The sequence below is a fragment of the Mya arenaria genome, chromosome 11, assembly GCF_026914265.1.
Source record: "Mya arenaria isolate MELC-2E11 chromosome 11, ASM2691426v1".
Classification (NCBI taxonomy): Eukaryota; Metazoa; Mollusca; class Bivalvia; order Myida; family Myidae; genus Mya; species Mya arenaria.
The window spans coordinates 57,358,817-57,430,905 of record NC_069132.1 but is presented as its reverse complement, the minus strand read 5'-3'; the positions used below and the strand labels follow the sequence as shown (position 1 = coordinate 57,430,905).

Genomic DNA, 72,089 nt, shown 5'->3' with positions numbered 1-72,089 from the left:
TTTAATACATATTTGACTGTAATGCAATGTTAAAGGTTTAAACAAGAGAATTAAAGACAACTATCATTATTCCTGCCTCAACCGAAATCACATTGTGATACAGCATAATGTTCAGCCTAACAGTCAATTAATTTTAAAACTTATGTTATGGTTTTAAATTATGGTTTTAAATACAAAAAAGAAAATTTCATGCCTTATTGCACATATATGTTATAGCCCTAATACCTAAATAGAACTTGGGACCAATAACTTAATTGATGACTTCTCTTCAAATTATGGCATATGAGGAGTATACATTAATCCAAGTTATACTTCTTATTACAAGATAATGGTGTAGTGAGGGTATCAATCGCATCCAGTGATAGCTCTAGTTACATTTTGAACAACTTCTTGCAGTCTTTAAGCCTAGTGTGCATTGGTTATGGTCAATTTTTGGGTCAGCAGGTCAAAGATCAAGATCATAGTGACCTTTGCACTCCTGACATTCAACACATCTTGATATTCATGTATACTTGATATTAGTTTATCACCTGATAAACAATAGAAACATAATTCTTTTGATCTAGTATTTGAACTACCCATGTTCACAAATAGACCTGCCCACAACATTACATTTGTGGATTTAGATAATTTTTTAAATGGCAACATTTTATTTCTTAGTATAAGGAAACAATATTAAAAAGATGCTTATCTTTTACCATTTAATCTAGTTTCTTACACAAAATAAATGATGTATAGAAACGAAAGTTGCATAATATGTACATGAGTGATAAACTAACATTCAAAACGAAAATGACTCAATATGTCAATAAGTACATATAGCATCTTTGTTTTAATATGAAAACTGATATTATTAAGTATCATTGCCGCATGCCAGATGGCAGCACTTTCTGTCATAGATTTCCATTGATCTGCTGTAGCACATCCAAGCCATGTCAAGCCTGTTCTGAAGTTCACAGCAATGACCCAGCATTTTGAAGTCTGTCAATGTGGATATCAGCAACGTAAAAACTGATAAAGTATTCTGGCAGCATGCAAGATGGAGACATTGTCTCTGTCGTAGATGTCTAACGATCTGCTGTAGCACATCCAAGCCAGGTCAAGTCTGTTCCGTAGTTCGAAGCAGTGACCCAACATCTTGAAGGCTGTGTCAATATGACCATGTTCCGTCTGCATTGTGTACTCATGTAGGTTACGTAGCGCTGTTAGTGCTCTCCTTGGCTGGTGCAGTACCCTGTAGGTGAGGTGTTGTAGGTAGTACAGGAATGGGATGCAGTCAGTGACTACAGTGTTCTTCCACTTGTGATGTAGCCTGTCTTCATCTTCAATACTTCTGAGCATTTCATAAGTAAGATGTTGTGGAATGCAGTTGATTTCTTCTTTACACAACATCATGTGTTTCTGTATTATTTCAGTGGTTGACAAGGTGATCAACTTGTTCCTAAACTTAGTGCTTCCTTCCTTACATTTCCTTCCTCTATGTCCACAACACTGCCACACATCTGGCCCCATCAGTCCTTCACAGTAAATCAGCACTTTTGCAGCTTCCTCATACTGTCCCTTGCAGTACAACATGGTGGCGAACTTCAACCTACTGGAAGCAAGGTCAGAGGCTAGTGATAGTTGGTACCAGTGGAAGATATCCTGTGTGAATGGATGACCCAGGTAGATGCACTTTGAAACCAGGATGGGTGTTGTTAAGGAAGGGGGTCAGCAGGGAAACTACTTCCAGTTCAAGGTCACTGTGTGAATCAGACATACTCTGTAGAGTAAACAAGCGGTAAACAATGCCAACCACTGAATAATCAGTTATAATGATATTCATATAAAGGCCAATTTCATTCCCCAGCAGTCTTTGTAGTACATCACTACAGGTTTGGGTTCTTGTGCTCACATTCAGACATGGTATGTTTACAAGACTTGAGCATTGTAGCAACCTCAAATCGATATTGTCCATATCAGTAGTATATAGACACTGCAAATTTGTGTTGATGAGATTGGAAATGATGCTGGTTAGTTTTGGAAGCTCCCAACTGTGTAACTTTCCCACCAACAGATTAACCCCAGATATTGTAAAGTGGGGACAGTACTTCTGTTTTAACCCTCGTAAAAGGGTTGTCAAGAGTAAACACACACATTTCACAATGTTGTCTTCCCTCCATATTTCTACAGGGTAGTTTTCTATTGTAAACATCATTGCAGATTTTATATGAAATGTGCTTAATCTGTCTCCAAATACAGGTTTGAAATATGTTTTTCGCATGATTTTTGTAAGGGTATATACTTTCACTTGAACAGTGTTTAAATCAAACATTAATAACCATTCCATCAATGAAGTTGAAAATCTCCACTGCCATTTTGAATATAGGTAATTAGTTAGCTTTGATGGAACCGTAAATGCTGAAGATCTACACATGGATTGTTTAATTGGGCTCTCAGTGTATCCCTGTGGCACTAGGAAGACTCCAGTCTGTCTGGCCCTTTCCAGGGTGTCAGGTCTGGGCCAGTGTCCAGTGCGTGGTCTGTTGAACATGAACTGACATTCCTCTGGTAGCTGGTCACAATGGTATGCACGGACAAAGTCAAAGTTTTCAGATGTCATTGATGGACCATGTCTATATACTTGACCAGTTTCACTTATTTTTAAATATTTTTTATATTATTAAAGATCCTGATATTCAACCAGTGTACTAGTCACTATAACTCTACCTTCTCCATCCAGCACATCATCAGGACCCACCGTTTGTACTTCGGGTAGTGGTAAATCACCTCTCAGTCTCTGCAAGTAGCAATGCTGAGGAGGAGTGAGCTCATTCCTTAACACCAGAAGGTTTGGCTTTCCATACTGCCACTCACTCCATTCTAGTGCAACATGTTTATTCTTATCACACAACAACAGGTCAGTATCAGATTCCATCCCAATTGTTGATGTGGCCTCACTCTGACTGCCAAATATGTACCTAGTATGATTCATATATTTCGTAAACACATTTGGCACAGTTTCACTCCTCAGGAATGTTCTTCTCCTTCTGGCAATCACCAAGCTGTTGACTCCAATATCTCCCAACACCCGGGACAGCCGCAGGGAAAACAGACTCTCACTCTCCCTATCACTATCCATAGCTTAGTTTTAAAAGTCTTCAGTTTTTGTCTTCAAAGTGTTCAAAATACACAAGTATAAACCAAGCACTGATTTAACTTCCTCTCTCGTTGTAACAATACTTGAAATAAAGCCAGATAGTCTATTTCCTTTTATTGTGAAAGTAGTGTGTCAGAAAGCCAGGTAGTCTATTTCCTTTTATTGTGAAAGTAGTGTGTCAGAAAGCCAGATAGTCTATTTCCTTTTATTGTGAAAGTGGTGTGTCAGAAAGCCAGATAGTCTATTTCCTTTTATTGTGAAAGTAGTGTGTCAGAAAGCCAGATAGTCTATTTCCTTTTATTGTGAAAGTAGTGTGTCAGAAAGCCAGGTAGTCTATTTCCTTTTATTGTGAAAGTAGTGTGTCAGAAAGCCAGGTAGTCTATTTCTCTCTGATTATGAAAGTAGTGTGTCAGAAAGCCAGGTAGTCTATTTCCTTTTATTGTGAAAGTAGTGTGTCAGAAAGCCAGATAGTCTATTTCCTTTTATTGTGAAAGTAGTGTGTCAGAAAGCCAGGTAGTCTATTTCCTTTTATTGTGAAAGTAGTGTGTCAGAAAGCCAGGTAGTCTATTTCCTTTTATTGTGAAAGTAGTGTGTCAGAAAGCCAGATAGTCTATTTCTCTCTGATTGTGAATGGCTTATGTTAGAAACCCAGATTTCTTTCAACAGTGAATTCAATGTGTCAGAAAGCTGGCGGGTGCGCCCAACCCCCCCCTCCCCCACCTCTCCCCCTAAGTCTGCTAGCGTTAGCCAGCCAACGAATATGTATTTGAATGTTTCTAAATTAGATCATGTATGGTAAAATAAAATTGATAAAAGTAAATTCCATAAAATTAATACTTAAAATATTTGAGAGGTTATCAGTAGTGATTTATGATTGTCAAGGCTATTTTTTTTTAATTATTTGGGTTATCGGATTTTTTTGAAAAAATGTCGGACGGGTGGTGGAAAATTAAAAAAAAGAAATCCAGACAAGTTATTCGTTTTTTACAATAATGTATTTTTCATAGTGTTGGTGGCGAAACCCAAAACCCAAAGATGAAAATATCAACAAACAGAAAAGACATGTTCATAGACACATATGAAGACATCTGAAAATGAATAAATGCTTAAGTATGTTTTGATTTCTAAGCAACACAATGTCTGCAATGCCTCAATGTTATAATAATTATTGATATATATTCAAATGCTCACTTTGTCATACACATATGGTTGACTTTACAGTCCAATTTTCTCTCCTACCAATTTTAGATTTAAATTAATGTAATCATGATATAAGCATTTTATACACTTCACATAAAATAATGTCACATAAAGTCAATACTATTACAAACTTTCAGTTTTAGTGTCACTTTTGTTTATTTGAAGCGCTATCCTGACTGCAAGAGTTTTCCTTTGCATCACTATTGCCACATATCGGTCTTACAACGAAATATGCCTTTGCCTGACCAGCAATTGGCTCCTAATTGCTAGGCACTACTTCTTCTTCTCGACAGAAAAAGCACACTGTAGCAAATTTCACTGACACACCTGCAGTATAAAAAATATTATGTATAAACTTTACAATGCCCCAAGACTCAATTATTTTTTAAATGGAATAAGAAAATGTAAATAATAAAAATGAATTTATATTCAGCGATGCATTTTTGAAGTTAAGATATTTTTCTGCAGCCTTAGCAAAATTTCAGATAACCAAGATTTTGATTACTTGAATAGTAGGTGGTCTCCATATATGTTTAACAATTAATGCCCCCTCGGACAAACACAGTGTTGTGGCATGGGCTTGGGTGTGGGAATAGAGTAGCTCCACAGGATAAGCTTAATTTTTCTTCAACACCAAGCAGCGTCTTGGGTGTTTCATGTCAAGATGATGCTGACAATAAACAAAATGTCTTTTCCCATAGTTTGGACAGAGAGCGAAGCTTTGAGCCTGGGCTACAAATTTAAGAACAGATTTATAAATAGAAAGTAGTAATAAAATGCCACTTTAATGCAACAAAACTTTAAAAGTGAAAGTGGGGTAAACACACAATAAAAACATGGGCTACAGAACCAGCGCATTCATCGACTTCTCTTAAATTAAATCAAATCACAACAGTGACTGTAGCCAGCAGACTATAGGTTTGAACCCGGGACCTTTGAATTGGTATACTAGCATTTTACCCACTGTGCTAACCAGGCCAGCTTTGAACTGTTTAGAGTTAATATACATATGTGTATAAACATATATCTTTCTTTAGGTTATTTTTTAACTGGTTTCAGCAGCTGCTGATCATCCAAAGTGAATAAAAAATATTAAAAGATAATGGCGGGGCCAGCTTTTGCCCAAGGGGCATAATTTCAAATGTTTTGCTCATATGATGCTCCAAAACAAATCTCAAAAAAATGGACCTTATGGTTTGAAACAAGAAGATTTTGAAAATATTTCTTAAATAAGTCTCTACAAAACTTGTGACCCCAGGGGCAGTGCCAGTTTTGACCCAAGGGGCATAATTTGAACAACCATGGTAGTGGACCACTAAATTAAGGCTTTTTCAAAAAAGCAAGGATCTGAATAGCTGTTTCAGACAAAAAGGATTTTAACATTTCCCGATTTAAGTATACCAAACCTGTGAACCTGGGGGCGTGGCCAGTAATGACCCCAGGGGCATAATTTGAACAAATATTCACAAGCTTACCATGTAATGTTGACTAAAAATAGACTTCGCTCATGTAGACTTGGCTAAAAATAGACTTAGATAAAAATAACATTTTTTTATACTTTCAAGACCCATAATCTAGGCATGCATGGGCGGATCTGCCTGGTTTTCAAAAGGAACTGAGCTCTAATGGATACCTAAATACTGTACAAGTTTCATCGAGATACAATAAAAACTGAAGACAGTATCGTGTTCACAAGCAATTGTTTACACAATAGCATTTTTTTATACTATCAAGGCCCATAATCTAGGCATGCATGGGCGGATCTGGCTGGTTTTCGAAAGGAACTGAGCTCTAATGGATATCTAGATACTGTACAAGTTTCTTCGAGATACAATCAAAACTGAAGACTGTATGGTGTTCACAAGCAATTAATTACAGACGCACGGACGCACATACTACATACACATTACCGTACCATCGCATAAGCTCTTCTGGCCTTTTGAAATATTTTTAAAAAAAACATGTTTTGACAGGTACATTAAGTTAAAGTCCTATGTGATAAAGCTTTACACTGGATCAGGCCAATTCTAAAATAGATTTTTATACAATTTAAACTGTGAATAATGTTTGGTACGAGAAAACACTTTAACCACAAATATGCATATATGGCATATTTAAACAACACAGGCCGATGTATTTTAACAATTACACTGGTTTATATGCGAATCCTTACCAATGATACAGACATCAGTCTTGATCAACTGGTTTCCAAAATGGAAGACCTGCTGGCAGGTCATTTCTGGTAATATCTCCGTCCAGTCTTTTTCATCGGTTGATGCATAAATAGCGTGTTATTTTGCTTCACCTTTTGCTGATGCGATTACATCGCTTACAGTTAAGGTGTCAGTTCTTACAAAATAATCGTTTAAATGCAGATGGTAGGTTGAAAATGGGAATTTATTTTATATATGACCTCAGCTTCATTGAAGCCGCCATTTTGAAAACAATTTTTAGAACTGCTCTCAATGTTACAAAGGAACAGACAACAGGGTTTACATGAAAATACATCACTTTTCACGTCCTTAGAAAAAACACGATCCGATTTCTTTTTTCCCAATTTTTTTTTCATTTTTTTTTTTGGAGTTTTCGAAATAATTGGGCGGCGGATCCTTTAACCAATTTATTAAAAAAAAGGCCCAATGGATAATCGAATTCTTGCTTTTTGCTATTGTTTTCAGTTTTAAAAGTGTTTCTGTGGTAAATTATAAACATGATTCTCAGTACCGTAGTTATTATCAGGCTTTAACATAAAGATTGGATATTAAAGGGACTAGACACCAGATGATTCCATTGCAAGATAAAAAAAAATAGTATAAAACATAAATAAAATCGATATTGTTGCGTACAATGCATTGAACCTTACTTATTGATGTATCACATCGCTTACGACACATTTCTCTTCCACAGTTTTTGCGTATTTTTCCAATTTGAAATTGGGTCTGTCTACCAGTCCACGTCAAATCAAGTATATTTAAAAATAGCATTGGTATATTTATCTGTACTAATCATGTGACTTTGACATGCTAAATATACACATTATAAACTGGAAAACCATTATGCGCTATTTTTAAACGGGTATACTCAGCTAAACACTGTGACAAAAAGCACTTCGCTATTGGACTATCCGGAAACATTGTACGGAACAATTTCTCAATATCTGTGTTGGAATTGTATGAATGATGATTGCAGATGGTATTCAGTGTCCACAAGATCTCAGCTTTTTTGGTGTCTGCTTTTGAAACAAATGAGTCCATTGTCATTGGCTTACTTTGACTAGAGGTGGGTGGGGTGGAATATTCAAACTGGAATCAACATTATTGTTCAAATCTGTGGGTGTTGTTTCATTTTTATTTGATATTGTTCCTTCTTCCTTAAGAAAAGCTATTCCAGTTGATGCCATCGAATCTTTTATTTCTTCGTTCTTCTTATGTTTCGATCCTTGTGCATGCGAGGAAAGGGCACTTTCACCAATGTTACAGACATCAAAATCTTTCAAACAAACAGTACAACGTGCTTTCTTGGGGTCTGTTGTTGATTTTACCCACTTATACTTTTCAATCCATTTGTGTTGGAAGCTACACTTCCTCCCAAACTTCCCCATTGTCGACCTATCAATCAAATTTTCGAGTTGGAAGACGCTGTCTGTTCGGGCGCGGCCATCTTGTACAAAAACCGATGACATAATACGCACCTGCGCGCATGATAAATACCGGACCGTACCGTACCCGGGTCTGTATTTCTTTAGACCTTGCGATCAAGGATAACCCGTGAAAGTGCAAGCACTTATTTCCAACGGGGTCCTTTGTTTTTGCTGAAGGGACAGCACGCTGAAGAGACAGTGGTGGGATACAAGGAAGTCCGGGTGCGAGACCCTAGCTCTTTTTCGAAGAGACCCCTTGGTTCTTTTAAGTGCTCGGTGTAAAGCACCGATACACGGGGTACAACTTTCCTGGGTTAAACCAGTACTGAGTACACCACTTTTCCAAGCACTACCCTTTAAATGCCAAGCGCCAGGCAAGGGAGCTACTTGTACCAACTTTTAACGTCTTTTGGTATGACGCGGCCAGGGATCGAACCTACGACCTCCCGCTCCGTAGGCGGACGCTTATCCACTAGGCCACGGAGACGGGTCCCCGTATGTCCGAAATTTCTTGCAAATGGTGGCTTAGAGTTTTGCCGAAAAATTATTTTTTTTAAATAAAAAGCGAAAGTATCGTCAATCTTTTTAGGTTTTTGTCTATTTTCAAGGACATTTGTCAAATTTCAAGGATTTTCAGTTAAATTCAAGTACATTTTAGGCTTTTTTTCAAGATACCCCTAAATTCAAGTACATTTCAAGGACGAAACCAAATTCCAGGACTTTTCCAGGACTGTGCGAACCATGGGATTTTTTTCTGAAGATTGGGAAAAATATCTTATATTTTGCTTTGGGAATGGGTCCGATAGTCGGACCCGTGGGTACTATAGAAAAAGCCCTGAAGACATTAAGCTATTTTTAATAAATATTCACTTCTATATATCTAAGATAACGACAGTTATCAAAGATAAGACATCAAACTGGGCCTTTCTGGACCGGGCCTTTCTTGTACTGGGCCTTTCTGATACAGGGCCTTTCTGGAAGTGTGCCTTTTTGACCCGCATTCGTAGGAGCCCCGAAACACTGAAGCGACCGGGGCAACATGGCTGGTGAATGTACCGGGCATTTAGAAAAAATGCTTACCAGCTAATCCTATGCAGACAGCAGTGTTTGGAACTTCAAACTTCCAAACCATTTTATGATATTTTCAGATAAAACTTGTCGTTCTTGATTGACCTAACTGTATTGCAATCACTAATTGTCATTCAATCTAGACAAAACAGCGACAATCTTTGCCTGGTACAGATAAGTGAATTAAAATAATCAATTATTGCTTGTTGAAAAGTGTTTTATTTTGGTGTAATATTTTGTTTTACAAATAATCGATTCACAAAGTTGTTGAGTACGAAAGTCAAACACACTTCCGTTATAGATTTTAACCTGTGTCAGGTAGCAAAAAGTAGGATGCTATCCTCTTGTCGAATAGGTTTAACCAGTAAGTACGCCTATTTTCAGATTTTGATAGCTGTGGTATTATCATATCGCGAATGGATCAGGTAGAAATACATGTGTTTAAAAAAATGCATTGGTTACTTGTGCAGACATCTGAAAGCTGATGAGAATCACCGTACTGTAGAGTACTGAGTAGCTACAATAATGATCGACCAAGGATACTTTTGTTTTTATTATTTTGACATATAATATAATATAAGATAAGATAATCTTTATTTAAAGTCGGTTATGATAAACATAAACAACACTAGCTGATAGCTATTTTCCGATATAATTGATTATCCAGTAACAGACAAACAAAAGACCTGAAAATATTCAAGATCATAATATCACATGTTAATTAAAATGTTAAAACATATGTTATAATGAGATTATAGGCTTCATTATAAAAAATACCAGACACATCAAAAGTTACAAGATAAAACATATTTATGATTTAAATACTAGTCCAATGCATTAAGTGAAATTTAAATAAAAGCAACAGTAAGACACAAAACATGTAATTCAAACAGCAAGTGATAAAATAGTTGTTAGCGGCTATTACAAAGCAATTCAACATATAGGACAGATTTTTACTATATACACAAATAAAATGCTGGAGGTGAACGCTAATCGTTTTCTAAAAAATATATAAGACAAAAAGAAATTAAGACACTAAAGAAAAATCACGCATTACGATGCAAAGATAAAAATGGGTTTATCAACACGATCAGACCTGTGGTGAACTGATTAGCATTCACTTCAAGCATAGGAATAACACCAGACTACAGAAAAAGCAATAGCTTTTTGCTAAGAAAAAGATGATGCGTTACTTACATACTAAAACATTCTTCTAATAATAAAACAGGAAAACACAGAAAAGATATGGCTATAAGCTATAAAGAGGTTATTATATTGGTCATGCACATCATTTGGAGAATATATAAACAGATAACAAAAGCACATAGTTCACATTTCATGCATAAAGCAACTAAGACACATTTCATCTACAGCTATACAATTGTTATACAAGCAAAAGCAGTGGTTAGTAAAGCTTACAAGCACATAAGGTAAAAGGTATAACAGAAAAGTGGTTAAACAATACACACATAGAGCATTTACATTTGCTGCCACTCCAAGTATGGATCAGTCTCTTAAACTCTTTGAAATTAGTAGTTGTGCGTAATTTGTTTGGCAGACTGTTCCATACTTGGGTGGCCTCAAAACGAAAGCTTTTCTTACCATAAGTAACTGTATTTACACTTGGAATGTCGTGCATGTTTTTATGTCTGAAAGAGTAATGTTTAGATTTAACAGAGACAATTTCTTGTATGTAAATGGGAGATAACTTGTGTAAGCATTTGAAAACTTCAACAGCGATTTGTCTTAGCCTGCTTATATGAAGGGTTGGCATATTTACCCTTTCTAATAGCTGTATATAACTCGATGTATAATCATTAAAGACTAAATTTAGAGCTCTATATATTGCAATTTTTCTAGTTTTTCAGTGTTTTGTTGATTACAGGAATGCCATACTAAAGGGGAGTAGTTAAAATTGGAACGGACAAAACATTTGTAGATAAGTAATTTTGTAACTGTGTGAGATATTTAGACAATCTTGACAAGGCATTTATTTGCCGTGCTGATTTCTTACAAATAGTTGCAACATATGCATCAAAGTTTAACAGTGAATCAATTTCTACTCCTAAGAGTTTAACACTTTCTTCACATTGTATTTCTGAGTTTTCAATTCTGAAGGAATCTATTTTACTTAATGTGGACTTTCCGATACATATTGATTGAAATTTATCAGGATTTGCTTGCATTAGATTATCTTCAAACCACTTGATTAGGATAGAACTTTCAGACTCAAGAACTTGTTTTAGGTTGTTGATGTTGGAATCACAGTGAGATAAAGTATTGTTCGTCAGCATAGTTGTAAACTTTGGCTTGATGAATGAAATAAAATATATCATTGGTAAAAATATTGAAAATCAACGGTCTCAAAATCGATCATTGTGGTACGCCTTTTGATATATCCATCCACTCACTATGAAAATCGCCCAGTTTTACTCTTTGTTTGCGGTTAGTCAAATAATCATGCATGAGGTCGGCAGCTTTTTCGGAGAGCCCATAGGCTTTAAGTTTTAGGACAATAAGATCGTGGGGGAGGCAGTCGAAGGCCTTGGACAGGTCCATCAGTATAGCCGCTACATACTCATGGTTGTCCAGGGCCCTCTTCCAATCCTCCATTAATCGGAGTAGAGTAGTTTGGCAACTATGACTGGTGTACCTGAAAAAGGCGGCATTCATGGCGTTGCGACATAAGACTCTAAGTTTAGACTCTAGAGGAGCCTTATCAGTCTGTAAAGGAGACAAATTTTATGACAGAAAATCACTTAAAATATTCAAATGTTATTTGGTTTCATATACAATTTGAAAGTTAAAGTCTAATCCAAACAGTCAGTTTAAAAAAAGACATACTCATGGAATCAAAATCAAAGCATATATAAACAATCTTTATTATTTCAGAGCTTGTCTGTGAAAGCACAAAGTTGACGTCAATGACACTACGAGCCATGTCTTCGACATCATTTACAACCCTGAATGTGACACGGCCACAGGAGTTTGTGGTTCATGTGGAAATGAACAGGCCAGAAAAACGCAACGCCATGAATGCCGCCTTTTTCAGGTACACCAGTCAAAGTGACCAATAGTTCAACACTCAACAGTTTTGTAACGGCGTGTGTGGTTTTATTAGCTCATCTTATTTATGGAGGAGAAGTCAATATATTGTGTTAGCATTGGTGTTATTGCCTTATTGGAGTTGGATTTATAATTGTCAAGTTATATCCATCGATCAACTAAAACAAAAAACAAGCTTTGATTTGCTCTGCAGCTTGTTCTGCGATATACTCTAAAACTGCAGTCCTTTGAACAGGGGGTCATTTAAGAACTGGCAGTCAGTTGAGGTCGAAGCTTATTCCTGGCCCCAATATCACGAAAATACTTAAGTCAAATCTCAAACTTAGTCTTAACTCATGTCACCATATAAAACAATAATTTTCTTCAAAATCTTCAATGTTTTATACTTTTTGAAAACGTGTTTTCTTATAGAATGAGTTGATAAAAAGATTTTTTAAATATTTTAAAGAAAACTAATTCTAGAGCAAAAATATACTTGAGTATTTTATAAAGAAAACAGAATTGTACTCAAATACATTTTTGGCTGTAGAATAGATTACCCTTGGAATTTGACCAAAGGCTTTTATCAGCATATTCTTAGATAGAATGTGCTTATAAAGCTGTAAAAAACATATATGATTTTTAAATAATTTTGATGCTTTGTGGTAAAATGTGTTGAGTCTGAGTTTGAGATTTGACTTAATTTTTTGTGATATTGGGGCCTGAACATTATTCCTTCTATTTTCATATAAAATAAACTGATGCTGGAATCAAAACCTAAATAAGTCCAGGAGTTAAGCAAAAAAATTGCCAGATGTTAAAATTTTTGCATTTGTAAGACTGCAATGGCAGATAAAATTTGATAAGGTGTGAAAAAATGATTATCACCATTTGTGCATGACCACTATTACTTAATAAGGGCATTTGAGAAGATAATTGTTAGAAGTTAATGACAGAAATTTAAATGTGAGAAATGTAAATGAGTCATAAATATTTTAATAAAGCACTTCGCATAACATTCCAACTTCAGAATCCTCCTTCTTACGACTCAACAGTCCCGCGAAATTGACAAGAGGCACCAATTATCCATCCTTGATTTTGTGAAACTTAAATCTGACTAATGCCATCATATGCATTGTCATATTCCAAAGTTGCTTATTTAGAAAATATTTCTTTTATAAAATTAAATTTGCTATTTATTAATATATTGTTGTTGTTTTTTATATTTTCACATTTAGTATATACTTTAGCATTTGAACATATGAACAATTTCTTCAGCACAACACATAATCAGCGTGGAATTAAACTATCAGTATGACAACTTCAGACTTTGAAAGTACATTGTAAGACATTTCATAATAAATACTTGGGTCGTTTGCTTGGACCAGGGTGACCTTGAGTGATCGCAGTTTTAATGTATAACAAAAATAGCTGCTTTATGACAATTATAATTACTATGAAAGAGATAATCTATTGTCTTTTGAAAGTATATTTGCTACATCTGTATACAATTTTATAATACACATGAATGTGTCTGCTTTACAGACATGAGTATAAAAACATGTTTTTGTAACCATGTTTGTCTTTAACAGAGAAATACAAGAATGTTTTCAAAATCTGACCAATGACAGTGACTGCAGAGCTGTTGTGCTTTCTGGAGCCGGGAAACTATTCACCGCAGGTAACCTGAACAGGGCGGGGACTTTTTACTGTCTTGTCACTGTTTGTTTGATCTGCTGTCAATCTCATTTTTGTTATCATACCCCTGACAAAGCTTGAAGGTGCTATATTGGAGTCACCCTGTGGTTGGTTGGTTGGTTGGTTGGTTGGTTGGTTGGTTGGTTGGTTGGTTGGTTGGTTGGTTGGTTGGTTGGTTGGTTGGTTGGTTGGTTGGTTGGTTGGTTGGTTGGTTGGTTGGTTGGTTGGTTGGTTGGTTGGTTGGTTGGTTGGTTGGTTGGTTGGTTGGTGGTCCGTTGCAATTTTCCTTGTCCGGAGGATAACTTGAAAATTACTGGATGGAACTTAACTTCATACTATGGTAAAGCACAATGAGAGGAAGTTCAGTGTAGAGGAACCATAACTCTATTTTAGCTTATTACAGAGTTATTGCCCTTTTTTATGTTTTCTCGTCTGGAACATAACTTGAAAACCACTGGATGGGATTTAATTAAACTGCATAAAATGGTAAAGCACAATGAAAGGAAGTGTATTTTATAAAAAAACAGTTCTCTATTCTACCTTATTACATAGTTATTGCTGTTTGTCACTATTCCTTGTCAGGAGCATAACTTGAAAACTACTGGAGTGAATTTAATTAAACTTCATACAATGGTTAAGCATAAATGGAAGAAGAGCTGTGTACAAGAACCATAACTCTATTTCAGCTAACTACAGAGTTATTGCCCTTCATATCCTTTTTTGTCAGCAGCATCACTTCTAAATTACTCAATTGATTTTATTTAAACAACACTCTTTGATTAAGCATGATAAGCGGAAATGCAGTGTACAATAACCTCGGGGTTATGGCCTCTTTTCAATAAATTGTTTGCCATTTCCGTGTCCAGGCAGCATACGGGGGTATTCGCCACTCCTGTGACAACTCTAGTTTAGGATGTTTCAAAGCTGTTGCTATGGTAACATGACTGAGTTTGTCATGAAATACGCTGAATGAAGATAAACAAACTGCACATGTTCTAAAGCTAAAAAGGTAACAACTCTTCAAATACTTTACCGGATTGGAAGAAGATAAAAAGGAATTATTTAAAAAATGAAAGATATCATTTTTATAATATCAAACTCTGAATTGATCAAAACTACTACTGAATAACCACTTGAAATCCTTAATTTTTGTACCTGCATTTGTCGGAAAGTAGCTCATTGAGCTAATGTTTTTTGTTATCATATACCCAACTTGAAATGAAGATTCTTGTGTATTCATAATATCCCCATTATCTTTCATTTTATTTCATATTTGTAACGAATGATGACCATGTATGTTCATATGGTACTGGGATTAGTAAAGGGTGAGTCTAAATTATGTTGATTACAGGCCTGGACCTGACCGATCTGGGCACAGTGATTGCTCTCAAGGAGGATGCCGAATTGGACGTGGCCAGGAAGGCCTTCAAACTCAGAAAATTCCTTACAGACTGGCAGGAGAGCTTCTCCGCCATTGAAAAGGTGCTTAATACTCATTTGTTGGTATTTCCTTTGAATATGATTGCTACTTTCTGGGTAAGAAGTTCATACAACATTTAATATAAGTATCAGTTTATAAAACATTGTATGTAGCATCGACTCTGTAGCTACCTTAATTGTTAAAACTGCACTTGCACAAATAGACAGTTTTGACCTTCTTAATTTTTTTGTCTCAGCTCATTTTGGCATCAGTGCCTACAATTCTGTCATATAGGATAACTCACAATCATTTTTCTTAAACTTTTAGTAACGCTTTTAGCCAAAAAACATCAATTTTCAAGCGTTAATATGAAAACTGTGATATGCTCTTTTGTCAGCAATCTTATATCCCTATCCAGACATCTGAGCAAAAATTGGCTCATTCCTAGACAAAAAATAAAAAAAGTCGCCAAAACAATCAATCTGTGAGAGTGCGGCTTAAAAACAATCAATATAGAAGAAAAGTAAAACAGAATCAAGAAATGAATTAATTATGTAACCATATATTTACAAACCACTGTTGTATTACGATATTATGAGCTTGTAACATCTCTTTTGTTTCCAAAAGTCTTCTTGTAATTTCTAAAATATAATCCAATTTCTTATTGGCACAGTGTAGAATGCCGGTGATTGCAGCAGTGCATGGGGCGTGTGTCGGAGGTGGGGTGGACCTGACATCAGCCTGTGACATCCGCTACTGCTCACAGGATGCCTGGTTCCAAATAAAGGTATAGCAGCTCTCACTATTTTGATGCAACAAGTGAGATATTTGTCAAACCTTTTATTAAAAGTATGTTTAACCTACTAATTTGACCAGCAAGGCCTGTGATAGCTCTTGGTTTAATTCATTCTACACAAATACAATTAATCATTTAACATCTGCTCAGCTGGTTTTATATCATTTTCTTTTTTGTATTCTCTAAAAGAAGTGACATAAAAGAACTACTTTGGGCGGAGGTGTTGGAGGTGTTAGCTTTTACCATGTGTGGTCAATGACTAAAGTGTGATCATCCAATCATGATGAAATTTGGTGACAGAATTCTGCCCACGATGTCTCGTTGGCATTAAAATATGATTTTAAATTTATATCTTGTTTGAGTAATTGAGTCACAGTTCTAAATTTTCACCACAGTTTTGCTACTTTTTACATTAAAATTGGTATTAAATTTGTTAAAGAATCCCGACAGGCGACACATTTCCTCAGAATTTTAGTTGTTATAAATATAATGTTGATCTGCATATGTGAATATTCTTAATGCATGTACGCATGATTTGTTAATCTTTCTTTGAAATGAGATATTGTTTAAACAGAATGAAATGGTATGATTATTGTGTTTTCTCAGGAAATAGATCTTGGTTTGGCAGCTGACTTGGGTACCCTGCAGAGGTTTCCAAAAGTGATAGGGAATGATAGCTATGCCCGGGAGCTGGCTTATACTGCTCGCAAATTCTACGCAGATGAGGCTAAAGCAATGGGATTTGTCAGGTACATGTACTTGTATGATACTAGCTTTGGTTTCACAGAAATACGTATGAATGATATATAAGTAAAATAATTTATTCACATTGGGGATTGAAATATTGTATCAATGTGTTTTGAGAAAATATATATCAAATCATTCAAACATTTGTTTGATAGATACCACATGGTGCAATCATGCTTTGATAAATACCAAATGGTGCATACATGTGTTTGATAGACACCAAATGGTACAGACATGTGTTTGATAGATACCAAATGGTACAGACACGCGTTTGATAGATACCAAATGGTACAGACACGCGTTTGATAGATACTAAATGGTACAGACACGCGTTTGATAGATATCAGATGATGTGACTAGCGTTTGATAGATATCAGATGATGAAAACACAGGTTTGATAGATACCAGATGATGTGAACACGCGTTTGATAGATACCAGATGGTACAGACACGCGTTTGATAGATACCAGATGGTGCAGACACGCATTTGATAGACACCAGATGGTGCAGACACGCGTTTGATAGATATCAGATGATGCAAACACGGGTTTGATAGATAGCAGATGATGTGAACACGGGTTTGATAGATATCAGATGATGAAAACACAGGTTTTATAGATATCAGATGATGCGAACACGCGTTTGATAGATATCAGATGATGAAAACACAGGTTTGATAGATATCAGATGATGCGAACACGGGTTTGATAGATATCAGATGATGAAAACACAGGTTTGATAGATACCAGATGATGCGAACACGCGTTTGATAGATATCAGATGATGAAAACACAGGTTTTATAGATATCAGATGATGCGAACACGTGTTTGATAGATATCAGATGATGAAAACACAGGTTTGATAGATATCAGATGATGTGACTATCGTTTGATAGATATCAGATGATGAAAACACATGTTTGATAGATATCAGATGATGTGAACACGGGTTTGATAGATACAAAATGATGGGAACACGCGTTTGATAGATACCAGATGATGTGAATACGGGTTTGATAGATACCAGATCATGCGAACATGCATTTGATAGATACCAGATGATGTGAACACACGTTTGATAGATACCAGATGATGTGAACACGGGTTTGATAGATACCAGATGATGCGAACACGCGTTTGATAGATACCAGATGATGCGAACACACGTTTGATAGATACCCGATGATGCGAACACGTGTTTGGATGCGGACACACGTTTGATAGATACCAGATGATGCAAACACACGTTTGATAGATACCAAATGGTACAGACACGCGTTTGATAGATACCAAATGGTACAGACAGGTGTTTGATAGATACCAGATGATGCAGACACACGTTTGATAGATACCAAATGGTGCAGACACGTGTTTGATAGATACCAAATGATGCAGACACCCGTTTGATAGATATCGGATGATGCAAACACGGGTTTGATAGATACCAGATGATGCGAACACGCGTTTGATAGATATCAGATGATGAAAACACAGGTTTGATAGATACCAGATGATGTGAACACAGGTTTGATAGATACCAGATGATGCGAACACGGATTTGATAGATATCAGATGATGAAAACACAGGTTTGATAGATATCAGATGATGTGAACACAGGTTTGATAGATACCAGATGATGCGAACACGGATTTGATAGATACCAGATGATGCGAACACGTGTTTGATAGATACCAGATGATGCGAACAAGCGTTTGATAGATACCAGATGATGCGAACACGTGTTTGGATGCGGACACACGTTTGATAGATACCAGATGATGCGGACACGCGTTTGATAGATACCAGATGATGCGAACACGGGTTTGATAGATACCAGATGATGCGAACACGTGTTTGATAGATACCAGATGATGCGAACAAGGGTTTGATAGATACCAGATGATGCAAACATGCGTTTGATAGATACCAAATGATGCAAACCAGCGTTTGATAGATACCAAATGATGCAAACATGTGTTTGAGTAATCACTCACTGTTCATATGCTGTATTTGTTTGTTTCTGTGATAAATTACCTTTTTACCAGGTACTGATATAGAATATAACTGATGATTTTGTTGTTCAATATCGATAATACATATTGCATAATAAAGTCTGCTGTTGTTGATAATATTGTGGTGTGACCAACAATTTTACATGATGAGGTCTGCTGTTATGCATATTGTTGTGTGTTAATCATTTAGTGTAATTATGTCAACTGTCATGCATATTGGTGTATGACCTCTCATATAGCGTAATAATGGATATTGTCATGTTTGGAAAATGACGTGTACCTCAATCAAGAGAATTCTCCGTTTTCATTCTTTAGGTTGTCCGGTTAGCACAGTGGTTAGTGCACTCGCTTCTCACCAAGGCGACCTGGGTTTGATTCCTGGCCTGGGTGCATGTGAGTTTGGTTTGTGGTCAGCAAGCCCGACAAGTGGATTTCCTCCGGGTACTCCGGTTTCCCCCATAACACAATACTTCACTCTTGCGTAACATCGTGCCAATGAGAATGATTAATATAATGATGTGATAACTTGTTTCACAATCGTTGTAAAATAAATAAGTTTAAGCTCAACTACATTATACAAGAATGCAACATCAAATAAATAAACTTCACAAATATTGTAGAGATAATCTTTATCACAATACAAATCCAGAGAATAAGTCATTGCTTTTATTTTGAATTGTTGCAGTCGTGTGTGCACTGACCATGGTTCTGTGTTGGAGGCGGCCCTGGACACAGCAAAACTGATAGCCAGCAAGAGCCCCGTGGCAGTGCAGGGGACTAAGGCTAGCATGGTCTTCTCAAGGGACCACACTGTGCAGCAGGGACTAGAACATATTGTAAGCTGCTTTCAATGCAATGTGCTTGATCATTATTATTTTCCATCCAATGAGTTAACAAGGCAAAGCATAAGCATAAAGAGTTAAACATATTTGAATTAGATAACATTAGGGTTTTGTTTGAGAGCGCTGAGATTAAAGGCTGAGTGTATTTAGCAGACTCAATCAACATTATTTAAATGAAAGTATACATATATTCTTTCTACATTTTGATGTAGTCTTACCAGCATGTTTTTTTTCTAACAAAAAGGTATATAGCCTTGCTGTTAGTTGTTGACAGTGTTGGCGTAGTCATGGGCATAATCGTAGCCATGCAGTAACCTTGGCCATAACTCAAACATCATTCAAAATATTCACATGAAACTCTGTACATATGTTGCCATTGACAATATACAGATGTGTATCAAGGCCAATAATGCATGCTTTAGTTGAGCCTTGTGCTGTTTTATTTCTAGGGTGTGTGGAACCAGGCGATGTTACAGAGCCAAGACATGATGGAGGCAGTAGGCGCAGCCATGCAGAAAAAACACCCAAAATTCTCAAAATTGTGACCCTTAAACTTGACAGTGTTGATTTAGCCTCTGTGATAAGTGAGACCAATTTATGGAAACAAATAATAATACAAGGATGATGGTGAAGCTCTCTGCTTACATGATCAACCTTCAAAGATTCACAGAAGTCTTAAATAAGAAAACATACACTGAACAATTTCTCCAATTGGTTATTTTTATTATTTTATGAAATAAAAATTACGAAAATAATTACTAGTATGTGGCATTTAAATTCACTCAGGTTATTGGAATCTTCTAAAGTAAAGATCAGTAGGATTACGGTACTCATACCATGTGTAAATATGTTTGTGTATATTTACCATTAAATTACATTTGTTTAATGTGTTATAATAATATTGATAAATAATTTTCAATTAAATATGAACTCCTTTTTGTCTGACTTTAATGAAAAGCCTTGAGAAAGTACCTCTAATGGGGATCAAACCCACAACCTCATGAAGGAGAGGCGGACACCTATACCACTATACATGTTTGCTCTGTGAAGATTCCTAGATAACATAATGAATCGGAAGGATGAAATAAAAACAATACACATGTTTTTTCAGCAGAATCAAGACATGCTCGACAAGACTGACAAAAAACTATGACACAGACAATACAATGTAACATAGATTTTATGTAATTAGTCCCCTACCGGAGGGGACTTAAGGTTTACCCTCCGTCCGCCCACAAAAATTTCGGTCCACTCAAAAAGTGTCAAAGCAAGGTTAATGAAACTTAGAATGTGGAAAGAGGGTAATATGGAGATTATGCTAGTTAGTCTATTTTCTTTATCAGACAAAATAATGCAGAGTTATGGCCCTTGACTTATTAAAAATATAGCCAATTTGATCCTGGGATAACTCAAAAAGTATCAAAGGTAGGTTAATGAAACTTAGTATGTGAAAAGAGGGCAATATGGAGATTATGTACATACGTTTATTTTTTTCGTCAGACAAAGTTATGCAGAGTTAGGTCCTTGACTTATTAAAAATATAGCCAATTTGGTCCTGTGATAAATCAAAAAGTATCAAAGCTAGGTTAATGAAACTCAGTATGTGGATAGTGTGTAAAATGCAGATTATGCACATTAGTTTATCTTCTTTGTCAGACAAAGTTATGCAGAGTTATGGCCCTTTACTTATTAAACATATAGCCAATTCGGTCCTGTGATACATTAATTCAAAAACATCAAAGCTAGGTTAATGAAACTTAGTATGTGGAAAGAGGGCAATATGGAGATTAAGCATGTTAGTTTTTGTTTTGTTTTGTGAGACAAAGTGATGCAGAGTTATTGCCCTTGACTTATTAAAAATATAGCTGTTGATGGAAAAAAGTTCTCGGTCCTGGGATAACTTAAAAGTATCCAAGATAGGTTAATGAAACTTAGTATGTGGAAAAAGGGCAATTGGAAATTATGCACGTAAGTTTATTTTTTTTGTCAGACAAATTAAGCAGAGGTATGGCCCTTGAATTATTAAAAATATAGCTGTTAATGGAAACAAAAATTCTAGGTCCTGGGATAACTAAAAAATTATCCAAATATATGCAAAAAGCTACAGAAACATGCTCAGTAGCAAAAAGTTTAAACATAAACCCGGTTTAGTGGCAATGGGCAATGCCAAAGACATAGAACACAAATTCACAGACAAGAAACATAGAACAGCACACAACTCCACAAACAGCACAGTGCATAAATAATATATATATATATATATATATATATATATATATAAATAATTGGTATGTTTATCAAGAATGGTTAGGTACCGCCTTGGAACGGTCAGTAAAATGTAAATATAACAGGGGGTTTAAACCAGTTTATGTGCACAAACCTCACTGTTATCCCAACAATTCTTAATAAAGATAAAACGCAAAAAACTTAGTGAGTGGAAAGAGGGCAATATGGAGATTATGCACGTTAGTTTATTTTTTTTCGTCCGACAAGGTCATGCAGAGTTAATGCCCTTGACATTAAAAATATAGCCAATTCGGTCCTGTGATAACTCAAAAAGTATCAAAGCTAGGTTCATGAAACTTTGTATGTGGATATAGGGCAATATGTCAAAATTAGACATGGGTGATCTGGTAGGTTTTACAGCTAAAACTTTAACTGTTGCATTTTGATGGATAAAGTTTACTGTAAATGCCATTAGTTCACTATCACATGGGCTGGGGTGACTTTAACAACTTCTATTTATTGGATTTGTTTAAGTTTTCATGGAGATTCTCTTGAGACACGCTCATCCTTTTCACAAGGCTTTAAACCCATAGGGGACACTTGGCGACCACTGCGCAACACTCTTGTTTAGGCATGCTTTTCAGTACTTACAAAATTAACTACACAGGGATAGAGAAAAAGATTGATACCGCACTGTTATAAAAGTTTTAATTCAATGGTAATAATTATTCAAAAAGCATATCTAAATAAATTGTATCCAGCATTTTATATCCACAAAAACATGTGTGTACATAAAACCAACAGCAAAAGATAAACGAAAAACATGGAGATAAAATATGTACATAATTATAAGGGGTTTCTCTTCAAATGAGAGGGGTAATATTGCTTTGCACATGTTGGTCAGTCGGTTGGTCGGTTTTGACCAAAGCTTGTATGAGCTGTAACTAAAAAATGCATGCACCCATGGCCTTCAAACTTGACTTAAAGATTTGGCGTGACCCGTATTGATTTTGAGGTCATCTGGTCAAAGGACAAGGTCACAGTCATCTTGAACATGAAAAGCTTGTCTGTGGGATAACTCGACAATGCCTGGACCTATGGTTTGCAAACTTGACTTTGAAGTTGGGCATGACTAGAAGATGAACTCTATTGATTTTGAGGTCATCTGGTGAAAGGTCATGGTCGCAGTAACCTTGAATGCAAAAGGTCATGGAAGTGATAACTCAACAATGCCTGCACCCAAGCCCCTCAAACTTGACATGAAGGTTGGGCCTTAATAGTAGATGACCCCTATTGATTTTGAGGTCATCTGGTCAAAAGTCAAGGTCACAGTGATCTTGAATGTGAAAAGCTTGTCCATGGGATAACTCGACAATGCCCTGAAGTATGGTTCGCAAACTTAACTTTGAAGTTGGGCCTAACAAGTAGATGACCCCTATTGATTTTGAGGTCATCTGGTCAAAGGTCAAGGTCACAGTGACCTTGAATGCGAAAAGCTTTTCCAAGTGATATCTAGACAATGCATAGACATGCGGTCCTCATACTTGACACGAAGGTGGCCACAGGATTAAAGGAATTTATAGTCAATCATGACTTGTATGTAGCCATTTATAGATTGAATTTAAACCAAGACAATTAATCGCAATAATTGCCAACTAACTGTGATCAAAGACAAATTGTTGCAGTATCCTTAATCAAGGTGACTCATTGTAAGCTTTGTAAGAAATTTTCAAATAAAAAAATAATGTCAATATTAATGATGAAACAATAAACACACGGGTTTTTTAAAAACCTTAAATAGTATGTAAATATGATTGTTCATGTTTTATATCCATCTTTACTTCACATATTTGTTATCATAATCATGTTTTCAGTTTAGTTAAATAGTCCTATTGTTTCTATTTTAAACTTTCTTTTATTATACTTTTTGCCATGGTCAACACATTATATTTTAACACGTACCAGAGTATGTATGAGTTGGTCGAAAATAAAGTTATATCAAGCTATAAGGTTTTATATGAATACATGTATTCTTAAAAATTCAATATATTAATAAGGTCATATATTATAATATATAATGGTTATATATCAAAATAATAAACTGTTGCGCATCTGAATACAAGTATGTCAAATCGCTATACAACTGGGCAAATCTTTGTTTTGGCAATCATTAGTAAGGGAGCGAGACAAATCGGCCCCTTACCAAATCGGCCTACAACCAAATCGGCCCCTAAGACGTTTCGGCCCTGCCATTTCGTACCCTTAATTAAATTGACTCGAGACGTTTCGGCCCCTTCCTGATTTTCAACAGAGACATTTCGGCCCCTTAATTTTATTTTTTTTTTTTTATTTTGAATATAAAGAAAAAACATAATTTGTCAAATTTTATTTCAAAAGAAGTTGTAAATGAGATCTGTAAACTCACAAATAGACAAATATTCATGAAATACAAGATTGATAAAAAAAATCATTCAAATCTTAATTAAGATTTAAACCCTTATTTTTAATATTAAATGTTAAAAAAATGTAAGAACGTATTTTATTATATAACGGTTAAATATCGGCGGACGATAGGTGCTTGAAACAGTTTTAGATAGTGGACTTGATATAAAACACATATCATTATACCTCTTGTAACTATTAGCAACATGCTTATGTAATAACTATGTTATTTCAAGATTTGTTTGAAGTATAAAGATTTATGTTCTAATTCATTTTATTTAAGAAAAAAACTATCTCATGAATAAATGTCTATGTTCACATGTATATTTGTGTTCAAGTATAAATATATTTTCTTTTAAATATATTTTGTTATCAATATATTTGTATGCATATATAGCTTTATGTGAATAAACATATCTCATTATAACTTCTTTTCAAATAAAAATTTATATTTTATGTTTTAACTTATATTTAGAAATAAATAACAAAATAAAAATAAGGGTCGAAACGTCTCCGTAATCAGGGGCCGAAACGTCTACAGGATGGGGCCGATTTGGTAAGGGGCCGAAAAGATAACCGTTTCAACTAGGGGCCGATTTGTCTGGTAGCCATTAGTAATATGTCTTGTATACAGTACCTTTTTTAATATATATATTATATATTTATATCTAACATGTTGTTCCACCAATTTGTCACAGTATCAGTAAGGAATGGTGAACTTCATGTTTAACGAAAATACCATACTCATTCAACAGAGGTTTGATAAATTGATGACAAATCTAACGGTGAGCGAGAATGCGTACATGACGCGGTGCGAGGTGATACAGGAATCCAGTGGATTTCACGTGAAATCCACTCAAAACGTGAAATCCACTCAGAACTCAGTTATTTTAATTAATAATTTATTTTTTTTGTATACATATTAGAAAGTGCCTCATGAAGGGTTTATATTTCAAATTTTATTGAAATTGGTCAAAAAATAAAGAAGTTAGAGCAATTTTTCATTTTTTTCCAAAAATAGATCGGAAATCGAGGTGAAATCCAGATTCCGATAGGTGAAATCCACTCATAACTCATTAATTTTAATAAATAATTTTCTGTTTTTGTATAATTATTAGAAAGTGCCTCATAAAGGGTTTATATTTGAAATTTTATTGAAATTGGTCAAAAAATAAAGAAGTTAGAGCAACTTTTCGAAAATAGATGTGAAATCCAGTTTTCGAGAAGTGAAATCCACTCATAACTCAATAATTTTAATAAATAATTTTCTGGCTTTGTATAATTATTAGAAAGTGCCTCATGAAGGGTTTATATTTCAAATTTTATTGAAATTGGTCAAAAAATGAAGAAGTTAGAGCAATTTTTCGAAAATAGATCGGAAATCGAGGTGAAATCCAGTTTTCGAGAAGTGAAATCCACTCCTAACTCAGTTTTATTAATTAGAAATTTTTATTTTTTGTATACATTTTGGAAAGTGCCTAATAAAGAGCTTATATTTCAAATTTTATTGAAATATATCAATCGATGAAGAAGTTAGAGCAATTTTTCGGAAATCGAAATGAAATCCACATTTTGACAAGTGAAATCCACTTTTTCAGACGTGAAATCCACTCATAACTCATTTCTTTTTATCAAATTATTTTTTTTGTTAAACAAATAATTGAAAGGGCTTCATAATGGGTTTATATATCAAATTTTATCCAAATTGATCCAAAAATAAGAAAGTTGTAGACCTATTTTGAAAAAAGATCGGAAATCGAAGTGAAATCCACATTTTGACAAGTGAAATCCACTTTTTCAGACGTGAAATCCACTCATAACTCATTTATTTTTAACAAATTATTTTTTTTGTTGAACAAATAATTGAAAAGGCATTATCATCGGTTTATATTTAAAATTTAAATGGAATTGGCCCAAAAATGAAAAAGTTAGATAAATATGTTGAAAATAGATCTGAAAGCTAAGTGAAATCCACATTTTGACAAGTGAAATCCAATATTTGGAAATCTACTAAGTGTAAAGAAATAAATTCAACCAAGTATCTTAATATTAATACAGTAGTAGTTTGTGTCCGATGATTATATTTTAATGTTTTTTGTGTGTTTTATTTACTTACATTAGTATCATTTAATCCGTTTTAGTCGTGATATCTTATATAACATTAGATCTAATATCTGAATCAGTTGAGATGCAATATTTTGGTTTGTTTTTTTCTGTAAGTAACCACTACCCAATATATTTGTTCTATAATATCGTTTAATAATTACTCTTGTCTTTGATCTATATCTATCAAAGACGAGGATCACGACTCTCACGTGCCGTTACTTTCGCGCCTTTCGCACTTAGCGGTTAAGGTGATACATCAAATATCCGAGAAAGTTGACATAACATACTCGGCGGTAAAATTAAAGAAGTTTAGTACAATGGCAGTAATTATTTTATGCCGAAAAAAAATTTGAGAAGATATGGTAAGTATAAAATGTATCAGAAATGGCAATTGTCATTGCTATGTTTTTATGCTATGAACATGTAGTGTTGGATATACGTATATTTTGATATTTAAACGGATAATTAATTGTTTCTGTGTATTTTGTGTTATTATATTTGGATATTTAAAAGGATAATTAATTGTTTCTGTATATTTCTGCTGTATTTGTTCATAAAATGGGAACCTTTCCGTGTAGTGTCTGCCTTGAGGCATGTGCACTTGACTCAATTTATTGTGATAGTTGTAAGTTGTGGTGCCATCGTACATGTTGTCAAATGGGCAAGCTTGAGCTTAAGTCTTGGGACCAACGTCATCTCAAGTTTGCGTGTATAAAGTGTGCTTGTGTCGGGGATGAGTACAACTACACAGCAGCACTGAATCGGTAAGTGTAATATATACTTAGCATATCTTATAATATGCTTATTATTGAAAACGGAGACGTTTTATATGAGTTAATGCTCTTAATATTTATTCATTTCAAAAATATATTTCATAATAAGTTTAAAAGTACATTAACAATCATGAATAAATATTACAACATTTAAATGAATGAATGAAGCACATTTGAAAACATAAATAACAACAACTATATAACAAAAATAAATTAATAACTACGTGTTTTTATAAGCACATTTGCGAACTACTACTACTACTATTACTACAACAAAAAGCATATTTATAACTAACATCACAATAATTGCTTTTAGCTCGTATTAATCTGTGAAATTACGTAATATGTTTCCTGATGGCGTGAAAGTATTTAATGTGTCCTTTGTTGTTGTAGTGCACCATGTCACTGTGATAGTCCTTATGAAATCTTATGTCCTTCATTTCAATGCATTGTACACTTTTTCGAACAAGATTATTGATGCGTTTTCTCTGTGCGTTGAAACTTTTTTTGCTTAGAAATTTGTCTTTGAAGCTTCCCCTTTCTGTTATGTATGTGAAATATACCTTTCCACATCCATTGTGTTTCAGTTGTTTAGAGATACTTATGATATGATTAGCGATCTTTCTAGGCTCTGATGTAGCTGTAATGTCGTTACCCCCCCCCCCCCCCAATGTAATTATTGTAATGTTTGGTTTGAAATATATTAGTTCGTTGATATATCTGGGTGATGATGCCTTCATTCCACCTTTGGAGAAGAACTGTACTTGACCGGGGCACTGAAATAAATATGATAACAATAAGTTTAGAAATGTAATTTAATCATGGAATAATATTGCATCGAAATCTAAATTAAATAAACATTAAATGTGTTTTAATACTTACGCGTAAATCGTAATGACAGTGCTTTCCTAGTCTAGCTATGTAGCTATCACCTAACAAAGCTATTTTTGCGCCATCTTGATAGTCTTAGATAGTCGTATAGGTTGCTTAGTGGTTGTATTTGGGTATGGTTGCTTTTGAATATATATACCCTCAATTCAGCTTATGTTTGGCAGATCATAAGACCCTGACTTGTGAATAACAATAAGCCGTTAACGTAATCAGCTATTACTATCGTGGTTTAATATTAGTCAGGTTGCTTTTGAGTATATATGTGTTTATCACTATTGAAGCCCAGCACGGGTGGCAGTGCACACCCTCACGAATTATTCCATTTTAAATTGTTCACATGGGGCTATGTTCAAAGTTTATCTGTACATTTTTCATTTTGTGCATATATTTCTCTTAGGGTGTCCGGTGATGGGTGTGCACACGCCGAGAATCACTATTGAAGCCCAGCACGGGTGGCAGTGCACACCCTCACGAATTATTCCATTTTAAATTGTTCACATGGGGCTATGTTCAAAGTTTATCTGTACATTTTTCATTTTGTATATATATTTCTCTTAGGGTGCCCGGTGATGGGTGTGCACACGCCGAGAATCACTATTGAAGCCCAGCACGGGTGGCAGTGCACACCCTCACGAATTATCATTTTAAATTGTTCACATGGGGCTATGTTCAAAGTTTACCTGTGTATATTTTTTCATATTTTGCTATTGTTTATTTTGTGTAATGTTGTGAACATACCTTTTCATTATCTCTCATTATTGTAAACCAAGTTAAACATATGATTTCACTTGGTGTAACTTTGTTCTGTTGTATTTGTTTGTTTCTTTTTTTATTTATTTTTATGATTACGTATATCAACCAATGTACATGTATAAATAAATGTCTGGCATAAACAAATAATACAAAACAATATTAGGATTATTTATTAAATTTTTAAGATTTTCAAAATTCGAAAGTAAAAAAGGGCCATGATTGAGGGCGCCTCCACGTGGTATGGCCTGGATGTGTATGGATATTGTGTTTATCATGAAAAAAATTAAACAATTATGCATACACAACAAAACGCCCTCACAATATAACTTCAACTTTCTTGTTTTTGGATCAATTTGAATAAAATTTGTAATATAAACCCATTATGAAGCCCTTTCAATTATTTGCTCAACAGAAAAATTAATTTGTTAAAAATAAATGAGTTATGAGTGGATTTCACGTCTGAAAAAGTGGATTTCACTTGTCAAAATGTGGATTTCACTTCGATTTCCGATCTTTTTTCAAAATAGGTCTACAACTTTCTTATTTTTGGATCAATTTGAATAATTTTTGAAATATAAACACATGATAAAGCCTTATCAATTATTTGTTCAACAAAAAAATTAATTTGTTAAAAATCAATGAGTTATGAGTGGATTTCACGTCTGAAAAAGTGGATTTCACTTGTCAAAATGTGGATTTCATTTCGATTTCCGAAAAATTGCTCTAACTTCTTCATTTCTTGATATATTTCAATAAAATTTGAAATGTAAACTCTTCATTAGGCACTTTCCAAAACGTATTCAAAAAAAATAATTACTAATTGATAAAACTGAGTTAGGAGTGGATTTCACTTCTCGAAAACTGGATTTCAACTCGATTTCCGATCTATTTTCGAAAAATTGCTGTAACTTCTTCATTTTTTGACCAATTTCAATAAAATTTGAAATATAAACCCTTTATGAGGCACTTTCTAATAATTATACAAAAACAGAAAATTATTTATTAAAATTAATGAGTTATGAGTGGATTTCACTTATCGGAATCTGGATTTCACCTCGATTTCCGATCTATTTTTGGAAAAAAATGAAAAATTGCTCTAACTTCTTTATTTTTTGACCAATTTCAATAAAATTTCAAATATAAACCCTTTATGAGGCACTTTCTAATAATTATACAAAAACAGAAAATTATTTATTAAAATTAATGAGTTATGAGTGGATTTCACCTATCGGAATCTGGATTTCACCTCGATTTCCGATCTATTTTTGGAAAAAAATGAAAAATTGCTCTAACTTCTTTATTTTTTGACCAATTTCAATAAAATTTGAAATATAAACCCTTCATGAGGCACTTTCTAATATGTATACAAAAAAAATAAATTATTAATTAAAATAACTGAGTTCTGAGTGGATTTCACGTTTTGAGTGGATTTCACGTGAAATCCACTGGATTCCTGTATCACCCCGCACCCTACATGACGTATACATGCTCACTGGCGAATTAACGAAGTGAATTTCACAGTGCCTTCAGCGCTTTGATTTTTAAGACTGACTGTTGTCTGTTTCGCTTATTTTTTAACGTAGTAGTGGTTTAAGCATTTTTTTCATGTCTTGTTACGGCTGTGGATCGTCATTCGGCGCGTTCAAGAAAGAGGTAATGCATATTACATTCTGTGCTATACTGGACTATGATTTAACGCATATCGAGACCAATTATACTGATTGATAGATAATAACTATGTTTCGGATTAACAGGTTCGGATAAACTTAAAGTCGTAAACGAACTGTTAAGGGTCGAAAATAAACCATGGTTAATAGGTCTGTAATAAAAATGAATTATTTATGCACAGGTGCACATAAAGGCAATTTGATTGGATAAATATTGACCAGAATTTAATAAATATATTGGACAATTTTAACATGACCAGACACTAAGCTGTCCACCTTAATGGCCGTCAACGAGTCTTTTGACGATTTTTTTTACTATGGCAGACTCGTGACGTCCACCATCCCAGCAAAAAGTAGCGAACAGTCCTTGGGCAGAGATTCCTCACGGCCACAATTTTGAAATTATCTCTGTAATAAATTCAAATTTCTACGAAAATACTATTGTCAGGGCTCTCACTAGGCTGGAAATTTTGGGAGAAGTGACTTCTCCCTTCAGCCAATTTAGGGAGAAGTGGGGAGACTTTAGGGAGAAGTGATACTTTTCGTAACACCTGATACAAAAACTATGCCATACCACTCACCTAAGTTTATATTCACATTAAAATTGATTGCTATAACTATATAAAATGTTCATTACATAATGTATCATTTTTTGGCTCAGCAAAAGTGTATTCGTTAATGTCACATAGTTTATCTCAAAAAAGCATCTAAAATGAAACAAACAAAAAAAAGACAGCTAAGGTTTCGAAATTATCAAAATGACCTTATAAATGAACTGTCAATATAGTAGGGGAACGAATGTTGTTTTGGTACATTCGGGATAGGCTACGAATGTCACATTCAGCTATGCTGTTATTTACTTGTCTCTTGCTAAATAATTTTAAATATACTGACATTTAAAAAAAAAAGACATTTAAATCAGTGTCCTTGATAAAAAAAATTACCAATACATAATGGGAGGTTGAAAACTTAAATCGGAAAATTGTTTTGACAAAATGGCAATCTCGCCGATTTTTTTTGACATCGTAACTGTGACAGGAGAAAATCACTGTAAGTAAACATTACATAAAGCAAAAAAAATATTTTTTTGTGTTTACAAATCAATTTTTATCATGGACATTTCACTAAAACCAATCAAATATTTGGTGATACGTCATGTTATTGATTTTCTTAGCCTACTTGCCGAGATGGCTATATGACCGTCTGCTTCAAAAGCAACAATGTTTAAATGTCTTGCATTGTTTGTTCAATACATATATATTAATTACTTTTTAACTTCATTAATGCTTGACTCGATTTTTCATAATTATGTCGCCTTTTCTATCTCTTTTTAACGAACTTATATCATTTGATCGGGGTCTTCTCAATGTACATTCTTATTGGTTAGCCTTCAATAGCTCCGCCTTCTGGCGATGTTTTGGTAATTGGATGACACGGCCCAATTATCGGATTAGGAGATTACCAATTTGTACGAATGACTTAATTATTGTGATGTTTTGACTAATGGGACATTGGCCAAATACTCGCTGATTGACAGATTTACAATGTGCTAAAATTTTCGGCGAAGTGAATGTCGCTTTGATGATACAAATGGGCGAAGTCTGGGAATTTTAGGCGACCACTTCGCCCAAGTCGCCCCCTCGCGAGAGCCCTGATTGTCTTCTATTACACACATAGTTATTCATCTCATTATGCCAAATAACATGTTCAGATATCATAAAACACTTACATGTGTCGTTTGTTTATCAAGTATCCCGATATCTGTAAATCTGGGACAAATCTGACAGGTTGTGAATTATGGTTTGAAACGGTATTTGTGACCCAGAATATATTTGTGTGAAAATAACGACTCTACTGTACTGTAATGACAAATTCAATCCAGTTTAGATCACTGCCGGGTATACATGTACAGGGTTCGAATATAGACTCGCATACTTGCAAAATGCGAGCGACATTTGCAAATTGCGAGTGACTTTTATTCAAGCTCGCAAAATTCTGAGTTGCTTTTTCTAGTCCACAAAATGTTAAAAGGAGAGTGGAATAAACATGAACTTAATTCTGCTACATAGTCGAGTGTTAACAGCCTATAAGTGGCATGTTTACACTAACAGTATAAAGAAGACAGTACGGAGTCACGCTCTAGTAAGTTTAAAAAAAAAAAAAATACGGAAAAGGCCGAGATTTATCTCGAATCTTTCCAGGATGCTCCGAGGCGTGCATAATACAAAGTGAATACAAATGACGTAATCACCTAGCTCAATCATTGGCTAATTTTAGCGCTTTCGCGCACTATATGAAAAACCTTTGAATATATTTCCGCCCAACTGTCAAAGTGAATAGACTTCGTCGATCAATATATTTCATGGTCCAAAGCATCCACGCTACATTTACTGTTGCTTTTATTTATTTGAAATGTATAATGTTATTGTTTTTAATACTTATAGACTTAATTAAATCTGTAGCATGCTTGCCGAATGGGTATTACCCGATGGCGAGGGTAAATATACAAAGTGAACAATGTCAAATTATTGGACAGCTTTGTTATCAAAAAGCGACCAGCATCTGATGAGTCTTTCAGTACCCCCCAAAAAGAACAAGCCATCAAAAAGGTCTAGTAGCCGAGTTACTCTTAAGTGTAAATTTCTACTTTAATTAGACAATATTATAAGGGAATAAAGCAAATAATAAAATTGCAAGTTGATTTTTCAAAGTTGCCTCAAAAAGCACTCGCGAAATTTTGCGAGTGCTCCTCAAAGTTAAATTCGAACCCTGATGTATATTGAACAATTTTGTCATTATTATTCAACATCGATGCATAATATTTCTATATATTATTTCGCCTGGTGTTAAATGGTAGAGAGTTGTAGCGTTACAGGGATACATTAAGAAATGTCAAAATAATAAAAAAAAGTATCCCAGATCGCTCATTATTGTAGCTAGACACTAAGCTAGCTAAAGAACTTCAGCGAACCAATTATATATTACCTTTTGGGACGTGTTCATCAAAAAATAAATATCTACGTTTTAAGTTATAAATGGAAGCCAGAACTAACACTCAGCCAGTTTTATACAATTGGCTGCTGAGGTTTACATAATAATAATGAAACTCATTGGTTTGACAACAATTTTAAATAAGCCATGGTAACTCATAAAAATCTTTAAAAACATGCATCATGAGGTGTTAAAATTCGGATTAAACACTACAAAGGAAGTTTAAAGATAATGATTTATTTTAATTACTGGTTGAGTTGTATAACCCGAGCAGTTTATAAATACCAATCACCTATTAAAACACATGGCTTTTTACCTTGATTGATAATTTGATCATAAAGATTGATGCAGATGCTTGCCTTAGCAACGACAACGAAGTTTTGTCAAATTTAGGTGTGTATTATTCTTAAAAATCTTTGTCAAATACCCAAGCAGCTTTTATGGTAACATGTAGCAAGCTGGGAAATGACGTCAGAGACTGACTGTGTGCACATTTTACGGTTCGTCTTTTGTTATAAATAAATATATGTAACTGTTATACATGTAAACGCATCTGCATTGCCAACTCAGCTATTACACTATTTTTCTTCCCTCGTTTGCAAACATCATATATTTGAGTTATCTGGTTTCTGATATTTTTGGTTAATTATAAGTATTAAATGCTCATTATATTTTAAATCATAATCATTGTAATGGGTAAGGAATATTATTAGATTTTTCGAAGTAACAGACACAACTCTTTCAATTTCAAAAGCTGATTTTGATCCTGATAGTTGATTCCCCTACACACAATAACAGTAACAGAATAACAATTTTTTTAGATAATTTTTTTTTAAAGTGATCGGGATTTACATAGTATACATAGAGTTACTACAACCAAAAATTGTGAAGATATTGTTAAAAAAATAAATCAAAAGCGTTCTGATTTACAAACTCAACTAGTAGTTCTTTAACAAAACCTATTGAAACTTTTTCATTGATATATATGTATAATATATGAATGCTCACAAGTAACTCGCACTGATTTTGTATTTTTTTTCTTCAGCATGGGTGCAAAAACTGCGGATTTGCTTTCTGTACTAAATGTTTGCCGAACAAATTTCCAATTGAACGCATGAACAATGAGAAACACAGAGTATGTATGAAGTGCTACAACATCTTGACAGGGTATGTGGAAAAAGTTTGAACATTTTCTAATGTTGTAAACAAATGTTGTATATTAAACTTTCTTAAATATTTGGAAGGATGTGTATTGGAGTCATCATTGGTCGATAAGTCAGGGGAAGGGGGGGGGGAGTTCTAGTGGTCTATAGTCTATATAAAAAGTCTTGTGACTCCAACGACTACAGTTTATGACAGATATTTCTGAAACTTGGTGCACATCAATGATCATCCTGATGATGCTTGTTGTATTAGTGGTTACCATACATCTCATGAGCCCTTTATCTTAAGGAAGTTTTTTCAAAGAAACAAAGAAATCGATCATACCTTTTGCCTTGTCATGTCACCTTTATACTGTAACATATACATGTAACCCATTAGTTTACATAAGGATAATAATTATTGTAAATGTGCATATTGTCATTTACAGTAGGTCACTGTTTAATCAGTATTACTTAAAATAGTTTAGCTTAATTGTGAAGACTGACATGAATCAGGCTCTAGTCTTCTGTGTAAAAATCAGTACTGGTGTCCCTTTTGAAAGATCAATAGATTGTGCCCTTGGTGCACTCTCTTGTCTTAGACACTGTCTCAACCAGCATGATGGCAAACGTAGGCATAAGTTTTATGATAGCTCTTCCTGAATGTTGGCATGTTAGTAATTGCATAATCCATTGAATTGGATAGCACTTTGGGGGCATTGGATGAGAAATTGAATGAGAGTCTGTTAATTAGGTAGAAACTAGAAACCAGTTCTTATCTTAATTTTCCAAAGCCATAAGAAAATGTCCCTGGTGGGGCTTGATTCCACAACTTCTTTTGTGAGAGGCAGACACATACACTACTACAGCATTTAATGCTCAACATGAATTTTTATGAATTAAAAACAACGCCATTCCTGTGTCTAAGCGGCATTTTTGGTTGTTGCTTATCTGAAGTGATATCTCTTTCTATGACCCCACCAAAAAATTACCTATGTGCCCTCCTGTGTATATACAGCACGAACAAACAAACAAAATGTGATCAATCCTAACTGACTATTGCAAAACTTACGGTCAAAGCTCTGTTCATGATGATGATGGGTGAGCCACATGATGGTGGCTACATGACATATGAACACAAAAAGGACAAATTACCAGTTTTTCGCTTGACTATTCGAAGAATAAGGAGGGCTATACTATAGCCCCAGCATCGGCGTCGGCTTCTGGTTAAAGTTTTAGGGCAAGTTGGGATTTTCACTTATAGGTCCAATACCTTTCCTTCAATTGACATAATACTTCACACAGTTGTTCAGGGCCATCACATAATGAGGTTAGATAACTCCATAGTATCCTTTATATTTTTATTTTTTTTAACTTAATTTCTATTGAAAGGCACATTTTTATATTCTTAACTGCATTTTCATATTAAGTGACTTGCGTCATTGTTCGGGCGGGCTCGTGGGAGGGCAGCATCAATGTCACCATATGTATCACATAATTTTAGCTTTTAGCTAGGTTACACATAAAGAGACCAAACTTGGTAAATACATAGAGTTTATGGAGACCTTTATTGGAATGCGTTTGAGGTCCCTAGGATCAAGGTCAAGGTTACTATTAATAAAAAAGGGTTGGTATTGAATAACTTAAGTAAGGGTCTACATATTGTAACCAAACTTGGTATATTGGAAGAGTTTATAGAGACCTTTCTTGAGATTGTGTATGGGCCCCGAGAGTTATGGTCTAGGTTAAGGTCACTGTTGCTAAAAATAGAAATATGGTTAGTACTGAATAACTCAGTAAGGGTTGACATAGTGTGACCAAACTTGGTATATAGGACAAGTTTATGCAGAGCTTTCATGGATTGCTTTTTGGCCCCCTAGGGTCAAGGTCACTGTTTCTAAAAATAAAAGAAAGCAGTTGAAAATGAATCTCTTCAGCCATTCATTAAAAACCTGGTTTTGTCACATCGCGATTCTTGTTCACTTTTTTATTTGATTGTTTTATTGCTTTTGACAGGCACATAATACATCATTATTGTATTCACTTCTAAGTCAAAGCGGCGTAGTCTCACGACAGCTCTTGTTATTATAATTAATCATGCACAAAGAAAATTGTTCTTTAGAAAACTGTTATTTGTGTTGCAGCAAGGTGAAGCCCAAGGAAGATGACACAGCTAAATATTCACCACCAGAAAATTACAAAAAGTGAGATTTGGTTGCAACCAGTTTTCAAAACTTGATATAAAGGTTTTCAGGTTCAATTTACTTTCATGATACTATCTTCATCATTCTGTTTCTTACCCATTGATATCATTCTCTTACCCTCTCAGATCAAAAATTGTTTTTTTTTAATGCATTCATTTACTCAATAATCAGTATAAAAAGATGTTTTATTATGATCATTTGTATCATTGATTTAGTAGTATATTAACATACAACCTTAAGCTTTTGTGACCTGCATGTGTTTCAGGCGTGTGGCTGCACTAGCAGAAAGGGAGGGGACTGGAGGGCGGGGCCCTAAACCCACCCACCATGCCCCTGCACAACGCAAACCAGCAGGCATCTCACAGGCAGACTGGGACATACAACAGAGGCTGGAAAAACTTAAGGAGAAATCACCAGCTGAAAGTTTGTCTTCAAGTAGCTTTATAATAATGAAAAAAGAAAGATTGTTTCTGATTTCACTGCCAAATAATATAGGGTAGATAGATGGGGATTTTTTTTAAGCTCCCGAGGGTGGGGATATTAAAATTGCACTGACTGTCCAGATTTTTGTGTCTGGGCTGTAGTTTGTCATGCAGTGAGGGATGTTGTTATGACTTGGCACATGTGTTGAGTACATTAAGAAAATATTTAACATGCAAGACCCACTTTCCTACTTCAAAGGTCAAGGTCACACTTACAGGTTTATCATTATTGAATAGTTAATGAATGCTGCATGTATTCACATAGAGCGAATTGGGTTTAAGCCCGGGCTGTAACTTTGTCATTCCAGGAGGGAATATAAAATAAATTGGCACATGTGTTCATTAGGTAAAGGTTATGTGTGGAGTGCAAAACTCATGACCTTAGTTCAAAGTTCAGGGCCAAACTAAGAGTTGAAACATAATGGAATGCTGCATATATGCACATAGAGTATGTTATGCACGGAGGGATTTTAAAATAATTTGGTACATGTGTTTGATACATGAAGATGACTTGTCATGTGCAAGACCCAGGACCCTTCCTCAAAGGTCAAGGTCACACTTAAAGGTTTATCATTTTAAATGCTGTATATATGCATATACAGTAAAGTTGGTTGTGTCGGTGCTGTAACTTAGTCATAAACAGAGGGATTTTAAAATAACTTGTCACATGTGTTTGGTACTTGAAAGTGATGTATCACATGCAAGACCGATGACCCTGCCTAAAAGTTCAAGGTCACATTAAGAGTTTTATATCAATAAACGTGTGAAAAGCCATTGTTTTCATGATGTCTTACAACTATATTTCAAATGTTTTGCTTCAGTTTTACCTTTTTTCCTTGACATTTTTGATAAATAGATGAGATTTAATATTGATTTATAGCCAATTTTTAAATGTTTTAAGCATACCTAATATTAAATAAAAAGGATATTGAATTAATATAAAAATATCTGCAATGGTTTTGGCAGATGAAATTATTGCGCTCCTGATATCGCACAATCTTACTCAACTGGTGCATATATTCCAAATAAATTTAGCTCATCAAAAGTCAAGATTATATATATTTTTGTAATATCTGATTAAGATTTGTGATTGTGACACATGATTGTGTGAGCAAATATGAAGGTGTGGGTTTGTGTTGTAGAGGCTGCCGGGCAGGTCAGTGAGACGGAGCTCGGTGAGCGCCTGGCCCGCATGAAAGGTGTTCCCCCAGAAAAAAAACAACCGGTATGTATGTCAGGAAACATCCAATATGATATTATTCAAACAGAGATAAAGATAAGAGTCATCATATGGGTTAACATAATTCGATGTTTTTTGTGAAAATGATTACATTTGTTATTTGTACAATTTGATTCTATACTTGATTAACACCTCATAAAGTTGTGTTACTGTTATTGGTAGTTGTCTGTCATCAACATAATTATGTTGCCTGCTAAACATGGCAGATATATAATGCTCATGTTTGCTGACAGTGTCTGTGTTCGCACCATCACACTTTCATTTCCACTCTTTTACATCTGTTATCCAAACTTTACCAAACTTGGTCGCTATGTTTATTGGTATAATGTCCTGCCTGAATTTGACAAGTAGATCACACAATTACCACCAGAGTTATGACCCTTTCATTTAAATTATCAAATTTACTCCATTTTGCACTCAAACTTGAGCATTTTTTTCTGATCTTATCTTTACCAAGCTAAACTACAATGTTTATTAGCTTAATTTGATCAACCATCAGATCACATGTTATAGTCTGGAAATTTGGCTTTTTATGTTGTAAATTTTTTACATATTTCACTTTGTCCACTCTCAAACTTGTGCATTACTTTTCCAATCATTATCAAACTTGATAACAATGTTTATGGGCATAATATCTCGACTGAGTTCGATCAAGAGCCAGACCGCTATGTTGATATCTGGAGTATGGCCTTTTAATTGTCAAAATTGACCAAATTACTTTTTACAAGCATTTCTGATCTAATCCTTTGTTACTTTTGTTACTATCTTAATGGAGATAACATCTCATTTGGTTTTGAAAATGTAGCAGATTACATTGGCTATTAAATTGACCAAGAGATGATAGGTTTACGCCTATGACCTAGCCGTTTTGGCTATAATACTTCAATTGTTTTACTTTTCAATTTTCCATGCTTTTTCTGAACAATGCGAGGAATATATGCAATCATTGATTTTAGTGATATTTTACTACTTTTTGCCTATGTTATAAAAAAGTAGTGAATTTACATGAAAATAACTGCATTGGCTATGGTACGTAAAATATTACTTCTAATTTTGTTCGACAATGATTGGCATTCTGAACAGGCCACATACCGGTATATGATTTGCGGGATTTTAGTTTTTATCTTGTAAACTATCTAGCAGCCATTTTTACGATTTTGTTACCCAATCTTCATGAAACTTGGCCAGAATGTGTGTCATATGGAATGTAGATCAAGATTGATCATGGGTGATAGCATGACAAAAACTAGGCCACTAGATCAGATATTAGAAAGACTGAGTCAAAAGTCCAGAGGCAACATTAATTTTTGTACCCAAATTGTATGAAACTTCAGAATGTTTTTTAAAGAACAAACCTAGATCTTCCTTGTAGAAATTGCTGCAGGCACTAAGCTGAACAATGTTGGGTCTCCCATTATTATTTAATTATTCTTATGTTTATTTACTGTAGTAGTAAGGCCTTTTTGGGCCTGCAGAAGCACACACAGTTGTACATATGAACATAAATGTATGTATGTTCTTAAAATACACAGACGTACCAGCCCCCCGAGAGGCGTAGCCAGCAGAAGCAGATGGAGGACCTCCTCAATGAGATTGCAGATGAGGTGGAGCTGGACGCCCGTCTGCCGGACCCTGTCACAGAAATAAGTGCCCGACTTGCCAAGCTCAAACAACCTTATGGTCAGGATAAAAACACAGAGAGTAACGCAAACAATGGTAAACATCTATACATTTATCACGTTCTCTTAAGACTTAGAATCATTTTGTCGCAGTGAGGTTCCGTTGTATTTTTAAGTCTACTTTAACTATGTTTTTGTTCGTTTGCTGAACAGTGGACACTATCATTATATCATAAATGAAGTCGCCATCATTATATATATTTGATATATAACAAGTGAAAATTTGCACGCTTTAAAGCCATTTTCTATGACTTTTCCAAAGACTCATTTTTATTATGTTCAGAAAACTTGCTAAATAAATTTCGTATTGAATGACCACTTGTATAATATCCTTGTTTGGTCTTACTTTTGAATACACTCAAACCTCGTTGGTTCGCCCCGGGACGGGCGAAAATAACTCAAGCCTCGAAAATTGGAGCCAAGCGGAAATGCTTACCTTCAGTATAAAGAAATTGGGCCTTTACATCACGTTCGAGCCAACCGAGTTCGAACCAATGGGGTTCGACTGTGATTGTGTTCTGCATCACATTGTACTCATTCTTTTTAGATTTACATATTTTCATGTCTTTATAATAAATTATAAAGATGATTGTACAATTCATTTTCATTTGTTTTTTTAAGAAAATGGTTGTAAACACTTCCTACTTAATTTAAAGGAATTATATTTTATCACTTCCAATATTTATCAGAGTCAAACGCCAGTGAAAACAACTTGAACAAGCCTTCCTTGCGAGACTCACAGACGTTTTCCAGTAACTTCAGCCAAAGTAAAGATAAAATTATGAATGAGGGCCCCGCAGCCACAAGGGAAGGGGCAAATACTGAGATCAGGAGCCCTGGGACAGATAGAGAGATAAATGAACAAGACATAAGCAACCTTATGAAGGAAGCTGAACAGGTAACAGCAGTTAACTAAATACAAGGAAAGGGATTTAGAAAAAAAGGAGCCTGAAAATGAAGATAATGTTCATAATTAGACATGTTTGTTCATTCAAGGTCTTTGTTGATAAATAAATGGTTTTGAATTGAATGGTATCAGAATTACCTGTAATTGTATCTTACCTCATGTCAGAAACTGAGAAAAAAAATTACATTGGTTAAACTCATAAAAAATTCAATCTGGATAATTTGTCTAAATTTGTCTTAAAGCTTAACAGATATTTTGCTTTGGAATTTGACAAAAAGTCACTGCATTTTTATGCTCCCCAAATGGAGAGCATAATTATAGTTTCCACTTTGTCCGTTCGTCTGATGGGTTTAAAGCTACTGATGGGACTTCAAAGGACTTGAAACATAGACAGAAGTGCAGTGGGGAAGAACCATAATCCTACCATCACTCATTGCTGAATTATCTCCCCATTTCACTTTTACAGTATGCATCAAAAAGGAAGATGCTTGCCCGCATCGAAACTCATAAGGGACATTTAAATGAAACCTTGTATATAAATAGATTGCAATTAGTGAAAGTGCAGTACAGGATCAAGTCATAATGCAGCCATGAAAGGTTGTGGGCAGACCTTCATAAACTCAAATAGAAGGAAGGAAGTGCATTACGCAAGGGCTTTAATCCTACTGTCCATGTTAATGAAATTATCTCCCTTTCACTATAGCTTTATTGAACTTTTGTCTAGAGCATACCTCCAAAAGTCTTTGAGGTATTGACTTCAAACTTTATACACAGATATATACACAGATATATCATTAAGTAGGAATGCATACATAGGAACCATTCTTATCATTATCATCTTTGATAATTTTAGAGTATATGCCCATTTTCTCAATTTTATACTTTTGTGCCAGAAGTCCTTACACAGATATACCTCATACACAGATATAACTGATTGACATTTGCACTGCAATCCATAACTCTGTTTTATTATTTTAAAACATTAATTGCCCGTCTTTTTTATACTTTGGGGGCATATTTTTTTATTTCACCTGCATTTGTATCAATCAATTAAGATTCTCTTCTTTTCTGTTTTTTAATTGAGGATATGGCAGTCTGAGATGGCTCCTTGTCCAATATGCACTTCTCTTCCAACTTGTTTCTGCCTGCTTATATTCCACAAATGATAAGAATCATTTCAAAATTACTTGACCCTAACCTCTCATAATTAAACTGAAGTGTTGATGGTCGTGCTTCTATCCAAAACAAACTCCTGTGCCATTTGTTTAACTGAAAGTTAAAAAAATAAAAACAAAGTAATATTTTCCAAATTGCTCTTTCTTTTCGGAATTACTACCGTGTCGGAAAGCATACATCGTTTCTAATGATAGCCTTGTTGTTAAAAAAAAATCTAAAGATCTAAAAATGAGTTTGAATGACCCGTGTTAAATCATACTTGTTATCTCTAAGTGATAGGCAAAATCTACCGCTCCTACCCCCTTCCGCTTTCCCAATGAAATCTAACGCTTTCAGAACAAAAATATGTACCAGTATACTTATATTTTTTTTATCTCATCAACCACGCTAAAATACCCCATAATCTATAACTTTCAGGGAATGGGTGCAATAAACAATATACTTGTCTAATCACTTGACACTTCGGCTGAGATCGTTGCTAAGTTACGCTGGCGGTCACAAAAGACTGGCATTTTACTCATCAGCATTCTTTATTATCTAAGTCATATTAAAATGCTTTCAAAACATAATTTCATAAGTTGTATTCATATCTTGATTCAATTTGTAAGTGTGTGTTGGGATGTGCAGGAGGTTGAGGCTGGTCGGCGAGCGTTAACAGGCCTGCAGCAGGACAAGGAGATGATGGATACCCTAAACACCATCAAGTACAGCCCTCACACCAACAAAGGTTACAACAATTGACATTCAATTAAGTTGTACCGGGATAACAAAAAATGTGTTTGTTTCTGTTTAGTTTTCCCGACCTTAAATCTTTAACTGCCAGCTGACAAATTTTGTCTGGTCTTATATTTTTCCAGCTGACAATTTTATCCGACCTTTTTGTCTTCATTTTTGTAAGTTTCTTGCATGGGAAATATGCATCAATGTACTGTTTTATAGAGCCCTCTGCTTAATATTGATCAAGACAAAATGGTGATAGTTTGAAAGTGTGAAAATGATATTCAAACACTTGAAAAGAAAGGTCCCCACCTAACCCCCACTTTATTTTTTGGCAGTGAATTGGAAACAAACATTTTAATTTTTGGTAGAAAATGATTAAAGTGATACTGAATGCCCTGGTCATACTGATAATTCTCCTGAAACTAGCTTATTACGTATTTACTTGGTTAAGCAAAACAATGAAACATTAATTTAAGATCAATGTATATCAACATTTGACAATACCTCCTGAACATTTACTTCCTAGATGAAGATGATGAACAGTCGGACAGTGAGAACGAAGAAATTGAAATAGTAAAACGAGCACTGGAAGAGAACCGACTGGATGAGGCGTCTGCCCGGGACGGAGTCACTACAGGGGGGAGGGAGGTGGAGGCGGTAGGGGGCAAGCAGAGGCCACAAGAGAAGGCAAGGCCAGACAAGAAACAAGTTAAGAAGATGAATGATCAGGAGGTAGGTCAGCTGTCAAACATTCAGTTCAATATCATTTTTTATTATAAGTAGGTTTTGTTAAAAATGTTTTATATATATACCAAAAAATGGGTAATTCATGTTAACATGGCAGAATGAAGGATAATTATGGTTCTCTTGTTGTGTGTTATTTAAAGATTGATTTCACTTCTGATGTATTCATGCTGTTTGAACACAATAGGGATTTCAAGCAAATGCCATTAAAAATGTGATCAATTCTTATATTTACCCTTTGAATAATTATTCATCACCAAGTTGGCGCAGTGGTTAGCATGCTCGATTCTTACCTAGGTGACCAGGGTTTGATTCCTGGCCTAGGAGCATGTGAGTTTGGTTTGTGGTCACCAAGCCTGACAAGTGGGTTTCCTGAGGGTACTCTGGTTTTCCCCACAAAACAAGACCACTCGCTTGACACATCATACCAACGAGAATGATAGACCACATTTTCCTGCATTATTGTGCCAACGAGAGTGATTAATATTATGTTGTAATAACTTGTATCACAATCATTACAAAATAATGAATTTACTGTAAACTTTCATTAATAAAAACTTGTAAATAAAATAAAAAACAGCAGATAATTGTAATATCTTTTACTATTGGCGTATCCAATCAGAGCACAATAGGGAAATAAGCATTGACGTCATAACCACTTCATCCAATATGAGATAATCTTTCTTTTATATAATAGACTGGTTGAATGTCATTATCATATCCAAACCCATGGTGGATATTGTAAAATGTACAAATGTATATCAATAATCATGTTTATTGTGTTTACAGTGGTATGACCCAGATGGACTTTCATACTGCTGTATTTATGTAGAAGTGTATATCATGTATTTTGTGCTTTATATATAGTGGTATGACCCAGATGGACTTTCATACTGCTGTATGTGTTCTAGTGTACTAGTATATCATGTTTATTGTGTTTACAGTGGTATGACCCAGATGAGCTGCCGTACTGCTGAATATGTACAAGTGAATTTCATGTATGTTGTGTTTATAGTGGTATGACCCAGATGAGCTGCCGTACTGCTGAATATGTACAAGTATATATCATGTATGTTGTGTTTATAGTGGTATGACCCAGATGGGCTTCCATACTGCTGTATATGTACAAGTATATATCATGTATGTTGTGTTTATAGTGGTATGACCCAGATGGGCTGTTATACTGCTGTATTATGTACAAGTGTTTATTGTGTTTACAGTGGTATGACCCAGATGGGCTGCCATACTGCTGTATTATGTACAAGTGTTTATTGTGTTTACAATGTTATGACCCAGATGGGCTGCTATACTGCTGTATTATGTACAAGTGTTTATTGTGTTTACAGTGGTATGACCCAGATGGGCTGCTATACTGCTGTATTATGTACAAGTGTTTATTGTGTTTACAGTGGTTGACCCAGATGGGCTGCTTTACTGCTGTATTATGTACAAGTGTTTATTGTGTTTACAGTGGTTGACCCAGATGGGCTGCTATACTGCTGTATTATGTACAAGTGTTTATTGTGTTTACAGTGGTATGACCCAGATGGGCTGCTATACTGCTGTATTATGTACAAGTGTTTATTGTGTTTACAGTGGTATGACCTAGATGGACTTTCATACTGCTGTATGTGTTCTAGTGTACTAGTATATCATGTTTATTGTGTTTACAGTGGTATGACCCAGATGGGCTGCTATACTGCTGTATTATGTACAAGTGTTTATTGTGTTTACAGTGGTATGACCTAGATGGACTTTCATACTGCTGTTTGTGTTCTAGTGTACTAGTATATCATGTTCATTGTGTTTACAGTGGTATGACCCAGATGAGCTGCCATACTGCTGTATATGTACGGAAGATGCTGTAGTACGCTGCCTCGGTTGTGACCATGACCTCTACTGTCAGCAATGCTTCAAGTTGGTACAATATTTATTTTATATTAATATATGGTATACAATACACAATAATATACAATATTTAATTTCCCCGTACTAAATGGTCGATAGTTTTAAGGGCAATGTCTCAGTCAACAGTATAATTAAAACTTTGTCTGCACAATAACTTGAAAAAAGATCAACGTAGGACCCGAAGACGTCAGTTGTAGGCTGCCCTTGACAAGTAAATGACCCCATTTAATATAAAGGTCACACCCTATGTTTATTTTTTAAATTATGTTTGTTCATAAACTTGACAATGCTTTGACCAACAACCATGAAACAAGTGATTGGTCTCCCTCGATAAGTAGATAATACTTACTCGGTAAGTAGGTCAAAGGTCAAGGACACACAGGTTAAAACAACTTTGTCTGCAAAATAACAGCTCAACCTAGGATCATGAAACTTCAAAGATGGTGGACGTGACACAGAAATGACCCATTACCTTTGGGTCAGTAAGTCAGAAGTCAGTCCTTGTCAATATGTTTTTTTAAAACACCTTAACCTATCAAGAAAATGTTGCTGACAAAAAGGCACACAGGAGGCATAATACATTTATCCTCCTTAATGTGTTTTTGAGTTTTTTCACAACCTGATACACTAAAAGAAGAGAGTTTTTTGGTTTGTTATTTGTTTCCTTACCTATTTATTTTCAGAGAGGGCCACGAAAAGTTGGGCCTGTCTGACCATGTGACCATCAAGTACACGCCCCAAGAGGGCACCTCATGACCCTGGTGACTGGCATGGCCTTGTGCAGCTGTCATGTACGAGGGATGACACTGTGGCGTACAATAACATCTAAATATTCAATGGCTAGATATTTATCTCCAGACGTTGAATCTGGCCTTCAACATTCCCTTGAAAGTGATATATCAGCTTAGTGGTAGAAATGGATGACTTCAGAATGTGTAGTATGGAGCAATTTGTCTTCTTTTTGGTGTAGAGCTTATACCATAAATATATTCGCTTTATGTTAAAGTGTAAAGATAACATGACAGTTGCTTGTAGTGTTTTCTGCGTTCCATTGGAGTGACCTAGGGCTAGTTTCACAGAAAAAACTAAGACAAGAAGATATTTTCTTGCCTAAAATCTGCTGATATGAATGGACAATAATAATAACATTTAAATCAGTTGCTGAAAAGTCTTTGCTTAGTTTATTCTGTGTCTTAAGTTTATTGTGAACCCAAGCCCTGGTCCCAAGCTTATATCTCGGCTTCATTTGCCTCAATTGCAATTTCATTAATAAAATTAATAGATCATTTCTTTATTTATATGGATTTCGTTGGTATATTCTAAATTTAGTTGCCTGAACCGGTGTCTATTAAAGGTCGTAAATAATTTCCCTACTAAAGGCATTTGAAAAGTTTGTCTGTTTTTTGAAGAAGAAAAAAATAGAGTTATTGTCGTAGCCTTGGTGTCATAGGCGTTGTCGTACAAAAACATAAACCTTGGCCATAACTCCAAAACATTCTAGATTTTTGAATGAAACATGGTACACATGTTGCTAGAGACAATATGCACATGTACAACAAGGTCCATAACTCTGTTAATATTATTTGTCAAGTTATGTCCCTTGATAGTCTAAAAAAGTATGCAAAACTTGAACTAGGCCATGATTTTCTAACTATTCAAGACAATCTCGTGAAACTTTAAACACATGTTACAATATACAAAATGCACATAACTAGCAAGGCCCACTACTCTGGTGATTATTATTGTAAAGTTATGCTCCTTGTTTATTTCAAAAGGTTATGCAAGATCTTGGTAATAATTTTATGACCATTCAAGATATTACCATGAAACATTTTACTATTCGCAAAATGCAAATATGTAGCAAAGGCTGTAACTCGCTTTAATATTAATTTAAGTATGCCCTTTGATAGTTTGAAAAAGTCACAAACAGACTTAAAGTTGAGTGTAAGTTAATGATTATTAAAGATTTTTACAAGAAACTCAGTAAACAAATTACCAGTGAGAAGGTGCGTCTGTGTATTAAGGCCCATAACTCTTGCTTTAATAAGTGTCAAATTATGCCTCTTATTGACAAAAAACAGATGTGAGTTCGCTCCACGGCGCTCTTGTTTATTATTTTTTTATGGAATTAAAAGATGTGTAAATGTTTTATAATATATTTTATTGCATAGACAAATGTTTGATCTTGCAGAAGAACATTTAATTGACATGCACTCTTTGTTTCCATTGTAAACTTTATTTGGGACATAGTTTGTTTGTATTACTCATATATGCAAAACTAAATCAGTACAAAACATAGCAAATGTTTTCAGTAAAAGCTGGGTCACAGGTAAAATGTAGCAGTACAATTCAAAATGTGTGTATTACTGTATTATCTATAACTAGTTTTGTTAGCATTTTTTAATGGTTACACTTCTATGTAAGAAATTGAATTGTTCTGCTTAAATTTAAGAAAATAAAGTGAGTTTTTAGAGACATGCTTGGCTTTTTATATTTGGTGGATAATTTTCTTGTAGCTGTTATTTAAATGATAATAAAAATAATAATATAATTTATTTTTGTTAGCAGATGTTAAGTTTGTTTTTCATATTTTTTTACGTTCAATATTTATTTTGTATGTGCAAGCATTTTTCGAACTTTTGAATGTTAATACTTATTATGTTCAGTGATTTCAAATAAAACCTAAAAAAAGCATTTACTTCAATAAATATACCTTTGGACTGGATTCATTTAGATTATTCTACAAGCCTTGCATGATGAATGTCCCGAAGTATCGTAGACAAATCCAATTTCTCAAATAGTTCACGTGATACTAAATATGTGAACAATTTTAGAGTTATTAATCACCGGTGAAAGCAATATTGCAATATAATGGTAGGCGTGTGTGTGTCCAGGCAAACATGTCCAGAGCATTCTTGAAAAGTATTTGAGGTATTGACTTCAAACTTCATACACATATATCTCATTTAGGCTTAGTGCAGTGCATATGAACCATTACTCTAGCTGCGATATTCTTTAAGTTATTGGCCTTTGTAATTTTTATGCCCCCTTTTGAAAAAAGTGGGGTATATTGTTTTGCACATGTCGGTCGGTCGGTCTGTCTGTCTGTCGGTCGGTCGGAATACCAAATGGTTTCCGATCAATAACTTGAGAACGCTTTGACCGAGGGACCTCATACTTGGTATGTGTATTGGTCATCACCAGCAGATGAACCCTATTGATTTTGAGGTCAGTGGGTCAAAGGTCAAGGTCAGTGTGACCTTTACATGAAAAACGGTTTCCGATCAATAACTTGAGAACGCTTTGACCCAGGAACCTCATACTTGGTAGGTGTATTGGTCATGACCAGCAGATGAACCCTATTGATTTTGAGGTCAGTGGGTCAAAGGTCAAGGTCAGTGTGACCTTAACATGAAAAACGGTTTCCGATCAATAACTTGAGAACGCTTTGACCCAGGGACCTCATACTAGGTAGGCTTATTGGTCATGACCAGCAGATGAACCCTATTGATTTTGAGGTCAGTGGGTCAAAGGTCAAGGTCAGTGTGACTGTAAGCTGAAAAAAGGTTTTCTGATTGTCCATATTTTATTTAAGTGTCCAAATCCTACTAACAATTTGGCTCCCAAGGGGGCATAAATGTTTCACTAACATCTCTTGTTCGTACTTATTTTTTGCCCAGAGCTTAACTTGAAAAGTCTTTGTGGTATTGATTCCAAACTTCATATACAGATATATCTTCCTGAGGAGAAGTGCTATGCACAGGAACTATTACTCTTGGTGTAATATGTTTTGAGTATTTGCCCCTTTGTTTACTTTTAGCTTGATGATTAAAGGAATAAGAAGGATATACTACTAGCCCTGGCGTCTGCAACACTTAATATTTAACTCAGTTGTTTAGGACCATCAAAAAATGAGGTTACAGAACACCATATTATTCTCAATAAAGTTTTAGGTCAAGTTTGGATTTTTTCTAATAACTTTTTCACCCTTCGTTCAATTGACTTAATACTTCACACAATTATTGACGACAATCTTAAAATTAGGTTACATAACACCATTATATCTTGAATACAAATTATGGCCCCTGATTGACTTAGGAACTTAAGTTAAAGTTTTAACGCAAATTGTGTCCAATTAAGGAATGAATTGCGGGGTTGATGTCATTATCGGGGTCATTAATAAACTAACACTTTTAAAAATGTTGATCTATATTTTACGGGACCTGCAGACACAATACAACCAATAACAAGATCAATAGCTTTCATGTATAATTGTTATGCAATGAATTACGATCCGAACATATCCGAAGATGTTGTGTTCATCGATTGATGAACGCAATTGCTGAAAGGCAGTTCATTTAAGGAATGGAAGTTGAGGTGTAAATATTTCAAGTTTAAGGTAAAGTTGTGATTTCCACTAATTACTTCTATGCCCTTCATTCAATTGGCTTAATACTTCACACAATTGTTTACAGCCATCACACAAGTAAGTAACATAACTCCATATTATCTGATATACAAATTATGGCCCTTGATTGACTTAAAAAGTTTGGTTAATGTTTTTGGGCAACATAACTCAGAGCTGAAATACTGTTCATTCAATGGGCTTCATACTTTACACAGTAGCCATCGCACAAATTCATATATGGTATCAAATAATTATAACCCTGACAAACAAAGTCACCCTGTGGTTGGTCAGTTGATCGGTTGCAATTTTCCTTGTCCGGTGGATAACTTGAAAGCTACTGGATGGAATTTAATTAAACTTAATAAGAAGATAGAACATAATAAGATGAAGCGTGGTATACAAGAACCTTAACTCTAACTTAGCTTTAGAGTTATTGCCTTTTGCTACTTTTCTTGTCCAGAGCATAACTTAAAACCTACTGGATCCAAATTAATTTAACTGCATACGATGGAAATCACAATGAGATGAGATGCAGTGTGTAATAACCATAACTCTATTTTAGCTTATTACAGAGTTATTGCCCTTTGTTACTTGTTTTACTCTGGAGCAAAACTTGAAAACTAATTGATTGAATTTAATTTAGCTTCATACAATTGTAAAGCACAGTGAGGGGAAGTGCAGTGTACAAGAACCATAACTTATTTCAGCTAAACACAGAGTTATTGCCTTTTGTTAATTTTCCTTGTCCGAAGCAGAACTTGAAAAGTAATGGATAGTATTTAATTTAACTTCATACAATGGTTAAGCACAATGGGAGGAACAAGAAGTGTACAAGAACCATCTCTCTTTCAGCTAATGACAGAGTTATTGCCCTTTGATACGTTTTCTTGTCGGCAGCATTACATCTGAATTACTCAATGGATTTCAATTATACAACACACTTTGGTTAAGTATATTTTCAAAGAAATAGTTTGTCTTTCCTGTGTCCAGGCTGCATTACGGGGTTTTCGTCACCAAACTTGGTATACTGTATAGTAAGAGTTTTTAGAAACCTTTCATGGGACTGTGTTTGAGGTCTCGAGAGTCATGGTTAAGGTCATGGTTGCTGTTGCTAAAAAAATGGTTAGTACTAAATAACTTTAGTGAGGGTTTAGATATTGTGACCAAACTTGCCATGGTAGGTAAGAAGAGTTGATGGAGGACTTACATGGGATTGTAATTGGGGCCCCTAGGGTCAAGATCGTTGTCACTAAAGATAGAAAAAACGTTGAAACTGAGACTCACAATGAAGGCTGAAGTTCTTCTGTCAATCATTGAAAACCTGGTTTCGTCACTGCGGCGTGTTTTGTTTACCGTTTTTAATTTGACTTTATTGTATTGCTTTTGACAGGCACATATAACATCATTATTGTGTTCATTTCTTATGCAAAGCGGTATATAGTCGAGCGTGCTGTCTTACAACAGCATTTGTTATAACAGGTTTGATACCAATTATTTCTTTTAATCTTGCCAGGACGTGTAAGTTGAAGGCAAAACCATAATTATATATACATTGTATACCCCCTCAAGATGATGATGATGATGATGATGATGATGATGATGACGACGACAATGTTGATGTTGATGGAGATGATGATGATGGTGGTGGTGGTGGGGGTGGTGGTGGTGGTGGTGGTGATGGTGATGGTGATGATGATGATGATGATGATGATGATGACGCTAAATATGATCGTTAAAATATTTACAAATTCATTAATGGCGGGGATTTCCAGCGTAAACAAATCAAATTCACAGAAAACAAAGCGTTTATCTTTTATCGTCTCTGCAGTTGCAGCCTAAGTTTTATTAATAATTGTAAGAATAAATTATTAATGACATAAATGATTGTCAGTACAGCCTTTTAGCTGAACATTTCTCGTGTTGAAATGACTGTTCATAAATTTTCGCGAGTCAATTGTTATCTAGACTAGAGCCCAGTTCTGAACGTGTTTTGGGCATTTATGATTTAATTTTAACATTTGACTATGTACCACTATTTTGTTCGACTAAAATGGGCCATGCTGATAGACGACATATTTTTATATCGAAATTTTAGTTTTTATCAACTTGTTTTATACAAAATATTATTATGACTAACACCTCAAACGCATTTTCAAGGATTATAGCTTCAGACTTTCACAGATGATCAGTCATTAACTGTAGGTTTTGTACTGTTGATTATGTTGAATATTACAGATGCAGGCCCAGGTGGGTGCACAGCGTGGCCAGCAGGAAGCTGAAGAAGAGACGTTTGGGCCACTACTACTTTCCAGACTTGAGGTATGTACTTTCCCCTAGCCACAATATAAATGCACGTTTAGGGAAAGTTTTTAACATTTGGATATTCATTTTGTTCCCTAAAGGCCACAAGTCAACTGATCAGACATATAACTTCACTTTTCTAGATCGCGAGCCAGCTGGGCTCGTAGCTTTTTAAATTAACGAGCCCAGATTCAAACCCACGAGCCCAACATTTTGTATACACATTTTATTTACATCCATTTAAATTCACTGACTCACCTATTGTTTATAACAAGGGAATGACCGGTTCAAATCATTATAAATAAGTTGTCATATGTAGCTTTGTTTAGGTTCTCAAAATGTTTGCTGCCTCACAATTTTCAAAAGGCTTTTCTTTAGCTTTTGAAATAGCAAGGGACCTTTTGCGTGTATCACTAGTTTCATGTTTTTATACTGTCAAGTTTATATACAATTCACAGTAGTGACAAAAATATTAAAATGCAAAACGTAGACATACTCAAAACAAACCAACCATGATCGGTATTGGACGGCCATGGGCGGTAGTTCGTCCATTTAAGGAAGTATTTAAGCAGTGGCCGTTTATTTTTTCATATTTTTCAAAATGCTTTTGTTATTCGGCCTTGCAAACTTCGTATAGCCGTCAAGAAATTTCCTCAAAAGTCTACATAGGCGCAGCCATATTGGATTTTTCTGATGCATGATTGGCTATCGCAATTATCATACTTCCTGGTGCCCGGTACCCATTTGTCAGAGGTATTTCTCGGCGACCAGGAGCATATTATTCGGACCCCTACGAAAAAATCGGACTCGCCACTCGGGCGAACTTCTTCTGAATTTCAGTCGCCCAGATCAGAAATAGGTTGCCATTTGCGAGTACTTAGTTATATCCCTGCTGATCCATGCCAATGTAAAATATATTCTTCAACTGTAACTCCACAATACATATCTCTTCACTGTTGAATAAGAACACAAAAGTTACACATAAATTATTCTTAGCCAATACCTTTCTCTTATTACACTTAATTGTTTAATTAAACACAAACAATTAGTCTAATTTAGATCGACTTCTGTCAACAGTCAGACCATCACCATTTTGAATCTATCTAGCAGGTGCCCGTTATCTTTCCGCTCATTAAGCGCTGGGATCTGTCAATCTTGGCTAGGAAAACAACAAGTGGGATATGGACGCGACACTAGAGTCGCCAAATAAAAAATTGTCAAAGTCTGAAGTGGTTGTTTATATGGACTAGTACTTGCCCCATACTCTTTTGCACACATATTTTTAATGTACCATCCTGTTTTCTTAAGATGATATTTTTAAAAAGGGGAAAATTTCAAACTGTTATTTTCATCACAGAAACAAGAAATATGAAACTGTATACCATTGTGTCTTTGTTATTTTGGATAAAAGCACGTCTTAACGTCCCTCCGCACAAAAGACGTATGTTTGTATGGGGCAAGACTTCGATAATTATATTGGCAACTGTTGAAGCAGTGTAGCGCACACAAACGCATACATAAAAAAGCAAATTCTCTACATAAATACTTTAACAACACTGTTACTGTTCCTTTGTCTAAATGTTGCAGGCCCCTCCGGCACATTCCCTGATCAAACCTGTATACTACCAGGCGTCAACAATAGATAGTAACACAGTTTCAAAGAGTCTTAATTACGCCTCTTAATTCTTACAAACGGTGATACAGATTTGATCATATATCCTTCATAGGAATGACAGCCGCCCACGAAAAACACCCGGTGAATGAAACATGTTACCATAGCGATGCACGTAGGATTTAACTTAAACAGATAACCCCTAATTCATTCCTCAGAATATAGGAACTACGGAATCCATCCGGACATGCATGCATGCATGTATAAACACATATCAAACATGTTTACAAACATCCTTTTTTCAAATTTGAATGAAATCGATGTTCGTTTTAGAAGTCAAGCCTAGAACTGATTTGCCCGTCAATATAACCGACCACCCTAGCTCGAATACCACGTGACCTTCATGCTCAAATGACCCGCGCATTTGCGCTCATAACACATTAAGACATTCGTTCTGCCCTATACTTCGTAACGGCCAGAACTATCAATTATAACAGCTTAGCAAAAAATAGTGATCATGGCAAAATATTTACACTCATATTGTGCTTCATCAGATGAACGGATATGTTTTTGATTGCATTAGTACTTTGTATTCTGATAAAAGCATTATCTCTGGTATACCACTGATACAAAAATGGCATTCAGGGATTGGCCAAATGACATATTATTACAGTAAAATGTGATGTCGATGAAATAAGTGATGTCATTGACCACCCCTGTTCAAACAGCCATATTCATACTAAACTCAATGGTTTTGAAAGTTCAAATTGTTATTTTTCAACATAGTTATCAAATTTTTGCATAGAAAACTTGCAAATGATGAATGTTTAGCCATGGCAAATAGCCTGTTGACAAATGAGTGATGTAACTGTCAATTGTAGCAGTTTAATAACACATCCATTGTGTAATACAACATCTTCCAATCAATTTTCATTGACTTTGCATTTATCAATGTGTATTTACTTCATAACTTTCTGTGATCTTCAGCAACACGGGATCAGTGCCACTGATGTAAAGAAGTTTGAAGAGGCAGGTTTCTACACGGTGGAGTCAATTGCGTATGCTCCTAAGAAAAATCTGCTGGCCATCAAGGGCATCAGTGAAGCGAAAGCAGATAAAGTCTTGGTAATTAGATATGTTGTTATCACCTGCCCAGGAATAAATATTGTTTGTACTCTTTTAAGTCTGTTTATTTTTGGCTGTTATGTAATAGTTAATCAGTTATCTCATCATATGTTAGATCATCCCCAGACACAGAGTAATGGTCCTTGATTTGAATGCGATCATGTTCAATTCAATAACATCTAGCTCCAGTTGCATTAAAAAAGCAGCCAACCTATTCAGTTTTTGTGGATTTCAAGTTTATAATTCAAGGCTGAAGCAGCAAAACTTGTGCCGATGGGGTTTACTACTGCAACTGAGTTTCACCAGAAACGTTCAGAGATCATTCAAGTCACGACGGGATCTAAAGAGCTAGACAAACTCTTACAGGGTAGGAAATAGTTCTGAGTGCTTTAGCATAAAAATCAAATATAATATATAGCATTATAAAATTATTTTCTGATTCTAGACACAAGCACAATCTGACTGTTGATCAGTTGATAATCTTGAATTGCCTCTGTGGCTCATCATTTTTCATTTTAACTGATGATCAGGCTTGTAAGTATTGGTGAATGATTTAAGCAAAATCACAATTCTTATTTTCTAGGAGGTATAGAAACAGGATCAATAACAGAAATATTTGGTGAGTTCCGGACCGGCAAAACACAGTTGTGTCACACACTAGCTGTCACTTGTCAGGTAACCACACAATACTGCATTAAATTTAGACAAATTGAAGGGGTGCAAGTCGCACTACATGCCTTTTCACTGTTTTGGATTAAAACTTTAGATTGTCATGTGTATTCTGTGTATTTTAGTTGCCAATCAACAAGGGAGTTAGATGTATTCTGTGTATTTTAGTTGCCAATCGACATGGGCGGAGGAGAGGGCAAGTGTCTGTATGTGGACACGGAGGGAACATTTCGACCCGAGAGGCTACTTGCAGTATCAGAGAGGTAATAACTGCACTGTTACGTTGTAACATTGAAAATTCTAAGTTAGAGCTCCATCCTTTGACATTTTTTTATTAGGGTAAAAATATGTTTTGATTTAAAAACAAAATTTAGGAATAAATTCCAGAAAGTGACCTCCTTAGTTGATTTCTTTGTAGGCAAAGTAATGACTTAAGAAATGTTTGCATGTTAAAAATATACATTTAGCTATGATGAAATATTTATGCATTGACAATGTTTGAATTGAGTTATTACAGTAGGTCTTAATAAGATTTACCTACCTTTTGAAGAAAATAAGTTGAAAAGGTATTGTTATTTTAGTTTATAAGGAAGAAATGGCATTTTAATATTTATCAGGCGGTTAGAATGGCCAAAAATACCGGGTTATGACATTTTGAAGTAAACAAATACTGCATCTCATTGAGGGTAATAAAATCACAACCCAAGAAAAATAATGTCAGCCAAGATATAAGCCAAGGCTGACATTAATTTTTTCAAAGATTTTGATTTTATGCTTTTACCAGAGATTAAAATGCAGTGTATATTTTATTATATTGAATGTTTTGTTCCAAACATATGAAAAATAGTAAAAGTTTCTAAATGCTACCAAATAATGAAGATTCTAAAATGTTTTTATTATATACTGCGCATGCATTTAGATTGTATCATTTTGTTGAAGCATGCGTCTAATGATTTTGTTAAGTATTATGTTAATGAGGGTTAACTCACGGAAAACCAGAAGTCTCATCATAGACTGTCTGGGACGTCGCCATAAGTTAATGTTGAATATGACTTAATGGAACACCTAGTGATGGCTATATGTTATTTTACAAAGGCAAATTAATGTGATGTATAGTAATTTTAACTGTCAAATCGTTCTTGTTACTATCTCAGTTATTTCCCTTCAACTAAGAAAATTTAAAGGTGTTTTTCGTGAATGTGTTGCAGGTATGGCCTATCTGGCAGTGATGTTCTAGACAATGTGGCCTACGCCCGGGCCTATAACAGCGACCACCAGTCACAACTTCTCATACAGGCAGCTGCCATGATGGCCGAGTCAAGGTAATTCCATATAGCCAGTCTTATAATCTAGGTAGCTTTAAATCTACTTGGTTGATTGTTTATATTTTTGCATTTCGACCATTTCTGTGAGATTTAGTACACTTGACACCATTGTGTACATGGTAGCTTTTAATCTGGTCAAAGAAAATTTGGAAGGAAGAAATAGTGGATATTTGTTGAATTTGTAAGATCAAAATTTATGTTACTAAGTAATCACAGAAAGCAATAGTTTGAAGTAGAGATATTATGGGGTAATTGGAGGGGGAGTTTTAGAGAAACTGAGTTAATAACATTGAAGTCTTGAACAGAATTTTACTCCATTGGCAGTTGAACAGATATTTGCTTCCATTCAAGTCTTGAACAGAATTTTGCTTATATCGTAGTCTTGAACAGAATTTTGCTTAAATTGTAGTCTTGAACAGAATTTTGCTTATATTGTAGTCTTGAACAGAATTTTGCTTATATTGTAGTCTTGAACAGAATTTTGCTTAAATTGGATCCTTGAACCTTTATTTTTACTATGAATCCTTTGTTGGGGGATGTCAGCTCCCATATTTGCTTGATTATTTATACAGAATTCTAAGCATAACGGTACTTTTGAATTCTTGACATGATTGAATTAGGAATATAGCTGAACATAAAATTATCACATAATTCAAGCACTATTCAGTATTTTGGAAAAAAAGAAAATTCCTAGACAAAACAAAGAAGTGCGTATCCTATCAAGTGAGTTCTGTCAAGTGATGTCCACTGGAAGAGATGTCCTATCAATTATGTACATGCAAATATGTGAAAGTATTTGATAAAAAAAAAAGATGAGCCCATTCTCTACCATTTTCACACAACTGCTATGGTTTGTTTTCTTTTGTATTTAGGTACGCCTTGTTGATAGTCGACAGTGCGACTGCCCTGTATCGTACAGACTACTCGGGACGAGGTGAGCTTGCTGCCAGACAGATGCACCTGGCCCGCTTCCTCCGCATGCTGCTCAGGCTCGCAGACGAGGTGAGATACCATACATATGTTAATAGTCATTATTGTTTCCAATAAATTTTGGTCAGGATATAAAAACCTTGAAACTGACAACATTTAAACAAGCCCGATTCTCATAAATATAGATAACTCTAAATTGATGTTCTGCTATTTTATAAGATTATTCTCCCTTTCAATACAAGACCTAATGTCTATTGGCAAAACATCTATTGTACATGTTATTATAACCGAGATATGAATTCTTCGTGCTGTGTATTCATTAAGCTTCTTTAATAGTGAAAATTTTCATCTTAGTTTTTTTTTTATGAGTTGTAAACAAGTTTTTAATACTCTCTAATTTTATCAAATTTATTCATATGCCTTTATTATTTGGATCTTTTTTTTTACTTATTTTATCAGAGTGAGTTTTCGTTAACTAAAATTATCTTTTTTACATTAAGTTGAAAATATTCACTAAGATGCTTCATGAATTCGGCCCCTGGTGATATATCACATATCGCCCTGCCTCGTCCCACTTTTTGTCTTTTTTTATATCACTAAATCTTGTTGAAGGTTTATGAAAACTTCACACATTGGTACATGGCAGACAAAAGATTTCTCACATGCTGGCACATTATTTTGACTCAAATGTTTAAAGGCTTATGGCCCTAGCTGAATCTTGAAAAACACTATTATTGGTTGAATTTACATCAGGATTTATGCCCTCGTTTAAAAAAAATAGGAGGAAAAAAAAAATCTGTCCTGTGTCAATTGTCTTTGAATAACTTGCTGATGGATCGTTGACAATTTTCAAACCTCACATAATTATTTCTAACATCCAGTTAATTGTTTCAAAATTACATCACTTGTTTTAAATTGATAAATAGTCCAGCACATTTCAAGAACCATAACTCTGTTGCCCATTGTTCACAAATAGTCTCCCTTGGAATGAATCATTTTGAAGATTATTTTTTTCCTACAGATATTGTTTTGGAGTTTATTGTCAGTAAATCTTTTCTTTGAAATTCAGATTTATTTTATGGATGGATGATATATATATCTGTTTCAATTTCAATTGTGTATATGTCAATTAATTTCTTTTCGCTGCAATGTAAATTTGAAATACTAATATTAATATAAAAGCCATTCTGTTTGATACCAAACTAAAGTATTTGTCAAATAGCCTAATATGAAAAAAAATTCAGCTGTAATTGTGTCCCTTTTCATTGCATTTCAATCAAACATCACAGAATTGTAGAGCAGCATGGGCGGTGTGTCAGACATAGATTCATGCTCTCAAGTCAAAGGTCAAGGTCACACTAAGTTTTTAGTGCAGATTTTTTCAGAATTGTGTTTAGCTGTAACTTTGTCCCTTTTCATTAGATTTCGTTCAAACTTCACAGAACTGTAATGCATCATGGGAATGTGTGTTTCTCTATGCATTTTGCTTGAACCTCAGAGGTAAATGTCACACTTAGTGAGTTATGGTGCCTGATGTTGATATCAAAGTATTAATTCATGTCTGAGGTATAACTTCGCCATTTTTCATCAGATTTCTTTACAAAATGCTTATTGGGAAGGTTTGTTAAGTAGCATTTCTGCTATCACTGAGAAGGTTGAATGAAGATCATACTTCATGTTCAATGGAGCCTGATGTGAAGGTTTTTAATGCTCACTCTTCAAAGGTCAAGGTCACACTTTGTGGTTAATGTAGCTTGTAAGAAATTTCAAACTTATAACTAATGATCACACAGTCACATCACAAAGATCATCATTACTGATCAATCAAGCCTGATGTACTAGAACATCTTATAGAGTAATTCTTGCCCAAAATAGGTATAGCTGTCCCTCTGTCAAAGGACCAAACCGGGGCATTTGTCACATTCCTGTGAGAGCTCTTGTAAAAAGAACATAAATGCTTGTGTATGTAACTGAAATGTTTATGATTACATTGACCCTCTTTTAGTATTTGTTTACATCTATTTGTCAGTTTGGTGTTGCTGTGGTGATCACCAACCAGGTAGTTGCGCAGGTTGATGGAGCAGCCATGTTTTCTGCTGACCCCAAGAAACCCATTGGTGGAAACATCATAGCCCACGCATCTACCACCAGGTATGTCCTGAGTTTTAAAAATCATAGATTTTACTATGGTCTTCATTATCCTTTATTAAGGTTAGCATGATTTATTTAGCTTTAAGACCATAAAACAAAGCCCATGATACTGTTAAAAATGCTCATAGGTCAACAAGTTTTATAAATTCATGTTTTTATGCAATCAAATGGGTAGGCATACATGTACCTTACATCGTTAACAATTCTGCGTTAAACTTTTCATTTATGTAATAAAATCAAGAGTTTTTATCCAATGGTTATCAAACTTGGTCTGACTATTTGTCTGCATGTTATCTTGAATAAATATGAATATGGGTAATCTCGGGTCAAAAACTAGGTCTCTAGATCAAATCTTTAGAAGAAATATTTCACGTTAATAAATTCAACATTTTTTTTTCATATCTTGATGAAACTTGGTTAGAATATTTGTCTGCATACTATCTTGCTTATTTTTTAAATCAGTCATCCCGGGTCAAATTCTAGGTTACTAGGCAAAATCTTAGGAAATATCTTTCCACCTCATAAATTCAACAATTCTTGTCAAATCTTTATGAAACTTGGTCAGAATATTTGCTTGCATAATATCTTGAAAGTGTTCTAATATGGGTCATTCCTGGTCAAAATCTAGGTCACAAGATCAAATCATAGGAGAAAGAATACCACGGTCATAAAATACTAGGTCACTAGCTGAAATCCTAGGTTTGCAAAATTGCATCGTCAAATTAAAAAAATCCGGCTTTAATGGGGCGTTGCCGCATTGGCATCTTGTTTGCTTATAACAATGTTCCATATATAATATTGTTATCAGTTACATGTTTATATATATTTATAAATATATGTGTGTTTTTATATAGTGACGTGGCTTGATTCTTGTGAAATCCAACATTTACATATTTGCTCATATTGTTATATAAATATAACGTGACATTGAGGTCATTTTGCCCTACTTATTCAGCTTCAAGCCTTTTAGCAAAGAATTAATAAAATCTTCATTTTTGGCAATGAATGTGTCACATGTGATAAAAGAGTCTTAAATGACTTGCCATTAAATACACAATGTAAGGATACTCGCTTTATAACTTTTCCTTAACTGTTCATGAATCTTTGTATTAAATGTTGACAAATATTATCAGTTAGACTGTTAGTAGCTGGGGATGTATGGGATATACTACCTCACTGGTTTCATGCAATATATACAATACGCCTGGTATGAAACCGCTGAGAGTGTATTTCCCATACACCCCAAGTTACTTACAGAGTAACGATTATATCTCACCAAGTAGCTTTTAATTAATAATAATACTTATATATTGTTCTCTGCCAGACTTTTACACTACAGTTTTTGTTCTTCCATTAACAAAATACAAAAAAAAGTTTATTTTGGAACAGCATTAATTTCTGTCAACTAAAACAGTAGGTGTCATGTATAGCAACAATACCGATACAAGAAATACTATTGTTTGTAAGGTAAAAAATTACTTGAAAGTTAAGATCCTTTATGTAACATGTTGCAGGCTGTACTTGAGGAAAGGAAGAGGAGAAACGAGAATATGTAAGATTTACGACTCTCCCTGTCTACCCGAGGCCGAGGCAATGTTTGCAATCAACGCCGACGGGATAGGCGACGCTAAAGACTGAGACAGCCACCGACAATGGGACCAATAATCAGGCAGAGAGTGATCACTGGTTACCTGTATCTCTCAGTGGTACTTTACTAGGCCACAATTAAGAAATAGTTTGTTTGGTGTTTCCCGTTCGACTCACAGAAAAACCGGCAACCTAAAAAATTTATTAGCCTCTCTGGTGGATATATATTTGTTTTCCTTTTTTCATGAAGGAATTAGGGGTTAGGAAGTATGAAACACACAAGATACCTACCTACATTCATCTCAATATGTGGATAGAGAAACGTCAAAACAAAATATATGTTATTTTTGTGGCATAAGATACAAACCATATATGAGGACTGTTTGAATATGTTCTAAAAGAATGTACGAATGTGATGGGAATCAATGCTGCAGTCTTCAGAATGGAAAGCAAGCAGTTTGGATCAGTTTGAGTTTGTTGTGCAGAGTTACTGCTGTATGTGTAATAGATATCTGACTTGTTTATGGATGTGGGATGACATTGAAACTTATCAATTCATAAATACATCCTTTGAATTTCATTTGAAATAGCAACAACTATTTTACTTAAATTTACCAAAAGAAACAATGAAAACATTTTGAAGCAAAATTTATTCCTCTGCAGTTTTTTATTTTATTGATTTAATTTAAAAGTTATTATCCAAATGCATTTTGAACAAACCCATATCTGTCAATAAAAAAGAATAGTGTTTGCAAGAAATTTGTTTATGTATGAAATTATTTGCAAAGAATATGATTTTGTCCAAAATATTTCTGATAACTGAACAAGATTTTAAGCACTTACTATCCAGCCGTGACGAAACTTGGTGACAGTACTTTTGGGCATAATGTCTTGGTCGAGTTTATTTGTGGGATAAGTCGCCTCAGTAACTCACAAGTTTAAACCACTTTTACATTTGATCATAATTTTATTTAAATGAATTCGAACAACATTATTGTTTTTAGCCTGTATATAATAATTAAAGCATATGTAGACACATCAACTTTATTTTGACTAAATAGGAAATAAATGCATTGCAGTTGTCTAAAACCTTGTTCTTTTAGTTTCTCTTTTAAACTGATTGTGATATATGTACCGCTACATACAGATATACTTTCAATCAGCTATTATTGTGCTTCATGGGTGTTTACCGATAATGCTCGTTAGTATTCCACTGCTCCATGTGAAGGGTTTAATCCGGTTAATTTTGGTCCCTTCATAGTCAGGTGCCTAGCTGCTTATACGCGTGTATTTGGCGGAATGCACATGATTCTGACGACAAAAAAATCAAAACTCCAGTCCCCTGCCAGCGCAATTATGAATCCACATGAATAGATGGTTAGCTACCTGATAGTATATAACCAAGTTTTATTGTGGCAATCCATTTATCATTTACCATTATACTAAGTAATGCTAAACTTTATAATGAACAATATTGACAGTAAGCATTTTTTAGCCTTTGTTAAGAAACTTGGTCCCATTGTTTGTGGTTACAATGTCAAGTTTGATCATCAAATGAAATATATTAGGGTTATGTCCCCATTATATCAATATATAGTTTGTTCATTCCATCTGAAGAAAATAAAACAATGTTATTAATATTATCATCCAATTATTATGAAACTTTATGACAGTGTTTGTGGTTAAAATGTTCAGATCATGTAAGATTGTTAGAAACACTATTTACATGTTTCAAAGACATTTAAAATATGTTCTTAAAACTCAAAAGCTTGTGAGGGATGTAGTTAACACATGAATGGTGATTGATGTAAATTACATGTTCAGTGTACAGAATATCTGATGTAAGACATCTACCTATATAGGTGACAATGAAAAACATTTGCTCATAGATTAACTTGCCCTCTTGTTAGTGCAAATAGAGCAGTGTCATGGAAACCTGGACTATTTATAGATCTACACGATGTGATTAAAGAGGGAGAAAGTTGTTTGAATTATGCTTTATGATTGTTTTAACAATGTGTCAGTGATCTCTGTGTATGCATTGTCAATACTTTAAATTTGTTATGTCTAATAGCTATATGTATATAGATATTGAAACCCTCATTCATTCATAATATAGCGAATATTCCCAGCTAGTTTATAGTGTGAGGTTATAGATTCCTGTCACGCAACTTAAAGCTTTAACAGAACACAACAACAATTTAAATTTCTGCAACTTTGTTATTTGATATATTTTCTTTTAAGAGACCCTGAATTTTTCTTCATGGTCTTTGTGGATAATAATTATAACATTGAAATATGGTTCAAATGTTAACACCAATCTTCGTTTAAAGTAGTAACTTGTTTGTGGCTTATTCAGTGTTGTATATATCATTTTTAGAACATCTCTCGTAGACTTAGAACATAAGACTTGGAACATAATCTTATATCAAATGTGTACTTTTTCATATTTAATATTGAATGAATTTATCAATTTTGTTGATTAAAAAGTAAAGCTTTCTTGTGTTATTTTTACTAGTTTCCTGGAGTAACATGTTTATGCATCATTTTTCACTGTCGGTTTCTTGGAAATGCCGGTATAATTATCTGTATTGTCCTGCTTGTTATCACTTGGTTCATCCCGATTTCTAAGTATTACATGTGAACCACTACGGAGTGATACCATATTTGGAGAAGTCATCCCATGGATAAGTTATGACATAAAACATTACCAAAGATATAAAGGATAATATATTTGACCCAAGACTTTTAAAACATACAGTGTAAAAACATTCACTAAGTCTAGAATTAAAAAAAATGCCTTTGATTCCACCATATTGTTATTAAAGCTTGGTATCAAAACATGACAAGTTCTCCAAGGATGGTATACCTTCGAGGTTGTACCAGTTTGAGCTGGTACATGCATGAGTTTGAGCTGGTACATGCATGAGTTCAAGGTGGTACATGCATGAGTTCAAGGTGGTATGAGTTCAAGGTGGTACATGCATGAGTTCAAGGTGGAATGATAAGGTGGTACATGAATGAGTTCAAGGTGGTACATGCATGAGTTCAAGGTGGTACATGCATGAGTCCAAGGTGGTACATGCATGAGTTTGAGCTGGTACATGCATGAGTTCAAGGTGGTACATGCATGAGTCCAAGGTGGTACATGCATGAGTTTGAGCTGGTACATGCATGAGTTCAAGGTGGTACATGCATGAGTCCAAGGTGGTATGAGTTCAAGGTGGTACATGCATGAGTTCAAGGTGGAATGATAAGGTGGTATATGAATGAGCTCAAGGTGGTACATGCATGAGTTCAATGGGGGTATGAGTTCAAGGGGTACATGCATGAGTTCAAGGTGGTACATGCACGAGTTTGAGGTGGTACATGCATGAGTTCAAGGTGGTACATGCATGAGTTTAAGGTGGTACATGCATGAGTTTGAGCTGGTACATGCATGAGTTCAAGGTGGTACATGCATGAGTTCAATGGGGGTATGAGTTCAAGAGGTACATGCATGAGTTCAAGGTGGTACATGCACGAGTTTGAGGTGGTACATGCATGAGTTCAAGGTGGTACATGCATGAGTTTAAGGTGGTACATGTATGATTTCGAGGTTTTATGAGTTCAAGGTGGTACATGCATGAGTTCAAGGTGGTACATGAATGAGTTCAAGGTGGTACATGCATGAGTTCAAGGTGGTATGAGTTCAAGGTGGTACATGCATGAATCCAATGGGGGTATGAGTTCAAGGTGGTACATGCATGAGTTCAATGGGGGTATGAGTTCAAGGGGATACATGCATGAGTTCAAGGGGGGTATGAGTTCAAGGTGGTACATGCATGAGTTCAAGGTGGTACATGAATGAGTTCAATGGGGGTATGAGTTCAAGGGGGTACATGCAGGAGTTCAAGGGGGGAATGAGTTCAAGGTGGTACATGCATGAGTTCAAGGGGGGTATGAGTTCAAGGTGGTACATGCATGAGTTCAAGGTGGTACATGCATGAGTTAAATGGGGGGTATGAGTTCAAGGTGGTACATGCATGTGTTCAATGGGGGTATGAGTTCAAGGTGGTACATGCATGAGTTCAAGGGGGTATGAGTTCGAGGTGGTACATGTATGAGTTCGAGGTGATATGAGTTCGATGTGGTACATGCATTAGTTCGAGGTGGTACATGCATGAGTTCGAGGTGACACGTGCATGAGTTTGAGGTGGTACATGCATAGTTTGAGGTGGAACATGCATGAGTTCGAGGTGGTACATGCATGAGTTCGAGGTGGTACATGCATGAGTTCGAGGTGGTACATGTATGAGTTCGAGGTGATATGAGTTCCAGGTGGTACATGCATGAGTTCAAGGTGGTACATGCATGAGTTCGAGGTGGTATGAGTACGATGTGGTACATGCATGAGTTCGAGGTGGTACATGTATGATTTCGAGGTGGTAGGTGCATGAGTTCGAGGTTGTACATGTATGAGTTCGAGGTGGTACATGCATGAGTTCGAGGTGGAACATGCATGAGTTCGACGTGGTACATGTATGAGTTCGAGGTGGTACATGTATGAGTTCGAGGTAGTACATGCGTGAGTTCCAGGTGGTACATGCATGAGTTCGAGGTGGTACATGAATGAGTTCGAGGTAGTACATGCGTGAGTTCCAGGTGGTACATGCATTAGTTCGAGGTGGTACATGCGCGAGTTCCAGGTGGAACATGCATGAGTTCGAGGTGGAACATGCATGAGTTCGAGGTGGTACATGAATGAGTTCGAGGTAGTACATGCGTTAGTTCCAGATGGTACATGCATGAGTTCGAGGTGGAACATGCATGAGTTCGAGGCGGAACATGCATGAGTTCGAGGCGGAACATGCATGAGTTCGAGGTGGAACATGCGTTCAAGGTGGAACATGCATGAGTTCGTGGTGGTACATGTATGAGTTCGAGGTAGTACATGCGTGAGTTCCAGGTGGTACATGCATGAGTTCGATGTGGTACATGCGCGAGTTCCAGGTGGAACATGCATGAGTTCGAGGTGGAACATGCATGAGTTCGAGGTGGAACATGCGCTCAAGGTGGAACATGCATGAGTTCGAGGTGGTACATGAATGAGTTCGAGGCGGAACATGCATGAGTTCGAGGTGGAACATGCATGAGTTCGAGGTGGAACATGCATGAGTTCGAGGTGGTACATGAATGAGTTCGAGGTAGTACATGCGTTAGTTCCAGGTGGTACATGCATGAGTTCGAGGTGGAACATGCATGAGTTCGAGGCGGAACATGCATGAGTTCGAGGCGGAACATGCGTTCAAGGTGGAACATGCATGAGTTCGTGGTGGTACATGTATGAGTTCGAGGTAGTACATGCGTGAGTTCCAGGTGGTACATGCATGAGTTCGAGGTGGAACATGCATGAGTTCGAGGTGGAACATGCGTTCAAGGTGGAACATGCATGAGTTCCAGGTGGAACATGCATGAGTTCGAGGCGGAACATGCATGAGTTCGAGGTGGAACATGCGTTCAAGGTGGAACATGCATGAGTTCGAGGTGGTACATGAATGAGTTCGAGGTAGTACATGCGTGAGTTCCAGGTGGTACATGCATTAGTTCGAGGTGGTACATGCGCGAGTTCCAGGTGGAACATGCATGAGTTCGAGGTGGAACATGCATGAGTTCGAGGTGGTACATGAATGAGTTCGAGGTAGTACATGCGTTAGTTCGAGGTGGTACATGCATGAGTTCGAGGTGGAACATGCATGAGTTCGAGGCGGAACATGCATGAGTTCGAGGTGGAACATGCATGAGTTCGAGATGGAACATGCGTTCAAGGTGGAACATGCATGAGTTCGTGGTGGTACATGCGTGAGTTCGAGGTAGTACATGCGTGAGTTCAAGGTGGAACATGCATGAGTTCGTGGTGGTACATGCGCGAGTTCCAGGTGGAACATGTATGAGTTCGAGGTGGTACATGAATGAGTTCGAGGTAGTACATGAATGAGTTCGAGGTGGTACATGCGTGAGTTCCAGGTGGTACATGCATGAGTTCGAGGTGGTACATGAATGAGTTCGAGGTAGTACATAAGTGAGTTCCAGGTGGTACATGCATGAGTTCGAGGTGGAACATGCATGAGTTCGAGGCGGAAGATGCATGAATTCGAGGTTGAACATGCATGAGTTCGAGGTGGAACATGGGTTCAAGGTGGAACATGCATGAGTTCGTGAGGGTATGTTGGTTCTTCTTCTCATGAAACATTTCTTAATAAAGTCATTGTGTTTACAACATGGGTTCTAAAGTTAGGGGTCAGTATTCAATAACGTCCTGAGTTTGAGACTCGAGCTAAAATTAATTTTGTTGTAAAAATGCTACCGTACTTTTGGGGCAAATATGGTAATAGAAATGATTTATGTTTAACAATAATCCCTTCTATGATTAACAAATAATCCGTTCTACAACCACGTACACATTTCGTTAAAAAAATGAATTATTTTAAAGATATTTTGAAACATTTTAAGAATTCAGTTTTCTGAGTCTGAAACTCCGAGTGAAGACGTTAGTAAATATGGGCCCAGGCCATGATTGATCCCGAAATCAGGATTGAGAGCTATAACTTCTGACTAGTGTACAGTTAAGCGTTGTTTAGATAGGTTTTTGCTCGGACATTTGCATCAATAGTAGGAGGAAGTACCTTGAAATGAATATAAATGGCTTTGGAGACAATTTTAAAAGGCGTTTTAAGTTACACTCGTATTTAATTCAATACATAAACATTTAAATAATGCATTTATGAAACATATTAATTATTGATAACAAGATTGTAACCATGCATTTAATAGCTGAATACGCACAAATATTAAATGACTGGTGGATATTAAAATATTTACAGGAGGATGTTAAAATATTTACAGTGACCAACTATTGTCTCATATTTTGGGAGTAAGCGTGCACCATTTAGCCCTTTTTTCTGAATTGAGCATATATAACTCATATTTAACAAACCCCCGTCAATTTTTTCAGCATTGACAATTGTCAGCTGTTAAAACCCCCGAGGCAAGATGTGGAACTGTGATTCTACGAAAGCACTCCTGAGTTATTGTTTGACTGATAATAAACAGAAATAACAATCACATTGCAATTTAAAGTATATATTAAACTTTTCTTATTTATTTATTTGGAAATTAATCATGTATATATGTATATATTTGGTATATATATAAGTGCTGAGGTTTATGCCTTCGCCAATATATTTGTACGGGTATTTGGTAACAGTCATTGCTGTACGGGGATTGGCAGTACAGTCATTGCTGTACGGGGATTTGCCAGTACAGTCATTACTATACGGGGATTGTAAGTGCGTTTTTCGTGACATAATTCACAGTTATGTGAAGTTCCTGATTATCATTGCAAAATATGATCCCTTATTCTCAGAAATCTCTTCATGCTACTAGTATTACAAAACCGTTAGTTATAAAAACACCACGTGGGCATTTCTCGGAAAAAATGTGGGTAAAACATTGTTCCAGGTCGATAATAGGTCAATCCATCCCATGTATGCATACTTTCACAAACCCGTTCGTAATAGCAACACCACGTTGACATTTCTCGGAAATAAATTTGTGCAAATCGTTGTTTAGACAATGTTTGCAAGAAGATCAACCCCACAGTGTTCGACTTTGAATAGTTTAATACATAGACGAAGACAAAAAATGTCTCAAATAATCTTTTACCTCAGTACAAAAACAGTTATTGGCGTTATCGTTATTTTGGTCCTCAATGACATTAAATCAAAATGATTTGCCAAGTAAACTACTGGTAATCTTATTTCGCTTGCTGTTCTTTCCACAGGTCAGCCGTGCCACAATATGCACAAAGTTTCGGTATTTTCTACGCACGTCAACGGCCACTAGAAAATGGAGGACAACAATGAGAATGTGAACCAACCGTGAACGGTATTACTCTTTGAGTTCGTGAGATATTGCAGGATTCAAGTGTCCATCTTTTTATGCCACAGTTGCGAATCAATACGCGTACGTGAAGTTCTGGGTGAACCTAAAGTAAGTAAACCAGCGACCGTGATTACAAACAGTCACAAGTCGGAGTTCAGACGAAAACTCAGATAAGATTCTGAACTTTTATCAAATTACAAAGAATCGTCTATTTCCATTAATTTATAAAAACAAATATATGTCAGCATCAAATATTTATAACATTCAGCAAGAATTATCATAAATACTCGGCTAAAGTGGAAGTTACAACAAAATGAAGATTTGAAGTTATGCCACTTCAGTCTGATCAGTTCGTCATCATGGCCACTGAAGTTATTATGTCAAAACGACAAAAAAAAAACGTCATTTCGGGTGTTACACTTATACGTCGTTACGAATATATCCGTACATTTCAATTTATTTTCTGCATTATGTAAACCGTGATTAACATTTCATATAACATGACCCCTGATTGGAAATAAAATTTATCTTGGCTTATCTTACGTGTTCAACGTTGCACGGATTCATGAGTATAAAATCGTTTACGAAGTTTTACTTCGTGGCCGATCCGTGGTAGAATTTATCTTATCTTATCTTATCTTATCTCATCTTATCTTACGTGTTTAATGTTGAACGGATGAGTATAAAATCGTTTACGTAGTTTTACTTCGTGGCGGATCCGTGGTAGAATTTATCTTATCTTACGTGTTTAACGTTGCACGGATAAGTATACAATCGTGTACGAAGTTTAACCTTGGTGGCGGATCCGTGGTAAAATTTATCTTATCTTATCTTATCTTACGTGTTTAACGTTGCATGGATAAGTATAAAATCCAGGCATGTTTTAAAACCTGGCATTGAGAGTATAAACACTGAATATACTGGAAAACAGTATGATAGACCTTTATTTAGAAATAAAGCTGCATGTTAATGTTATGATTTTTTTCTGAGTGTTATTTATATAAAAAAGTAGTTTAATTGACTGCATGGGAATACACTGTATTGAAAACACTAAGCGGACTAAAAAAACATAAGTGCATAGATCTTGATTTACAAATCGAATCTTAAAATACATGTGTTCAAATTCAAGTTTTCCATATATATATATATATATTATTTTTTAAAACCATAAAAAAATTACATTTTGTTTGTGATGATTTTTTTGTTTGTTATTACTTAAGGTGTAGAAATTCCATCATACAGTTCATATATAGTTGAACATCCATGTTGTTAAAATCTACATGCATAGTTTAATTGCAAAAAAATATATATACGAATATTAATTAAATATGCATTCAAATAAACTACATTATTTATCTAGATAAATCTCAAAAAAAGATATTATATTGAAAATGCAGATTAATTTCTAAATAAAGGTTTATCATTGTGTGTGCGTGTATTCAGGGCTTGAACTCTCATTATGTATAAAATCTGGCCTGGCCTGGCCTGGCCCGGCCTGGCCTGACACAAAATGCTGAGTCAGCAGGCCAGGCCAGGCCAGGCCAGGTTTTAGAACATGCCTAAAATCCGGTTTACGAAGTTTTACTTCGTGGCGGATCCGTGGTAAAATTTATCTTATCTTACGTGTTTAACGTTGCACGGGTGAGTATAAAAGGTAGGTTTCACTTCGTCGCGGATCCGTGGTCTAGTGGTAACACACTTGACTGTCAATCCAGTCGAAAGTTCGATTCGCACCACTAAAAAATACGTGTCGTCTTCCGGGAGGGACGTTGAATTAGGGTCCCGTAAACCAGGGTAGCTCGAACCAGGGTTACATTCTGTCTGTGCACTATGCTCCAAAAACTTAAAATGACTAACACTCTTACTGGAGTATTTGCCGAATGGTCATTGCCCGCCTGCGAGTATAAATAAGCTTACACACCCTTCAATAGACGTGAATTTGTAGGCTCGTGCTATCGTACATATGTCTTTCTAAACTTGCACAATGTACATACACGTGAATGACTAAGAACACACAAGTAGCCTACACGTGCAAGTAGCGTTTCAAAGCATATTTGTTTATTCACATACTAGAACCCATGCTTTTCGAAATGTTCACTTTCCCCAATTCTAAGAATTTTATGTATCACACAGTTTCGGATTAACAACTTTTTTGATGCAAGTTTATTTATTGAAATGCTTCTACTTGCTTCCAAGAACTTGCTCAATTACCTCTGTCCGTTGCATTAATACCCCAAAACAGGCCGGACTAGGAAGGCGACAGCGTCAACAATTTTAGACCACTAAAATGACATTTCAAGCGGATTTCCTTGAGTAGCCTGAATGGCCGAGAGTATAGCCGGAAACGAACCACTTCAGTCAAGGGTGTCCGCATATATACATTAAAATTAACTAGCGAA

General features: G+C 35.3%; 4 protein-coding genes across 4 annotated transcripts in view; 3 read left to right on the top strand and 1 right to left on the bottom strand.

Moving 5' to 3' along the window:
• LOC128208950 (retinol dehydrogenase 12-like) overlaps positions 1-9,176 on the bottom strand; it is a 13,030-nt gene extending 3,854 nt beyond the window's left edge. The window contains exon 1 of the mRNA XM_052912685.1: positions 9,060-9,176. Within this exon, the coding sequence (XP_052768645.1) occupies positions 9,060-9,111 (52 nt within the window). The 5' untranslated portion in view covers positions 9,112-9,176. The remainder of the gene's footprint in view (positions 1-9,059) is intronic.
• A 178-nt stretch (positions 9,177-9,354) lies between these two features.
• On the top strand, positions 9,355-20,543 carry LOC128207602 (delta(3,5)-Delta(2,4)-dienoyl-CoA isomerase, mitochondrial-like). Its single transcript, XM_052910640.1, has 8 exons — positions 9,355-9,411; positions 11,940-12,099; positions 13,685-13,773; positions 15,142-15,272; positions 15,884-15,997; positions 16,613-16,755; positions 19,452-19,602; positions 20,058-20,543. Exons 1-8 carry the CDS (start codon positions 9,381-9,383, stop codon positions 20,151-20,153), a joined length of 915 nt encoding a protein of 304 aa, XP_052766600.1. The 5' UTR covers positions 9,355-9,380; the 3' UTR covers positions 20,154-20,543.
• A 9,795-nt stretch (positions 20,544-30,338) lies between these two features.
• LOC128209647 (abscission/NoCut checkpoint regulator-like) lies at positions 30,339-48,351 on the top strand. The gene is made up of 11 exons (XM_052913772.1): positions 30,339-30,452; positions 34,503-34,624; positions 36,744-36,803; positions 37,069-37,226; positions 38,428-38,510; positions 40,058-40,241; positions 40,894-41,102; positions 42,915-43,014; positions 43,534-43,739; positions 45,565-45,668; positions 46,343-48,351. Exons 1-11 carry the CDS (start codon positions 30,405-30,407, stop codon positions 46,413-46,415), a joined length of 1,347 nt encoding a protein of 448 aa, XP_052769732.1. The 5' UTR covers positions 30,339-30,404; the 3' UTR covers positions 46,416-48,351.
• A 3,466-nt stretch (positions 48,352-51,817) lies between these two features.
• Positions 51,818-64,266, top strand: LOC128207183 (DNA repair protein RAD51 homolog 1). The gene is made up of 10 exons (XM_052909966.1): positions 51,818-51,921; positions 52,303-52,386; positions 54,968-55,105; positions 55,355-55,472; positions 55,689-55,780; positions 55,943-56,037; positions 56,983-57,096; positions 57,972-58,101; positions 60,059-60,180; positions 61,695-64,266. The coding sequence occupies exons 2-10, from the start codon at positions 52,303-52,305 to the stop codon at positions 61,816-61,818; spliced, it is 1,017 nt and encodes a 338-aa protein (XP_052765926.1). The 5' UTR covers positions 51,818-51,921; the 3' UTR covers positions 61,819-64,266.
• Positions 64,267-72,089: the final 7,823 nt, after the last annotated feature.

Coding starts and splice junctions, on each gene's coding strand:
- LOC128209647 (XM_052913772.1), top strand. CDS start 30,405: ATGTCTTGTTACGGCTGTGGATCGTCATTCGGCGCGTTCAAGAAAGAG. Junction 30,453..34,502: donor TCGGCGCGTTCAAGAAAGAG/GTAATGCATATT, acceptor TTTTTTCTTCAG/CATGGGTGCAAAAACTGCGG. Junction 40,242..40,893: donor AGAGAGTAACGCAAACAATG/GTAAACATCTAT, acceptor AATATTTATCAG/AGTCAAACGCCAGTGAAAAC.
- LOC128207183 (XM_052909966.1), top strand. CDS start 52,303: ATGCAGGCCCAGGTGGGTGCACAGCGTGGCCAGCAGGAAGCTGAAGAA. Junction 55,473..55,688: donor GCTAGACAAACTCTTACAGG/GTAGGAAATAGT, acceptor CTTATTTTCTAG/GAGGTATAGAAACAGGATCA. Junction 55,781..55,942: donor CACTAGCTGTCACTTGTCAG/GTAACCACACAA, acceptor TGTGTATTTTAG/TTGCCAATCGACATGGGCGG.
- LOC128207602 (XM_052910640.1), top strand. CDS start 9,381: ATGCTATCCTCTTGTCGAATAGGTTTAACCA. Junction 12,100..13,684: donor ATGAATGCCGCCTTTTTCAG/GTACACCAGTCA, acceptor TGTCTTTAACAG/AGAAATACAAGAATGTTTTC. Junction 16,756..19,451: donor AAAGCAATGGGATTTGTCAG/GTACATGTACTT, acceptor GAATTGTTGCAG/TCGTGTGTGCACTGACCATG.